Source organism: Limanda limanda, chromosome 4 (genome assembly GCF_963576545.1).
Source record: "Limanda limanda chromosome 4, fLimLim1.1, whole genome shotgun sequence".
NCBI classification, from domain to species: domain Eukaryota; kingdom Metazoa; phylum Chordata; class Actinopteri; order Pleuronectiformes; family Pleuronectidae; genus Limanda; species Limanda limanda.
In genome coordinates, this window is record NC_083639.1 from 11214990 (window position 1) to 11286159 (window position 71170).

Consider the following 71170-nt stretch of genomic DNA (forward strand, 5'->3'; position numbering starts at 1 on the left):
GACGGGTAATCAGCTGCAACACACAACTTCCCCAATAGATGTCACTAATTCCTACGCACTGAACCTTTAACATGACTCATGTCTAAAACAGTATCAACTAAAATGGACAAAATTTCTCTTTCGTTAAAATAAGAATTATTGCGGGAATATTAGACACATTTTATGGTAAACATAGATATATGCTAGTATGCTGTATATATATATAAACCACTTAATAGTATTAATAGTAAGACATTTTGTTGTGATTATATAATCAATTTTGGTATGAAGCTTATTCAAATTAGATAAAAAGAGTTTTCTGAGAATCTGGAGTAATGAGGTCGTGGTTTAAGCTTTGAGTTAACCTTTTCACATAAAGCATGCGTTTCAAATCTTGTGTTGTTGAGTCACCCAGACAGTTTTGGATTGATGAGTCCGTTTATCCATCTGATCCAGTGGGGGTGAAAGATTGGAAACATTTTAATTAGATCCGTATTATAATGAAGAAATACACCAGGAAAAACTGGTTTATTGAGAATATGGTTTCTGGAAAGTCATGATGCTACCGAATATTGACCTCCACCAAGGAGGTTATGTTTTCACCCCAGTTTGTCAGTTCAGTTGTATATTTGTTTCATTGTGAGCAAGATTATGCAAAAAGCACCAGATGGATTCCCACAACACTTGGTAGACAGATGTGATACCTGTCAGGGAAGAACTTGTAAAAATGTGGTGCAGATCCGGATCAGGAGGTGGATTCAGTAGGTTTTAATTTGACAGCTTCTTTAAATTTTTCACCACTTTCATTGATTTCTCTCAGAGTAATTCATAGATTTTGGATCAAAAAAATCGGACATCTTTAGGGGACTGATATTTATGAGTGTATGTAATTTGGTGCAGATACAAATAAAGATACAGATCTAATGAATTTTTATGAGCGGGTTGCTGAGGTATACCTTCTACTGAGTGTCATTCTAGTTCAAATATTTACAAACTTGTATCCATGTAAGAAATCACAAAAACTAAAACCAGATTCTCCATGAGACAAGAGGTCGACCCTTTTAAATGTAAATGAAGTTTATTCTAGCTGAATTAGTATCTGTATTGCTTGTGTGTGTGTGTGTGTGTGTGTGTGTGTGTGTGTGTGTGTGTGTGTGTGTGTGTGTGTGTGTGTGTGTGTGTGTATTTTTACCTCCACATGTGGAACAGTTTATTTTAAAGCAGGTACAGAGTGATCCTTTGCAGCAGCAGCGTTGTAATTGACTGAGTTCTGTATCAGTTACAGCAGCAGCATACCTTTCTTTGTTTGTGTACCTGCACTACTCATTCTGTGCGACACAAATACCGTTCCTCCATAAAGTAGATAGAATTCATTATGTGTTCCTGTTGATCTGGTTTAAATTCATATTTCCAATCAAGCCGTCCCTCACCCAACCCGGGTGTTTGATTCCCATGCCGGAGCAGGCCCAAAACAACAAGACATTCTTTGGCTGGGCTGTATGTACCACAGCTCCACCACAGATAGTTAAGCTCCACCCTCTCATGGAGTCAGTGAAGGGGATGAGAGACATGGCGAAACAAGAGGGGAGAGCGAGCCATCATGTCACTTACTGACAAGGTCACAGAGGCACAAGGTGAGCTCTGCGAGAGGGAGAAGGTGCAAAAAGGGACGCGGCCATCAGAGGAAGAGTGAGTTGTGTGTGTCTGTTGTTGGAAAGGGTTAATTGTACCCATGTTGTGGCTGGCTGTTCTCTGGCAGACTGGCTAGAGTCAGGCTGGCAGAGGGAACAGAGAGGCCCTTTATAATACAGTTCTGCTGATTGAAATCATATGGCATTGCCTGAAATCATTGAACTACTTGGAAGAAAGACAAAAAGCAAGAGGGAAGTGTGGAGCCCCTCTGCTTCTCTGCAGTTTGCCTTACACTCTTCTTGTCCCTAATCTTCATCGTTCTTTGTTTCTCGTCTGGACTTTGATTTCGAGGTATTACAACTTTTGTTTTTTGAACGAATTGTCTTTCTAGTCTTTAATCCATTGTGCTTCGACAGTAATAACCAGACTTTGTTCCCAGTCTCTAACTCCTGCTGTTTCTCATCCCTCCTTCTCCACAGAGTGTGGATCTACTCGGTTCTCGGCCACTCGGCTCCTGGTCTCCTTCTGGCTTCTCCTCTCTCAGCATCATCCCTCTCACCTCTCCGAGGCCCTGACGGCAGAGACGCAAGCAGCTGAGAGGGGCTGAATGGCACCAGCTCCTTTCAGACTCACCATCAGGCCCTTGACTGAGACATAGAAAGAGCCAAACAGCGAGACGAGTCACCTAAAGCATCACCAGCACTTGGCACCATGGCAACCAATAGGGAGCATCAAGTGCGTCACATGACCGGCTTCCCCCGTTCTATGTACCCGTTCACCTTCAACTCCATGCGGAGCCACTCCCCCTTCGACCTGCTGGCCAGTAGCCATCTCTTTGGCCGGTTCGGCGCCGACCTGCCCAAAGAGATGGCCGCTTTGTGTGAGTACCACAGTTCCTTTGTTTTCCCCTCACACGACTTACACAAACTGCCTCAGAGAAGTGTCATACTCCACTGAAATAGTGAGAAAGGTATTAGAATAGAGTATTTCTCCATGAGACGTGCGTTCATAATAAGATTTTCCATCTGGCTCGTTACGTAAAAAAGGAGGGCGTTTCTTTCACAGCAACACATCTGACAGAATCTCATTATATCCAGAGCCACAATGAGCTTAATTCAGATTCCAGCGAAAATGTGGAAAAATGTTTTATATCATCATGAGGCCTGAAACTCGTCCAAGGTTCAATTAGGAGGCAAAAAATCCTGATCCCACACCCCTGCACATGACAAGATAGTGTCCTCGTAACCAGCACTTTGTGTTTCATGCACAACAGCACAGAGACGTCAGAAAGTTTAGGGAAAGTCTTCAGGGCAAAAGAGGAAAGAAATAGGAGAGGAGACAAGAGGTTAGGAGACGAGAGGAAAGGAGATAAGAGGAGAGGAGAGGAGATTATATTCATGCCTCAAATCATTACATGTTAAGATATAGAAACAGCAATGTAAAACAGAATGAGGCCTTGTGAGATGAGACGGTTTATCATTTCAACTTGCAAAAGCAGTGTGTATGGATAGAGACACACAAAGTTCCCATTTTGAGTCACAGGGGGCGCTACTGCCCTTCAATGGGAAGAGAGACACTATAGAGGGAGTCATGTGTTAATGTTTCTTTTTAAGGTTGATTTTAATATTAAAAAACAGTTTCTCTTCGGCTCTGATGTACTTTTATTTTATTGATATTTTATTTTTGTGGATTAAATATAATACATTCAATTTATATACTTTTACTATCTCTTTTATTTCTCTGTATTAATCTGCATATAGTTACACTAGTGCTTCCCTGTAATGTGAGCCTTGTAGCAGTTTCAAGTTATGCAAACTACAGCTGTATTTAGTACATTCATATAAGAGAGAGACATATCCACAGTTAGCTGCAGTCACCGTACTGAATGTTCAACAAGGGCAAACCTTAAAGCATTGTACACTGGTTTTTGTTGGTGCGTGGCTTGTTTGCTCTCCTCACTTCAAAGAAATTCTGGATCCATTCAGCATCAGATCTGAGAGCAGAACGAGAACAAATGAAACTTTGTGGTGATTCATGTTTCCTCTTGTCCATCCATCCACGGGTCACTGAGGGAGAGGGCTGGAGCCAATCCCAGCGGACATTGGGTTGGAGGCGGGGGTCACCATGAATTTTTCCTCTCATAACCCTTGATATTTTTCCCTTTGAAATAATGTTTTTGTCATTAGTTGGCATTTCGACATATGGACTTTTTTTACTCTTGTACACTGAAACCTTTGCATTTTCAGAACAAACACTTAACCTTTAGTGTTATTAAGTGAACACTAGTGTCCTCAGGTTAAGTTTCCAATATTCAACCTTGTGTGTGTGAGGTCATGTTTCAAACTAACAAACTGCAGTATATTGTACCCATATTAATCCCTATATTGGTCAATGTTTATAATCAGACTCTGAACTCAGGGGTTTGTTGTTCACTACAAGACTAAAATCAGTTGTAGAAATACCTGCTTTACTCTTTGCAAGTGTGCATGTGGGTATGTGTGCACAGACACTGTGTTCACTGAGCAGCAGTTATCTGATGATCTCCAGTTGTACGTGGAGTCACGGGACCGACGGGAGTAGGTTCAGCGAGCTGGTAGCGCTCAGGATACGATAACATCTTTGACATGTTGCCTCTGGGGTTTTTGATTACCTATTTACATATGTACTGACAGAAAGAGAAAGATAGGATGGCAATAAAGTTGGTCAGTGCCTGTGACAGAACAAAGGCCGAAAAGAGGCTTTTAAAGTTAATGTAAATCAGTCACACGGATCTTTTTTTTGTAAATTTTGTATGTATTTCACTTTTTTGTAACCAGGAAGATTCTGTAACAATATGATATCTATTCTGCAGTCCTGGTCAGGAGGGGCAGCAGAGACATATATAACATAAACAACATGTTTCATTTCTTGAACTTGTCATAATGAGACTAATCAATTAATCAAATATCTATCCAATAGATGTCTATAAGCAATACCATTCATCCTGTGAGGGTCGCAGGGCGGCTGGAGGCAAACCCAGGTGACATCAGGCTGGAGAGGGCAGACAGTCCAGTACTGTCCTCCACTAATACTGGTTTTGCTTGTTTACACTGAGCCAAATAGAAGTAGCAACATGGAATAAAGGTGCAGCTGGAAAACTGTTGTTACTTCATCTGATGCAGGCCAGTATTTACCTTGAGTTTTCCTAAGCACAGTAATCCAACACACTTTTAATGACTAGACTAGAGGTCATTCCTCCAACAAGGCCCAGCAGTCCTCTTATGAAACCATATTTAATTTCATGAGATCCAGATTTTTGATTTGGATCTGCACTAAATTGCACAGACTGAACAATATCATCGACCTAAACATTTTCCATCATGATATGCAAATTAGTCTCTTAGTAATAAACCAAAAAGAAAAAAAAGATTGCCCTATCTCACATTGTTAAAGAAAATTCTTGATACACCCCATGATCCATATTAGCACCAAAATGTAATGGTTTCCTCCCGGACACATACCACATCCAAGTTTCATGGTTTTTCAGCAATCCTGCAAACTAACAATCACACACAGATAAGACCATATCCTCTTTGGCTGAGGTAATAATTAGGGTAAGATTTAAAATGGTAATAATAAACTGGCCACCAGTACTATAACCAGGGTTTACTATGAAACCACTGCACATTTAATCCCTAGTTTCAGATGCACACTGCCAGTCACTCCCAGTATGATGGATGGGACAGTGATGCTGCAGTGATCTGACCACACATTTCTGCAGTAAAGTGAGAACAAACAGCGCAGCAGTGTCAAACACAAAAGTATTAGAGTACATTTAGTGATCTCTTTCACATCAGTTTGAAAAACAAGGCAAGTGTCAGCTCACTGGAATATAACAGCAGGTATTTGCAGCCTCAGCTTGTTGCACTCATCACATCATTATAGATTATAGATTTTTGAACAGATTTGGAGATTTGATGAGGTTCCTTTGTTAAACTCATGTCCCTTATGTAGACTGATAGTTAGTTGTGGCCGGCAGCCAACAACGGAGTTCTCTGCTGATTATTTTCAATGAAGAAGAAACCATGCAATTAATGAGCCCATTCTTTACCAACAAGCAAAGCTAAAATCTCTCATTAGTGCAACGTGAACAAAATTAGACAAAATTACAGTAGAAGTTTATATGGCCTTTGCTAATTAATTCAAACCAAGTCCTAATCAGTGTGAGCGGAAGACTGGACTTTGTTCCCTAATGAGATGAAACTCAAAGCCTCCGTGGACTTGAAATTAGCGGATATCTACATCAAAAGCTCCCTGCTGCGTATTCAGTCATTCAGTAATGTCTCTCTTCTTTTCCTAATAGCAGTGGGAATTAGTGGGAACACACAACGAACTGTGTTTGGCGAATGCTCTGCTGCCCCGTGCGTCATGGAACTGGTCTAAATACACAATGAAATCTCTGGGTTTCCCAGGAACAAGCAAATATTTCTAATTATTTAAAAAAAGTGACCTTTTTTTTTCTTTCACAAACTTCTAGAAGCGTTTTCTGTCTGTTTCTGTGAAGGAACACATCTCACTGTGGAACATTCACCAAAAAGGGGCTTTTTCCACAATGAACATTGTGTCCTTTCGTAATTTCTGAGCTTGTCACATCTTGTTCTTTGTAATGTTTTGAGCGTATGTGTGTGTGTGTGTGTGTGTGTGTGTGTGTGGTGTGATATTAGTAACTTGAACCTAAAGGCACAGACCGAGGCTTGTGTGTTTTTCTTTGTGTCTGTCATCACATGCACTCTGTTTAAGCACACGCACACACACACACACACACACACACACACACACACACACACACACACACACACACACACACACACACACACACACACACACTGCCATTCTGTAGGCTGCACATTCCAACACCCATGAATATCACAACCCAGCAGTGTTTGTGCGCCTTGCCTCACATTGGTGACTATATTTGTGCGCCTGCTGATGACCGCAGTGAGACTTTGTGCAAATATCTGCGGCCGAGCCAGAGGAGCTGCTGGTTGAGACACAGACAGGCAAGAGAAAGAGAGGCCATTGTTCAGCCCTCTGTGTGTTTGTGTCAGACATGAAGACAGGATGAATAGCTGAAGAACCTGATTGTGAATAGTTGTAATGTGACTCGCTCCTCTTACAAGCTGTGTGTGTATTTGTGTGTAAGTGTGTGTGAGAGAGAGAGGAGGGGGGGACAAGGCTGAGTGGGGAGTCCCGTGTTTTAAGTTTCAAAGGCAAGAAAGCTGCAATTTGCCCGAATAAAAGAGTGGGAGGGAGCTTATGTTTTGTTAAAAGGAAAGGAAAAGGAGACTTTCTTCTTCTCCTTCTTCTCCTTCCTCACATTCCCTCCTGCATTTATGTGTCTCGCTCCTCAAAGCAGCAACAGGGGGCAGGGTGCTGCGAGGTGGGGAGGGTAATTGTCTCAAGGTGTGGAGAGAGCCCAGCAGGCTGATATTGTGCAGCTCTGCTCCCTGCAGTGTGTCATTGTAGTGTTGTGTGAGTGTGTGTGCGTGTGTGTGTGTGTGTGTGTGTGTGTGTGTGTGTGTGTGTGTGTGTGTGTGTGTGTGTGTGTGTGTGTGTGTGTGTGGGTGGTTGGTTAGGATGGTGAAAGACAGGTAAAAACTCCACTGACCCAGAGGAGGGGGGGGGCTTTATGTAAAATGTAAAAGATATTATCTTGCAAGTGATAAGAATGAAAAAAAGTGCTGAAGAAAAATGGATTCAGGGGATTCGGGGAAACAAAATGTACAAATAAACAAAAGGAGAAAAACAAAATAGAGAATTATTATTCAGCATGAAGTGCACAAAGCCACAGGCAGGACAAGTTGGGACATCCGTGTGTGTGTGTAAGTGTGTTTGTGTGTGTGTGTGTGTCTGTGTGTGTGTGTGTGTATGTGTGTGTGTGTGTGTGTGTGTGTGTGTGTGTGTGTGTGTAAGGGGGGGTGTCAGAGCCCCAGTGGGGGTTTCTTCCAGAGTTCATCCCTCTTGAACGAACGAAGGAAAAGGAGGAGGTGAGGCTGTCTCGGACACAAACTATCCAGTGTGGTTCGCCTGCAGTGGACTCACACTACAACAAACAGGAGTGAAGGGATTAAATGAGACAGATTTACATACTTCTCATTTCTACTAATTAAAGAACAGATTAGCTGCGAGTGCAGCAGGTCTGTTAAACATGCAAGAATTTTAAATTTGTCTATATTCAATCATGAAGCATTACATTACATTATATGTCATTTAGCTGGCGCTTTTATCCAAAGCGACTTACAATTAGAATTCATTATAATAAAATCAGTAGCTCCATATAAAGGTAACATCGTTCTTCAGAAAACTTTATTGTATTGTAATAATGTAGTTAATACAATTTTTGTGATAGGTTAATTTTTTATGGTTATTTTTCCATTGCCTAATTCTACACACATATGGTAATAATAAGTCCTATTAATTCTAATTTCAGGGGGAATTGCATGAGCTTATTGTTTGTGTGTGTGTGTGTGTGTGTGTGTGTGTGTGTGTGTGTGTGTGTGTGTGTGTGTGTGTGTGTGTTTTTTTGTGTGTTCAGAAACCAGACGAGAGCTCTCGTTTATAGTGAATTGTGGTGAAATGGAGTGACACTCTATCTAAACTGCTGCTCTCTCAACGCCTTTCTTTCTTTCTTTCCTTCCTCCCTTCCTTCCTTCACTCGTTCTTTCCTTCGTCCTTTCCTTCTGTCGTTCTAGCCCCAACAGAGTCTCTGAGGTGAGAGTATTTTCCCTTCCTGTGGAGGAGCAAAAAGGAAGTTAATCCTGAAAAGAGAGAGAGAGAGAGAGAGAGAGAGAGAGAAAGAGAGAGAGAGAGAGAGAGGGGGGGGGGCGAAGTAGGGGAGGTGAGGAGTGTTTGTTTTCATTTGCAGAATATGAAATATGGAGGGGGAGCGGGTAAACTTGAAGGAGAGAAAGAGGGAGGGGGAGAAAAGTTTGTTGCATGGCCAGTGAGAAAGCAAGTACACACCCCCCTCAGGGGTGAATGTCCCTCCCTCTCCTCCTTCCTCAACCCCACCTCCTTTTTTTCCCTGTGCTGAGAGAGCATGCAGATAGTTGGCTGTGTGTGTGCTGGACTGCGAGAGGCCCAGAGAGCTGGTGAGAGGGGAACACAGATCAGTTACAGCAGCCAGGCAGCAAGTGATCTGAGAACTGAGAGGACGGACGTGGTTTGGATCCAAGACAGACGAGTCAGAAAGACAGGATTTCTGTCCATACAGGTGGACCATATAGAGGTGTTAGTGTGGATGAGACAGGACAGGCGGTCAGGGGGCACAGACAGACAGACAGACAGACAGACAGACAGACAGACAGACAGACAGACAGACAGACAGACAGACAGACAGACAGACAGACAGACAGACAGACAGACAGACAGACAGACAGACAGACAGACAGACAGACAGACAGACAGACAGACAGACAGACAGACAGACAGACAGACAGACAGACAGACAGACAGACAGACAGACAGACAGACAGACAGACAGTCAGACAGACAGACAGACAGACAGACAGGGAACACCTGGACCAAGCAGGGCATTGAGTTACCCTGAGTAAGAGGAAGCTCTTTTTTTCCTGAGTTTTTACAGCCACTCTCTCTCAGCTCGGCTGCAGAACAAAAGCAGAGGAGTGCAGCTGTGTTGCTGTGATTTGAGGAGAGCATGTTTGACTGTATGGAGGCACTGGGGCTGCTCCCCCGGCCCCTCTTTGATGTGACCGGCCAGGGCTCCTGCATGCTGGGGAAGGCCACCCCTTACTTCTCCGGCCTGGACCCCTTCGCCTGGGCCGGGACCAGCAGCGTCCAGTGTGAGTACTGTGTCCTGTCCATCAGCTGTGTGTGTGTGTGTGTGTGTGTGTGTGTGTGTGTGTGTGTGTGTGTGTGTGTGTGTGTGTGTGTGTGTGTGTGTGAGTGTAAGTGTGTGTGTGTGTGTTTCTGCCTGTGTGTGTGAGTGTGTGTGTTCCCAGCAGAGTCCCAGTTTTGTTATCATAGAGCTCTCTCCACAGGAAGAGTCAGATTCCTTTCGATTCCACGTCCCATTCTCACCCTGCAGCCTGTTTGTTTATGTGCTTTTGTGAGAGTGAGTGAGTGAGCTGGGGAGTGCATATTTATACACCCCGCTGTTTGTTTTCTTTATGAATGACTTCACATGATTGACAGTATTTTCAAACAATGCGGGACCTGACCCCGACGACATGTCCAGAAAACAACAAGCACCTATACGTCCAAACAGAAACAGGTTCTGACGGATCGACGGCACAGGAATCCCAAGGTCTGGATTTGGCCAATACACACACACACAGTCAGTTTGAAACTTCACAGGAGATAAATGAGAAAAAGAGATTATACTACATACATGTACTTTTACACAGATTTGATCCATTTGCAATTGGGGGGTGTTCCTCGAAGCTACAGCTCATTGTAGTGAGAAAGAAGAGAGGGGTGACAGTAGAAATGAGACATGATAAAGCATGGATCACTTGACATGTAAGCACCTCCTGTTTCCTGACTCCACAGGACATTCTTTTCACCACAGCTCCTCAAAGGACCCGAGCAGACAAGGCACAGATTGCAAATCGTCACACAGACAAACGGCGCAGAGATAAATGAGGGAAACACTCTCTGTCGGACAGAATAACACGCAGACCTTTTGTTATTGTCCATTTTCAGATGACACTAGGCTTTGTGACAATCAAACATTGACTCCATCTATCTGTAGGAAAGGACTCGCTGAAGTCTCATTTATACGCGTCAACTCGACAGAGGGACATTTATCAACTTTCTAAAAAGATGACAGCCACTCCGCTGAGCTGAAGCGGTCCCGCAGGGTGGGATGTCCCCTCTGAGCACCTTTAAGTCTATTTATCTTGGTAATTATTTAGATACCAGGCCACTGAGTACCGACAAGTCCGCAGTGCTCCCTAATGATGATGCATGAGCAGTCAGGATGACAAACACCACAGCAGGGCCTGTTACAACTCGCTAAGGAGCTTTGCCAGATGCCAGGCTGAAAGACAAATGTCCACAGATGGTCATCAATCATGGTTTCTTTACATATAAAAATCTGTGTGGTTCACTTGAGGGATGCAGGTCGAGTATCAGTCAACAGACAGCGAGAGATTTGTATTCCACGTAGTTTAAAAGAAAAGGTGTTTGAATGAATCGTCTCGGTTAAAGACATTTATCATAACTTTGTGACAAATGGTTGATAAATGAACGGCGATAAACAATGGGCAGATTAATTGATAATATACATTTACTACATTGACACTAATATACTGATATTAACCGGTTAAGACTAAGTCTTGTGATAAACAACATTTTCTGATTAACTTAATCTAAATAAGGTCAGTCAGAATAAGCAATAATCAAATGAAGACATATGGAGTATTTAGATTTTAATCACATTATATAGACATGTATACGTCTTAATGACATTATTATGTCCTGTTGGAGTTTTCACAGTGTTTTGCAACATTAGCAGTCGCTTGACGTCATAATCAGACTTTGTGACTCAGGGAAACAATACACTATCTTATTCAGAATAAGGTCAATCGTTAGATTATTGCCGTCAGCTACATACTTGTTATGTTCTGGAGATTTGTTAGTCAACAAATGATGAGTTTTGCTGTAACATTGTTCTACATTTGCTGTTAGTTTTTATTCATATATTCTTTTTCTCAAACTGGTTTAATTTGAAGGTCATCTAGCTGTACAGAACGTTGGTCAACGTCTGTTGTTTTTAAATGTGCTTTACAAAATCATGTAATAATGTGTGTAATGATTTTAATAGCAACAAATCATTACATACATTATCTCATGTTAAGGTTGAGACCTTAAAAATATAGAAAATATATAGAAAACAATGCGCAAGCACTTTTTATAAGTCAAATAAATTCTCAACAAAATTAACTTGACTCGATTGAACTACTTTTTAAACATTCAGACTATGATATAGTAGTAACAGTGATAGGCTGCATCTGGTAAAATCAAAGCAACTAAATTCTGCTTGACTATCTTTCTTTTATTTTCCCCTTGTGGAGAATAGACACCACTCCCTTTGACATTGACACTTTTGGCTTAATGCTCAAACACAAACTGACCCGTTCAGAGTGAAAGTGAAATCACGGTCATATAAACTGCCTCATCACCGGCCACTGGAAAGTGAACTAAAATGATTAGTGTGATATTTCCTCACTGTTCAAACTCTTTCAGAGACCACATCAAATTCCTGAGAGCATTTTGTCCTCTGTGAGGGGGGGGGGGGGGGGGGGGGGGGGTCTTCTTTTCCTGTGTTTTTATGAGAGGCCGTTCAGCACCTCTCTGCCGTCCTTTGTCTCAACATCAGGAGGCATTAAAGGCAGCGGGGTCCACTCTCTCTCTCTCTCTCTCTCTGTGTGTCTCTCTCTGTCACACAGCCTCTTCTGCCCATTTCTCCTCTATGTGACATTCGTTTTTTTAAAGATCCCCTCTTCCTGCACTTCATCTCCTCTTCCATTAGTGTGTGTGTGTATCGGCGTGTGTTTGTGTGTGTTCCCTACCAGCAGTGATGTGTGTTTATCCTTTGCTCACACATGGCTCAGCTTACACGCCTTGTGTTGTGTAACCAAGAGCTTTTTAATGATTCAATTACAATTACAAAGGGTCAATTAAGAGATTAGGCTGTGTGTGTAGGGGCATGGGCAGTTAAAAGAGGAGAGGGCTTCGGGATGAAGTTGGATTTGGGACTAAACCCCCAGTAAATCTTTGTATCTTGGTGCTAAAGGCCTTGAGGGGGAATAACTCTCCTCTTCATTCAGTGATAATCTGCTTTTTTTTCTTCTCTGTAAATGGGCTCTTCAAAGCTGCTGTAACAATGGAGCTGCATAACATCAGAGAGGAGCTGATATGAACCAATGGAGAGATGCTGTTACTGAAAGTTTGGATCCTGATTTATGGGCTCAAAGTTAAGCTGTTTTGAGGATTGTTTGTATGTTGTTTCTTGGAATGGATGAGGCTCAGATTATGTTTTTTTGGCCGTCCCTGCACAAAGTATCACTATTCAAGGAATAAAAAATTTTCCGATAAATATGTGTCACTATGAAATACTGGCTGGCAGAGCATGTGGATGCCTGTGGGCTGTGTGGCCGTTGCTTTCTGAGCACCACACGCTGTGAACCCACACAGCCTCTGCAGACGCAGAAATTCAAGTTCAGTGTGACCTTCTTTACAAAAGCAGATTCTTGTAGCTGCAATAAAACGGCTTTGTCCGTCCCTGTGGACAAAACACAGCAGCAGTTCAACAAAAAAGCAGATTAAGCTAAATGTTAAAGCGAAAACAAGAGAGAAAGTGATGCTTTTGTTACAGCAATATCCATAATTATCGTATCTTCCGAGCTAAACCGATTATCTCACTCTAAACAATTCAATACATCTAGAACTGCTTATATTAAACTGCATATGTGTCCACTGTCCAATTTCTTTTTAAAGAAAAGCTGATTTTCTGTACGCATTCAATTCATTTTAAACAGCAGAAAGTCATAACATACATTATCTAAAATGCTTGTTACAGAGTCAGGTCAAGACTTGACAACCATAAAGAGGGAAACGCAGCTGGTCCATGAGAAAGCACTGAGCGACAATACGGAAGGAGGAAAATCTCCATTCTAACTGGGAGAAAGCAGACAGACAGAACTGGACTGGTCGACCATCTGCCTCGACCGGTTGGGTTACAATCCAACCTGCCAGTGAAAGAATTTGCACCAAGATGTTATGTTTTAAAAAGTAAAACAAAAACCCGAACACAAGCTAAATACCTAATTTAATCTTTCTTTTCTCCATCAGTAAGATGTTCCCTGCAGACACCTTATCAGAAGAATCGCCTCAGACTATTCTGCTGTCGTGAATCATGTAGTCAAATTATTACTCTAATCAGGCTTCTGCAAATAACCTAATTATTACTCTTATTTGTTTTTTTATTTGGATTGACTGATCCATATAGCAAATGATAAGACAAATGCATGTTTTACGGGGTTAATGCTCTTATCAAAGCTTGAGGACCAGAGTTCGGCCCCAAGCTGCTGATTTGGTGATTGGTTTGACACCAACATCTTGTGAGGTTCAGTGTGTCGTGTTCGGACTTGTCTCTAAATGTGTGGCTGCAGCTTCCTGCCATGCCTCCACCACACCACATTAAGTCCTCTGATGGTTCTAAAGTCTTTGTCAAATATTCTCTAATGTGATCTTTTTTTACACATTAGTTGCAAAACTGTTACTAAACTGACAAAACATGTCTCTAGAGTGACTTTCAAAAAGTGAAAAGCATTGAAAAAGCATCAAGATCTATATTGTATATTAAATGATAAGATTCAACATTTATCTCATTAATATACACGATTCACATTTATTTCCTGAGAGTTAATTCAAATATCTTCATGCCAAAGTCCTTTTAATTTAACAATTTAATGCTGCAGAGTCTGTAGCACTTACAGTTGAGGAGCCACGTTGGCTCCCAGTATTGTTTTTTTATCTTGTGCCAAGTTCGGACGTGGGAGCTGACTCTGACTCTCTATTCTCCAAAATAAGAGCAAAAATAGAAAGCAGGGTTTATGACGTGTTATAAAGAAGAAAAGGTGTATTGTATGTATGATGATGAATGGGGAGGACAAACCCATGATTTAACAACCTGTCTCATAAACGCTCCCTCCCCCACCCGCTGCAGACAAAAACTCTGTGACCGTGGGGAGAGACAAAATATATATAACATGAGCGTTGATGAACAGAGAAACTTTGTGTTTGCTTCACATGTGTTTTTATGCTCATTTGGCTCAAAATGTCGTCAGCACATCTTAAATTACAGAACAAGATTTACAGCTAGCGTAAGGATTCGTTTTTTGAGTAAGCTCGTGAAATTGTGTGTGTGCCTTTGTGCGTGGAAGCTTGTGTGTGTTTGTGTGTTTGTGTGTGTGTGTGTGCCTCCTTTAAGTGTTTGGTGCCACTGTTTTTATGGAGCCATCTCCTGGACAGTGGCCGGGTTTTCACAGGCTTTTCTCTTTACAAGGCGCTGCCAGTGACAGGAAGGACTCCTCCTCCTGCTGCCAGGGCAGGAAGGCAGCGGAGGACAGAGGGGGGAAGAGGGTTATTACCGAGGGTCGAGGAGGGGGGAGGAGTGCAGGGGGGAGGACACTGGTATTGAACTTAAAACAGCTGATGAAAGGGATTGTCACTCAGGTCTCCCCCATCTCCTCCCTGCTGCTGTGGTAATTACTCACTCAGCATATTTGAGCTTGAAAATCTCCCTGCTGTTTATCAGCTCATAAGCCATGTTCTAACATGGAGGACAGAGCATGTCATGGAAAGCAGGAATTAACTTACAAGCTGCATTAACTTTGAAATCTAATTTTCTCCAACCACGACACTTTTCCGATGACGATTTAATAATGAAGGACAGATATTCCAATGTTTTCCTCCAAGTTTGTTTCTATAATTGTTGCAACATTGACAAAACAAGTCAGACTCTGTCTGCTTGGCCCATGGTCCCCTGCTCCAGCCCACACACACACACATATTCACATGCACACTCACATTCCACAGCATGCTGCAGAGCGTTTTGTAGGCCAGGGAGTTCTGTAAAGACTTGGTTTACCATCCAGATACATCTTTTTGAAGACTGTGAAAGAGATATAAATCAAATCTGATCCAAAATGACACTTTCTTTTGAATGTTGCTGTCAGGATTTCTGAAATATCTCATCTGGCTCCAAACAAAGCAAATTAAAAGTTATTATAGCTGTTGCTTATGTCCCTATCAAACAGTTTTTAAGGATTCCACAGTTCTTCAGTATCTTCCTCTCCTTTGTAGTATGGACGACCCCCCCCCCCAGGCCAAAGTCTAGTTCAATGAGATGTTGTTGATGCTGAACCAGGCTCTAGGTCCCGGTGGCCACATGTCACAGTGAGTCAGCCACAGAGTCTTTCCAAAAGGAATCCAAACACGCTTTCGATATCAGAGTGAAAACCAACCCCACTCTGTTCACTGTGCACTGGGCTGTAAAATGTAAACAGCAACAGCTGGATTGCACTTTCACCTGTGTTTGCTAGAGCAGAATGTCGGATCAGTTCTGATCAGCTCTGTCACCTTTAGCAGATCAGTGCTGGAGCTCATCAGTGGCGCAGCAGAAGCCAAATGGACAAACAGCTGGTCTGCTTTTCAGTAGAGTGCATACCTCCACCAGCCTCTATGAAACCACATAGATCCACGACACCTGGACTTTGGTTTTGATCTGCACCAAATTGTACACACTCATAAATATCAGTCTCCTAAACATTGTTGTCACCAAGATCCATAAATTATTCACTTGAAATCCTGTGAAAAATTTGATAAAAATATCCGGGATCTGTCCCCTGATCCGTATCAGCTCCAACTTTTATTGTTTTATTCAGATCTGCACCAAATAACATGCAAATAAATATTAGGCCCCTTAAGGTGTCTGATTTAATCAAGACCCATGAATTATTCTCAAAACATTCTCTATCTAAAGTTCTGTGATTATCCAGTCTGTAGTTTTGTGCGTATATAGACTTGCTTACAAACAATAAAACAAAATAATAATAATTTACCAACAAATGATCAGACATGGATGGAAACAGAACCTCGGTAGTGGAGGTCACCACCACCACCAGTGTGAAAAGCTGTAGCTCCAAACCGTTACACACACATTGATTCCATGAGGAATCCGAGCTGATAAGGAAGGTTTCTGCTTTCAGAGCAGCTTCTGTTGTCTAAACAGTGATGTGCTGATCCGACAACAAACACTGCGGAGAAAATGGGAAGAGGGGGAGGTCGGGGAAGGCACAGAAACCAGAGGAGATCAGGTGAAGTGATAATGAATTCTACTACAGTGACTGAGGCGACAGCAGCTGGAAGTGGAGCAGCGAGAGCCTCTTGTTCTGCAGGGCAATGGAAAACCAGAGAGGAAACCATGACAGGTTGGAAGAATAGTTCAGGAGTGCTCAGGAGTTGAATCGGAGGAAGTTGATGAAGGTGATTCACACGCTTCCTTGTGTCTCTGCTGCGTCCAGTGGCCGTGTGCTGATGGATGTTGTGACACGCTCAGAGCTGAGCTGTAAGTCTAGAAGAGGGAGCTGGTTGTTTCAGGCCGAGGCTGATCTCATCTCGTGGTGATGACAGATGTTGACAGCTTTTGGCTCTGCTCCTTCTTTCTGCACACCAGGTAAAGTCCCTCCCTACCTTCCCCATCCAGCATCTCTCACCCTGTCTCCCCCCCCTCCTGTTTCTAGTGAGTCACGTCCCTCCTCACCCGCTCTCACCCCCCTCAGACGCTGTCAGTCACTACCTCTCCCCTGGCGCCAGATGCAGCCTCTCCGTTTCAGCGGGGAGCTTCTCTTCCACTTGTTCTCTGCAGGGCCGCTTTCCACACTGTCAGTGTTACTGTATAAACACAAAACAAAGATCTGGTTACAGTGAGTGCCACTCGTCCTCCTCCACCCCCACCTTTCATTTTACCTTCCACACCTGGGCTCCAAAGCCCCCGAATCAGACCCGTGACAGGAGTTACCTGCTGCTCACCCAGCAGCTTCTGGTTGACTGATGAACCTGTGAGGGGAAAATCACACTTTCTCTGGAATATGTTACACTCACCTGCTGTTGGAGAAACCAAATGCATTTTTCTAAGGCTCAATGTGCAGTCTACAAATATATTCTTCACAAACAGAGTTACAGTCCAGACATCAACAACATCCAGTTTCTTATCACATAAGACAAAGAAAAGCAGCTAATCCTCACTAGGGAGACACTCATTGTCCTGTGGCCCTGTTGTTGTTTATTTCTCCTTGCTACCCACACCAATGAGGTTATGTTTGAAGGATTATGCAAAAACTACTGGGACAATTTTATTGGAACACGGTAGGAGAGTGAGGTTTAGGCCAAAGAAGAACACATTAACTTTTGGAGCAGAATTGATTATTAAGGAGGATCAAGATTTTTTTCCCCATGTCAATACATTTTGCGGAATAGGATGTGTCATCACATTTTTGTGAAATAATTGAAGAAAGAATTCTGGTTTGTGCAATTTAAATATTTATGAACAGGTGAGATATGGTGCAGATAAAAAGGCAGATGTTTCGTGTCTACTTACATGTAAATGCAATATGGTGGCCAATCAGTGTCCTTGTTTAGTAAGTTGTTATTTTCATCTAACTGGAATATTTTATGTCAATGTCACAATGAATCAAAGTTTGATGTCCACGATTTAAAAAGGACCTCAGTGTTGTTACAGTTCTCACAGGTGATTTAAAATAACAACAGAAATGTGAAGATACACTCTTGTCATGAAAGAATGAATGACTGGTGGTAATGACTGGTGTTGTGCAGGTTACTGTTTTTCTAATTCAGATTCTTCACAATGAGAGAAACTGTCAGTGAGTCACACACATCTATTAAATAATCACAGTTTTACATTAAACTATGTCCAAACCACACATGCACACACAACATGTCCTTATCAAGTTAAAAGCATGGTTTTATTTCCCAGTTAATGAAGTCTTAACTTCTTGGGTGTTGTTTTGTATTTGAACACACGTGTGGATGTTAAAACAAGCTGCTGGTAATGAATTTAGGAATCGCCCTCTTCAGTCAAGGTCAAAGTTAAATGTTTGGGTTTTTATTTAACCCCTCGACCACTGGGAAGTTTCTGTCCTCTGCCTCACCTCCTTCTCTCCCTTTCTCTCTCTTTTCATTTTTCCCTCTGTGTTTTTATTAGACTATTCCTTTGTGCCTTTGCCTCTCTGTTTTTTGAAACCTTACCACTCTTGTTAATGACAAGCTGCGGGTTCAGGTTGGGGTTGTGGCGGTGGGGTGGGGGCCACATTTGGTTCAGTCCTGTGCTTTTCATTGAAGGTGACAGGAGGGGCTGTGACTTTGGGGTTTTTGACCCCAAATTCTTTATTTTTACTAGGAAGGGATCCAAGGATGGAGCTGTTGTTGTGAATAGCTGCCCAAGGTGACTGGATCCCAATAAAGAGACCGTCAGCCTGGCCGGGGGCCTCCTTCCCATCCTCGACACAACCTTTATAGGGCCCTCTTATGAGCCTGGGCAACTATTAAACCCTGTCCAGCCTGCACTGAGGAATTTAGGGCCAGGAAACAAGAGAGTGGGGGTGGGAATGGGCAGAAGGAGGTGAAGTTGGGGTGAGTGAAGGGGAAAGTTGAAAGGCATGTTCGCAGGAATCTGCTTGTTCTTTAGTCATCACCTTTAAATCCGCACCAGGCGTGTTCCTGTCCAACTGGACATGTTTTCATCTGAGGAGGAGGAGCCACAGTGTGGATCTGATGGAGGGTTCTGGTCCCTGCATCAGTTTGTTCTGAGCGGTTTTACCGGCAGCAGTGGAATGACTTTGCCCGGCAAATGGTGTTATACAGTTTCTTTAGAGCGACAGCGAGGAGGAACACAGGCAGACAGCCCAGTCTCATAAACATCCCACCTCTGTTTGTTCACATGGGGCTGGAGGTATATAGGCAGGTCTGGTTGGACAGCCTTTCAAATAAAAATGTGTGCATGTGTGTGTGTGTGTGTGTGTGTGTGTGTGTGTGTGTGTGTGCGTGTGCGTGTGCGTGTGCGTGTGCGTGTGCGTGTGTGTGTGTGTGTGTGTGTGTGTGTGTGTGTGTGTGTGTGTTTGTTACAAAAACTCAGATGTCAGTCAAAAAGTCAACAGAGGTATGCTGCCCCCGACCCGCACTCACCAGTAAATGGAGAAACCAATCAAATCTCAGCTGCCAATCAGCATTTTATCAGCGGGGCCATCTGGCCATCAGCTAATTGTGTCTCTTTAAAGGCTGTCAATCAGCACCCCCCCACCTCCCACCCCCCTCCCTTTTCTCTTAAAAATGTCTGCCTTTGAGCTTGCCTCCTGGCTCCGAGGGGTTGCCTGGCCTGCATGGGGTCGGGGGTTGTTTGTTGACCGTTCTCTCTCTTAATCAGTTGTTGCATTAGCTTTGATCATAGTTTCAAAGACTTTCGAGAGCTTATACAAGCAGGACGCTCTGATATAATAAGAGTCCATAAATGTATTTTCTTCTCTCTCTCTCTTTGCTACAGCGGTGGAGACCCAGAGCACCAGTTCAGAGGAGATGGTGCCCAGCTCTCCTTCTCCTCCTCCTCCTCCTCGGGTCTACAAGCCGTGCTTCGTGTGCCAGGACAAGTCGTCTGGGTATCACTACGGAGTGAGCTCCTGTGAGGGCTGCAAGGTGCGTGAAGCCAGAGAGACATCTTTTGCGATGTGTTTGTGATGATGAGGCCAGAGTGGGAGGCTGCTGTTCGGGAGACAGATGTTTCGTGGTCCAGAATGTTAGCTATTGATAAGCTGCCCTCTAGTGTATTTTTACAAATTCTGCACTTAAGCAGATCTAAAAAATGAGAGCACACCTACACCCTCCAAGGTTAGCACCATCTCTTAGCATGTTAAAGTAAAAAAAATAAAATACTTGGTCTGCCCATCTTTCTGGATCAACTTTAAAATTCAGTGGGCTCTTCAGTTGACTGTGTCCCACTCCTCCACAAAATGTCATGGAAATTTGTAGTGTAGTTTTTGCTCAATCCCTCCCCCTGATTTGCTACAAAAACTAGAAAGGCACTCAATAGAACTAAATTACTTCACCAAGGCCCAAAATTCCCCTTATGAAACCACATTTAGTTCTTTGGATCACGATTTTTATTCAGATCTGCACCAAATGGCATACGCACATAAATAAAAGTCCCCTTAATGTGTCTGATTTCATTACGATTCTTACGGGTTCTTACTCATACCACATCTTTCCACCAAGTTTCGAGGTAATCCGTTCTGTCGTTTTTTGCTCAATCCTGCTTGGTATTGAATAACCTCCCTGGCAGAGATACGAGCACATAGAAAAAAAAATGTCCTGCCATGAAGAAATTGTACAAGACGTTCTTTCCATCATCTCTTCCAGGGTTTCTTCAGGCGCAGTATCCAGAAGAACATGGTGTACACCTGCCACAGAGACAAGAACTGTCAGATCAACAAAGTGACCCGCAATCGCTGCCAGTACTGCCGGCTGCAGAAGTGCTTCGAAGTTGGCATGTCCAAGGAAGGTGAGTGTGAGAAAATAATACTTTTACTAATTCACTGATTACTCTCTTCACTTATCTAGAAGTGACACACGTGGATTTGATTGTGCGGGTTTTTCCCTTCAGCGGTGCGCAACGACAGGAACAAAAAGAAGAAGGACGTGAAGGAGGAGGTGGTGCTGCCGGAGAACTACGAGCTGAGCGGGGAGCTGGAGGAGCTGGTGAACAAAGTCAGCAAAGCTCACAAGGAGACTTTTCCATCTCTGATGCAACTTGGAAAATACCACACAGTGAGTTCTGCTAATAATCACATCTACCACCCAAACACCCCACAAGCCACTCAGGCACCAGTTCACCGCTTTGCCAGGAGGACAAACACAGTACATGGACTCTGCCACACCGAGACACAAGTGTCCCTCTCTCTCTCTCTCTCTCCCAGAACTCAAGTGCTGAACACAGAGTGCAGCTGGACTTGGGCCTGTGGGATAAGTTCAGTGAGCTCTCCACTAAGTGCATTATAAAGATTGTGGAGTTTGCCAAGCGGCTACCAGGCTTCACCACGCTCACCATCGCTGACCAGATCACCCTCCTCAAATCTGCATGTCTGGACATCCTGGTACCAACCACATTACTTCCTTTAACCTTCTCCCCTTCCACCACCTCCCCCTCCCTGACGCTACCTAATTTCTCAAGCTGCTTTACACTCCAGTATGATACAGAACATTTGAATCTGAAACTAAAGCTGCCTTGAAACCGTTTTGGACTTTATTTTACTAAAGGTCAATGTCTTATTTCCCTGCCCTGCTCAGATGCTGAGGATATGCACCCGTTACACACCAGAGCAGGACACCATGACCTTCTCCGATGGCCTGACTCTCAACAGGACACAGATGCATAACGCCGGCTTCGGTCCACTCACAGAACTGGTGTTTGCCTTCGCCAGTCAGCTGCTTCCTTTAGAGATGGACGACACTGAGACGGGGCTGCTTAGCGCCATTTGCCTGATCTGTGGAGGTAAACCTGACACCAGACATAGAGCATTTGGTGTAAAAAGGAACAACGAGCCTCTGGACATGCTAGTTTGTCTTGTTTTGCAGTTTGCGTAGACTGCTAATATTTACTCATCACATTGGTTCTTCCTTCTCTCTCTCTCTTTCTCTCTCTCTCTCTCTCTCAGATCGTATGGACCTGGAGGAGCCGGAGAAGGTGGATAAGCTGCAGGAGCCACTGTTAGAGGCGCTGAAGATCTACACCCGCCGCAGACGCCCGAACAAGCCTCATATGTTTCCGCGCATGCTGATGAAAGTTACAGATCTCAGAGGAATCAGCACCAAAGGTCAGCCAAAGCTTTACATGTCAGAGTATCATTTTAAGAGTATAGCTGGGAATCAAACCTCAATATGTTTAGGGTAAAAATTGAATTACATTTAAGTATCAGCAAGATTAAAATACTGACTGTTGGATTCAGATGTCTGGTCAGACGCATTGTTTTGTTTACTTGATCAGACCATTTTTGGACAAAGTTGTGGTACAGCTACTTGTCTCACGAGGTTCATGTGTGAAAGAATATTTATATTTTTGTATCTGACTCAAGTCTTGTTTTGGAACGAGAATAAATAATCAAATAATACTCATCACACCCATATTTCAGATATCACAACTGTAAATTAATAAAATATTTTCACTTTGAATAGGAATCATGGAAAAATAGTTCTGTTGAATAGACTAAACCATCATCTGCATATTGTATGAATGCCATGGAAGGAGTTTGTTCTCCTGAACTGGGATGAAACTTGTGGATGATCTGTTTGGATAATGGACGCTGTCTCTTAGGCTTCCTCCTCTTTTCATACCATAACAATTAAATAAGTATCCATGTGCCTTCAGGTGCAGAGAGAGCCATCACACTGAAGACAGAGATTCCAGGGCCCATGCCTCCTCTCATCAGGGAGATGCTGGAGAACCCCGAACTTTTTGAGGACAGCAGTGATTCAGGGGACAGCGCAGCCGCAGCTGCACCCCCGGCTGAACCCCCAGCTGCAGCCCCAGCACCCCCCGCCGCTCCCGCCGTTCAAGCCATCAAGCAAGAGGAAAAAGCCACGTATGAGTCGGCCGTCGAAGAGGAAGAGGAGGAGGAAGAGGACGACTACTGGGACGAGGAGAAAGAGCGAGGGCTGGACAGTGACGTGGAGCTGTGGGGGGAGGCGGCCGCCATGAAAGCCGTGACTGGGAAAGCACAGTGAGAGAGACACAGTGACGCTGCTTCCTCCTCCCACCCAGCAACATCTCAGAGAAAACCTCATGATATCAGGCTCTTATATAACAACATGTGGCATACAGCACATATTTACATATACTGTACATATACTGGACTGAGATTAAAAATGTGTTCAAATCAGCAGAGGAAACGAAGAATGGGAGAAGATAAAGCACTAAATGTCAGTGGATGGAGGAGATCGCCATTGAAAACTCGCTGTGCCAAAATGAGACTGTCTAAAAGATATTTCAAAAGTGTTTTGTCCACACGGAGAGGAACCAGAGGCGGTGGACAGAAGAAATGCACTCCTCTATAAGGGCTATGCTGTGTATAAAATTGATGGTTAAATGCATTGTAGCAACAGATCTCTACATGGTGGTGTCCATGTGCCGCAAATGTCTTCTCAAAATTCCTTTTATTCCTATTCAGAGATATGCTTCTTATTTTTTTATTGTATGGTTTTTTCCTAAGCATGTTCACATTTCTGTGTTTTTGTCTTCATGCCTGTTTGTGGGACTGTTTTTATATCTTCACTTACTCCTGCTCATATTCGACGCGACTCACATGTTTTTTAAGCTTAAGGCTCTAATTTTTTGCATTTGTGCTTTAGTGGACACGGTAAAAACAGCAATAGCAAATATCATAGGACGGAGCAAAGCAAGAGCAGGACTCAAACTCACAATGTGACAAGCACATTGGTGTGTAAATAAGTCTTTGAATCCACGGAATCATGTTGAAGAGAATAATCCTGTGATTTCAACTCTGTTGCTTTTGATCCAAATAAGATTTTGAGAATGCAAAAGAAATACAGGGACAAAAATCCGCCTCTCAACAAGAACCAACACTTTGAATAAAAGGGTAGATTTCATGTCAATCTCAGGTTGATTGTTTCAGGGTCTCGTCTCACCTGTCGTAAAAAAGTAAGAATAGTTGGTGGGAATGCTCTGGCGTAACTTCCCCATCTTCAAAGGAAAAATCTTCTTACATCAAGTAGCAGGAAAGTTGTTGACTCCGATGTATTCGCTCTTTGTACAGTAACCAGGTACAGGTAAGCCATATGAATTTCATTTTGTAAGAATGGGCAAATAAAATTAACTAAACAGACAAAACCCTTAAAAGCTGTTTAAGTCACAGAAAACCTCAGGTGTATATCTGTATGTGTGTGTGTGTGTGTGTGTGTGTGTGTGTGTGTGTGTGTGTGTGTGTGTGTGTGTGTGTGTGTGTGAGTGTGTGTGTGTGTAACTGAGAGCATTTAAGAATACATGGAGTGATGTTACTGCGCTAATCCACAGCGAGCATCTATGCAAAGTAGAATCAAGTCATATCTTTAAAATGCACAAAAAATGGGCTTTATTGCAAAAAAAGTAAATAGAAAGAAAGAAGTCATTACCCCGAAGACGTCTGGTGAACAAGATGATCTAAAATCACAGAGATGGCAACAAATATTGAACTTGAAATCTCTGACGCTGACAAAACAAACATTTCCATTGGACGACCGGCCCGCTGAAGCTTGGAACCACAGTTTCACATGATGTGTGTCCATGTCTGCTGTAATGACTGATGCAACCAACGTGGATTTTGTAATAAATACCTATAATCTGCTTTTCATTGAGACGTTACAAGGTTTTTTTTTCATGTAACATATATGAAGTCATTGTTTGTGTAATGAAATTCAGTGCACTCTGTCTTATTGGAATCTGCCACCAGCACGTCCATCCTCTCGGCATAAATCATTGAAACATGCTCGAGGTAGTTTAACAATATGAGGGATAAAATTTGTTTCCAATAAACCGCTCCTATATTATCACTGTGACAATAAACCAGCAGTTTTGAAGTTAGTCTGTAGCGCCAGACGTGAAGTCATGAAATCATCATAATGATGTTATTTAAGACTCTTTAATTGTGACGTTGCTAAAAAATAATATAAAAATCACAAGTTATTTTCACACACAAAAACACACACAAGTACATAGTTGATATTTTGCACATCACCTGCCAACTCTACATACAATGTTATTTTGTATTTCAATATCTTTCTATATCATATAATCATGATTATCTATTATAAATAGTTTTCTATTGTTCAAACCTGTTCCTCTTCTCTCATTTGAGCTGTTGCAATAAAAAGCCTTCGAGGAGACCAGAACTAAGCTCAACACAAAAACATGTGTACATTTAAAAAAAGACCAAAGACAGACATTACATTATTATTGGATTAATTAACAAAATAACTCATTAATTAGAAGAAAACTAAATGTGAGAGCCAATGATACATGGATGAACTATGAACTGTGGGCTGCAAGAGATTTATCATGATCTCAAATGAAGCTAAAATAAAGCTGGAATCATTTTATCTCTGTATTTTATACTTTTAATTGTTTTCTCATGTTTTTTTTATCTGATGTCTTTTTGTTGTTTCCACAGACTCTGTAGTGTACAAATAACTTGTGTTCATGTTCAGGGATTCACACACCTCACGAGCTCTGCTTCAGTTGGACTTGAATCAAAATAGCTCTGAAACACACACACACACACACACTCACACTCACACTCACACACACACACACACACACACACACTCACACACATACACACACACACACACACTCACACTCACACTCACACTCACACACACACACACACACACACACACACACACACACACACACTCACACTCACACTCACACTCACACTCACACACACACACACACATACACACACACACAAAGAATAGATCTGCTCTTCTTCAAACATTTTCACGTAAAGTTAGTTAATTTGTTGCTTATTGTTTGCTCAGTTGTTCTTTGTTGTTTTATTCCTTTTATTTTTATAAAGGATCTTTTTGTTCTCAGATCTCTCACTGTCATCTTTACCTTCACTTCACACACAAGCACGAGTCTCTAGAAGACTTTCATTGTACAGTATTTCTTCTTTGGATGAGAATATATATATAAAACGCTAAACATTAATATTAAAAAGTGGAAGGTCACATATTTCCACCCTGTTGTATTCGTGATAATATTTTATTAAAGAACCTCACATCTCTCCGTCTGACATTCTGCACGACAAGCTGCAACACAACATTTCACACATTTGTAACACACACCCACACGTTTGACATGCTTTCAGGATTCACACACACATGCAGAGGTGAAGAGCTGAAACATCTCCAAACATACCACCAAAACGAGATGTACTCCCTTAAATTCTAACTAATTATTACACACTTTGACATTTTCCACCAACAGTTACACACACCCACATTTCAATCTAAAAATGTACCACAAAAATAATTTAGACTCCAAGTTTTACTGGAGTTACAAACTCATTAACTCCAAACCACTAAGAAAAACATTTTTCACACGAATAAAATTAAGTTTAAATAAGTCAATTCTGGGCACATGAGTATAACACATTGTGCCAGTTTTCCTTTAAATTCAGGCACTCGCAATGTAAACAATCTATATTCTGATCTGAGTAAAGGCCTATTTTCTACATGAGCATCAAAAAACAACAATAAAATGATCAGAAAATGTTTCAAGTTTCTTATGATGGGGCTCAAAAAGCAACCTGCCATCCAGGCGTTCTTCTCTGTGTTACCACACGGGCCAGTCAGCCAGGTCACTGCAGAGAGAGGGAGGATGGAAAGTCTTCAGACAGGATGAACCTCAACTTCAACAGTAACACCAACTCACTGTTCCAATGCTCCTCCTCTTTATTATCTTTATTTTTATTTTCTACTTCTAAGTGTGCAGTGAGTGAGCAACAGCTTTCATAGAACAACAACCAAATCAGTCAATGAGTCAGTCAGTCAGGAGGGTGTGAAGGTAGTAGTTATTTTAGGAGACGTGACTGGATCACAGAGAGAGAGCGAGTGTGTGTGTGTGTGTGTGTGTGTGTGTGTGTGTGTGTCACCTCAGGACGGGGTTGGTGAGTTCAGGTAGGATCAGTTGCTTCCGTTCATCAGCTTGAATCTCCTGCAGCATCTCCACACCCTGAGTTCAAAGACAGAGGAATGTCTAATACCTATCTCTGAAATACAAGGTCAAGATACAGCTTTTATTTTTTTTGGCATGATCATTTATCTTGATATATATTCCTTTGTTGTATAAGAATCTGAATCTGATTTTGAAATAAATTACTTTTAATGATGAATATGGCAAAATATGGTATAATTACACATTCATAACAAAAATGCAACCACTGCTTTTGTTATGCCCTGTGAACCCCACCTCTTGCTTAAGGTCTACTGGGATTGGCTCCAACTCGTCAGATTACACTCCACAGATTTAAATTTAATCCAAATTTAAAATTGCATGTTTTTTCATGTATCACTATTCAACCCAGGTGTTTAGCAGTAGAGCCGGAGCAGAAACTCACAGGCGCTCAAACAGGAAACTATAGTAAAATATTTGCCTGCTTGAGACTGTATGCGGTGGTAATCCCTGCTGGGTTTACATGTCAATAGGTTGGCATACCTGCGTGTCAGAGGCCGGTGTGTTGTCTTTGCTCTGGTTGTGTGTCTCAGCTCTGTGGGACTGTCCCAGGTGAGTGAGCAGGAAAACAGGTGAACACACTGATCTGGGGGAAACTGGGGGTGGAACTTTCTTCTCCTCAGTGACAGGAGCTGTTTGAATCAATATAGACTCTTTACTTAAGTATCCACTGAAGTGCAGGGGGATATAAATGCTGTGTCCTGTCTAAAGGTTTCATTACTCACAGACAGATGTGGGAATCTCTTCATTTGATTTATTTTCTGGAACAATCCCCAACCTCTGCTCTAACTGGTGGATGTAGCTCACCAGGTCCTGCAAGTGTCCGATATCAAATCCATAGCGTTGAGGAGTTGAAGAAAGAGAAGATCAAGAAGAACGGACGAAGAATTTCATAACTCGAGTATAATGGAGCCGTCATCTCATCTCATTTTGTGAGTTTCTGAAAGTGTTTTTCTAAAGATGTGTGCACATTTGGTTCTGAGGGTCATCAGGTTCTTAGACACCTACGTTCAGGTCTAGCTATACATTTATTTTGATTTGTTCTGCTGTTTTGCTTTGTTGTAAACAGTTTTCTATTTTTGGAGAGACAATGAAGATAACTAAAAGAAATTGGGTGGAAATTAGCTTTTGGTGAAGCCATATGCTGACCATGTTCTGTCTTTTTATTTTGGTTTAATACTGGTTGGAATCAATAAATGTTAAACTACCGCCATCTACTGGACATTGCTTGGTATGGAGAGCGTACTTCAAACAGTACATTTCGAAACCAAATCACTGAATAGAATGGATAGAAGAATATATTTAAATAAAAGTACTCCCATCAACCCACAAATGGTCACATCGCTAGAAAACCCTGCCAGTTGCAAAGTATAGACAACAATCATATAAACCTAAAAAGTGTTGCATAAAGGCACAACAACATAACGTAACACCAGCCACTCTCCAAACATGTAAAGAGCTAGAGATGAAATCATGATGAAAACAGATGTTGTGATAATACATTCTGGTGACGTATGAACAACTATCTAGTGAAGAAGTATGTTAGAGATGAATATGAACTGCATGTGGGAGCTGGTGTTAAACACTTGCCTGTTTCTTAAGCTGCTCCTCCTCTCTCTCCGTGTGGACCCTCCTCAGACTGGCCCTCAACGCCTGCAGCTCTCGACCTGCATCGCCCAGCAGCACCTACAGGGGGCAGCAGCAGCAGCATTAGCATCACCATCACACTGAGACTCTCCTAGAACGACCGCACATCTGACCTGACTTGTCCTCTCACCTACTGATGGTCACGTGATGGTGAGAGGAATTGTTTGCTCATCGTTCAAGAAAGCTTTTCTATTTGTACCGGCATGTGAGTAATAAAAGAAGTGTGCTGAACTCTGGCATAGTTCTCCAGTTACCAAAAATGTAACCCCAGGAATCGCAGCTGACGCAGCTTCGCAGCACACAAGCAGTTATATATAAATATATACTTACTCGATTGCAATCTCTCTCCCTCCCGAGCTCGATTTCTAGTTTCTCCCTCTCCATCCTCTCCTCCTGGAACCATTCCTCCTTCCTCTCCATCTCACAACTCATTTCTTGCAATTTATTTTTGTCTGCCTGCATCAAAACAACAAACACAGTAGGATGTTAATTTACAACTACAGATTTATCCCGGCTGTGCAGGATGATGCTCTGCAGTGTCCTCACCTCTGCTCCATGTTTGGAGGCCTCTCTCTCCAGGGCCCAGTTGGCTCTCTCCGCCCTGAGGACCAGGTTCTCCTCAGACAGCTGAAGGGTGAGCTGGGCCACCTGCAGCCGGGCCTGGTGCAGATCGGTGTGGTTGTGGGCCTGACGGATAGCCAGCTCCCTCAGCTCCCGGCGCAGGTTCTCGTTAAGATGGTCGGCAACGTTCAGTCGCTCCTGGAGCCCTCGCACCTCCACCAGGCCGGCCTCGTTGTCCACCTGAAGGAGGACGAAATAAGGACATCCATACAGAAATAGTAGAAGGGGCCAGATATATCCTAGCTGTGAAGATTCTGGAATGGTGAGGCCATAACATGGAACATGAAAGTTAGACGATGCAAAACAAATGTGCTTACTCCCACTGCTGATAGGATGACACCTAACCATCTAGGTCTGGCCTGGTTCCCAGTACTTCTAGATTCCCAGTAACTTCTAGGTTTCTTACATGAACTCAACAGACCTGTGTGTCCTCTATCCCCCTTTCAAGCTACTTGAGAAGAAGCATCAACCAATCACCTGCAGAGTTTTTCTCTTTTCCTCATTGTGCTTCATTTGACTGGACATTTTCTTCAGTCTCTCCTGTAGCCTGTCAGCAAAAAAAATTGTTTAAGGATCCAGGAACTACACAGAGCCAAGACCAAGGTTGGAAGTGGCATGCATGTCTCAAACACTCGCCTTTCTGTTTCCAGGTTTGCCTCGTTCTCCCTCTCAGTCAGAGCTTTGACCTCTTCCTCCAGGTCTCTGATTCGCTGCTCAGTCTCAGACTTGTCAGTCACAAGTTTGCTCAGTTCAGACGTCAGGTTTTCTTGACTGTACCTTGCATCCTTTAGAGTAATAAGATACATTTATTCAATTATAGATTCCTTATCACGTGTCAATCATTTTAAAAGTTTTAAAGCTTTGGCATCATGACTGATCCCTACCTTGTGTTTTCCCTCCATCTTCTTCAACTTGTCACAGTTCTGTCGCAGGTCGTCTCTCAGCACTGAGATCTCCTCCCTCATCTCTTCTCTTTCATTCTCCCACTCCACCTGTAATTTTTTAATGTTCTCTTTCTCCTCATGTGTCTCCTTTTTCGTGGCATCCAGAGCCTGCTGTAGACCGGCCTGGTTTTTCAAGCATTCCTCCAGTTGACTCTGTTCACAACAAATGGGGGATAACAAGGAGGTTTGCATTGTTTAATTGTATCTCAGTGGAGAGGAGGGTCGCTTATTTGCAGAGCTGGAGTTTTCTCCTTCATACCTGCAGCAGCTCGGCCTTGGGGATGACGAGGAGCAGGTCCTCCTCTCTCTCCTCTCCGTCCTCCTCCTCGCCTCGTTCCTCTGTCAGAGTCTCCATCTCCTCCAGCGGTTTGGGAGTACAGAAGTTGAAGGGTCGGCTAGAGCCGCACACCTCTCCTGATTTGTCCACGTACACAAACTGAAACTCCATGTCACCAGGGCGGGGCAGGTAATATGCTGTAAGGAGAAGACACGTATTTCAGTTATTCCTTTAAATTTAGTTATTCTGTTTTTCTTAAAATGAGCAACTCAGGTTCACTAGCCACACGTCCAACCGTCAGACGAGAAACTGCAAGTCGCACTTTAAGCCCTGTTGAACTTATTATCATTTCCATGTTATGATGAATTCTCACCTTGGAAAAGTGCACAGCAGTTTACATCGGCTGCCTCAGTGTATCCCTCAGGAACAAGGGCCCATGTGTATGTGTAATACTGTTTCAATGAAGACCAGCCCACCTGTGGCACAACAGAGCTTGAGTACTTAAAAACAAAGTAAGGTAAGGTCGGGAGGGTTCAGGGGTTATTCCAAAGTGTTGTGAATATACCTCAAAGATGCCAATCCAGTCACTGCTGCTCCACTGATGGTCAGAGGTCAGGCTGTAGTGGCACTCAACTCTGGATTGGGGGAAGTACAGTTGCCCCACATTACGAAACACCACTGTGGATTGTTTATCCATGGGATCAGGACACTGTGAGAAAACATAACGAAATGAGGTGATAGGGAAATGTGCTCCAGTTTCAGTCTGGAGGAAGACAGCTGATGAAAGTTGATAGCGGAGTCAGTTCAGGAATGCAGCATGGGCACAGAACCGGCCGGCTATAGCTTTGCAATGTGTTTATCAACAACAAACTCAAATGGCTACAAGAGCACTGAGTAATACCATTTAATCTCTATAACACTAAAGATATTAAAGGAGGTTTCTTTGTAGCTGTAGAACTGTAGGAAACATCTTTTGAATTATTGAAAGAACAACAACAACAAAATCTACATCACAAATCATGTCAAAAGATACAGATTCATGGACATTTAAAGCTTAATATGCCTTAATAATTCCTCTCAAATGTGAAAAATGCACTTTCATACCTCACACATCAATGTTGCCTTTTGTTAATAATCTAACTAAATACATCTCTATCTGCTACTACTGAGTAAATATTGCTTTCTAGGATCATTCAAATAAAGGTTTGCTTGGATTCAATACATGAATGAACTATGTGGTGAGGAAGTTTTTAATCTTACCTTATTCTGCTGAGAAATGGATGTGCTGCTGTTTCTGCTGCCTCATGAAGTAGATGTGGGCCTCGGTCTGTGGGACAGTGATGAACACTCCGGTCAGGTGCAAGACTTTTCACAACATCACCCCCCCCCCCCCCCCCCCCCCCCAAAGGAGTTAACACTAGGTGACTCATGGGAAATGCAGTTCATGGTATCACAGCTCCTCATGTGGCAAAGTCACGCTGGACTTCAACTCCCAGTAGTTAACACAGATTGCAAGACACAGGATCTGCTGCTGCTGCTCATCACAGTTCTTAGTAGAAGCTGGGAGGGGGGGTGGCAACAGGTGGGGGGGTGGGCATCCTCAAGGCCTAAATATTTCTCTTCATAACAACTTCAGTCCCCTCACAATACCAAAATCAGCAGATTGTTAAAATAAACCAGCAGATAGTCACAATATGAGGCAGAAGTTGAATGTGTGATTCAGATGTTGACGTTTCTTTTTTCGTTTACTCTTTGCAAAAACAAAAACAATAACCGACTGAACGAGTCAAATTATCTATTATTAGTTTGAGACTCATCAGTCACCGTGTTTCAGTAACTTGGATGCAGCCTACATATACTATAGAAGAGTCTTTGAGCTGTTTGATTTATTTTGTTTATGCTACATCATCAGTGATTGTGAAAGATTTGCAGTCCCAGTGGTGAACACTTGGTGGCAGTTCAGTTTTCGCACAAACCCACTTGCAACAAGTAGTTGGTAGTTTTGGATTGTTTGGGGATTGACATTGAAAGTAAATATAAAATCAAAAACACAAGATGACAAGAACACAGTTTGTCAGAGAAGCAGCTGAAGACTGCAGAGTGGAGCTGATATTTTAACATGTCACAATCAGATGTAAACAACATCTAAAAACATGGATGATGGTTCAATTCTGTATCGCTTCTACAGTGTGATCATGTCTGCTCAAGTGCCAGGTCAGTTTAGATCATATCTGAATCATGTTCAGTTCTCCTGCAGGAACATTTGGAAACTAGAAGCTGATCCTCCTAACAAAGCGGACCCTGATTTGGGCGATAGGGTTGTCAGTCAATTACTTGTTCCACAAAAGCTTCTATCCAAAGTGATTTATAACAGAGGACAACACTAACGCTTCAAGACAGTGGAATAACTTAAAGAATCAAGTTCTAAAGTCAACGTGTGGGAGATGAGTAAAGAGGTGCAGAGAAAGTGCGCAGTAAGTGGAAGTTAGGAGTGTTAGAGGTGTAAAAATAGGAGGTTTTAAAGAGAGGGTTGAAGATAAGGACAACCTGACAACATCTGATCTCACGCTGATCGGGAAACAAGATGAGAAGAATCTGGACTGTGATTGATGGGCGACTTTTCACAGCAGGAAAGTAAAGGTGTTATAAGATTAAAAATGTCTTCATAATATTCAAGTGTACCAGTGAACCCTGTTGATGTGACAGATCCAGCATCTACTATATTTACACCCTGAGAGTGAAGCAGCTACATTTAAGTCAGCCATCATTTTATTACATTCATGGTCAAAAAAAGCTTTTTTACTATGACTGAAGATAATGCACATGACCAAAAGTTAAACTATCACTAAGCATGCTAACACTTAGCATGATTCATCAACATGCTGAACGGGATCCTATTACCAAACTGTTAAATATCAGCCTGTGTTTTCAGTCAGCCTGCATCGATGGAGTACCAGAGGTAAACAACCATAACAAACAATTGTATTTCATTATTATGTATTTATTTTAACAGGACATTCAGAGGGTCAAGGATGAGTGGAATGTACAAAACAAAGTATTTAAAAAGTGTAAGAAAGAATAAAATACTTTATAAAAATAAATGACACAACAAAAAAGTTATCTGCAGTATTTTAACATAAACAATGTTTACAAGTATTTTTGTAGAGTTTAGAGGTTGTTTCATCAAGGCTTTTTCTAAACCAATCCAGTCTGGCTATTACATATTTGGACATGTATATTGTATATTGAACACAAGCACATACTCATTTTTAGTATGGGACAATTCTTTAAAATACAGTTTTAACAAATGTAATCAAAAGCTTATTTGACAGAAACGTATACAACAAAGACACCTGAGTATTTCCTTGTATGTAGAAATGATATAAAGCACTGTAAAGTTACATTAGTGTCGAAAGTAGAAAGGAAAGAACCGGGTGCCATGATCAATCCTTGCTTCTATAAATAAAACCACCCACAGATGAAGAGATGTTTGCTGATGTGTTTACAGCATTAGTTATTAGTGTCCTATGAGCTCTTAGTGGAGCTGGTTGCTGCCATTCTCAGTGAAGCTGAAATGTTCCATCACTCACAGCAAGGAAAATATGAGCCTGAACTTGGGTCTGGATAGTTTATGTGTTGTTCAGCAGCGATAACAAACCCAGTTCTTCCAGTTTGGCTCTTGCAACATCCTCCCAGCCTTTATTAGCTAGTGGGTTCCTAGGGGACGGATGCATGATGCCCTCGACCCGCACATTGACACCTGCAGCAGAGAGAGCTCGCCGCGCCCGCTGCTCTGCTACCCTTCCAACCCCGATCACCATGGAGACACCCAGCGCCTCCACCACCTGGCACAGTGCTATGTCACACAGGGCGAGGAGGGCCTCCCGCTCCGCTGCAGGAAGCTCAGGGGGAGTCAGATTCTTCCCGCTGGCGCTTATGAAAATCAGCGGGCAAAGGTTGTGCACAAAGCAGTGACGGAAGAAGAGCCCGGGTTCACCGCACAGCTTCCTGAATAAGCCCCAGAAACGTGCACCGCTCACTTCCCTCTGGGTACAGGCAAGACCTGTGATCCGTCGCTTGGGATGCTCGTCATGAGGGCGACCAACCTCGCCTTCAATCTTCAGCCATTCCACCACTGTCTTCACTTCACCGAAGGGGACCTGGGGACAGAAGGAAAATATCCTTTAAACAGCAGCTTAATCCCTAAACCACTTGTTTGCAGAAGAAAACTAACGTACAGAGATATGTAATGTCGTTGATGGATTCAGGCCCAGATCTTGACATTTATGTGCTGAATGTTTGAAATCAACACTTTGTGGTAAATATGAAAGGGGGCGCCCTCTACTGGTTGAAACCCGGCTATTGAAAGTCAACTGGAAGCAGGTGACATATCTGTGTCTCTTCACTGTGTTTGCATAATGCACTAAAAATATGACTCATTTATATATATTGCTATCGATAATTATATTGGGATAATTATTGATATTGTTTTGTTTCTCAGCCCAAGTGACGCTGGGTGCACAGCCTTAAATGACCCGGATTTCAGCTGATTCAATAGTTCCACAACGACCAGTGGAGAGAAACCTCCGACAGAACCAGACTGTGTGTGAAGGGGGCGTCTGCCTCGCCCGGTTGGGGTGAGATGAGATTAATGGGGGAGAGAGGAGAGGTGAGTGGAAAGGAGGGGAGAGAGGGAGAGAGAGAGAGTCTGTTGTGTATCTGTTATATTTAAACCTTGTCAGACTGGCTGTTGTATGATGAATTCATATTAGTGATACCTATAGATGTAATGATGACATTGATAATAGCAGCATCCGTTTATAATAATAATAATAATACTTGTTTAATTTGAAATGCACGATGCATGTTCAGAGGAAAAAACCTAAAGTAAAAGGAAAGTGCACAGCTGTTCTGGGAATGATGTTGTTTTCCATGTGACAGTTGTGTCCCAGTTCTAAACGAGGCTGGTTGTCAGTGTTGGGAAGGATACTTTCAAAACGTATTCCGTTACAGAATACAGAATACATGCCCAAAAATGTAATCTGTAACGTATTCCATTACATTAACTAATATGAGTAACGTATTCTGAATACTTGGAATACTTCCGGTTTGTATTGCATTTTTTAAGTGTATGATTGCGGCGTTGTTATAGTCAGTGGAGCAGCAGCAGTTTAAACTCTCTCTCCGCAAGATGCGGCGGGCCAGCTGGATGTCCGGCTCCCATCCTCTCCCACCTCTGTGCCGGCCCCACCGGACGCTGAAGGACCCCCCCCCCCCCCCTGCGCCAAGGCTGCCTCGCGCAGTGCAGCGATCGTTTCGGCGTCGAGTCTATTTTTTTTTTCGCTTGATGCGAGCGTATCGCTCAAGGAAACACACTGAAAAATGATTTTAAACGATATTGATGACATTTTATATGATATAAATGATAAAGCATGCATCCCATAGTTTGTATTCCCCTTCTGTTGTCCTGGAGTTTTAATTTTACCAATTTTACCAATCACATTATTAAATGCCCCCCTCTGCCCATCCACTACAGACACACAAGCAGTCATAAAGATAAAAAGAGAGGGGGGGGCGGAGAATACGTAATTTACCCTCGACACCCGACATTGAACGGAGCAAACAGCGGAGAAGTTCTTGAAGATAGATGACATTAAATTGGGACGCTGTTGCAGTTAATGTTGGAGCAACAAGTGACCATATGCTTTTATACTTCTGGGTCAACGGGTGATATTATTAGCGCTGCCCGGCGCTTCAGCGTCCGGTGTGAACCCGGCGTGCCTCGCTGGTCTCCTGCAGAGCCATGACAGCGGAGCTCTGGAAGCGCAGGTCGGTCTTCTCTCACCAGGCGCTGGAAGGGCAGCTTGCGGATCAGCAGCTCCGTAGATTTCTGGTAGCGACGGAACTCTCTCAGAGCCTCGGTCCCGGGCCTGTAACGGTCCCGAGCGGGTAGCGGTGAGGCTTCTTCACGCCGCCGGGGTCCGGGCGCTCTTACGGCAGCCCTGGTCTCCAGCTGCTTCCTGGGGGCTTTGCCGCCGGTGGATTTACGAGAGAGTGAATAAACTCGAGAAGTACCGTCATGTAATCCACTGATTTCAACAATGTAACTGTATTCTGAATACCATCTATTTATTTTGTAACTGTAACGGAATACAGTTACTCATAATTTGTATTCTAAATACGTAACGCCGTTACATGTATTCCGTTACTCCCCAACACTGCTGGTTGTTGTTGTTGTTGTTTACTTTGTGGACACGCCCTCAGCATGTGACCTGAGTATCCCTGCTGCTCACCCCAGTCTGGGCCATGCCGAAGGGTCCCGGGTTCATGCCCAGGAACAGGACCCTCTGCCCGGGCTGGCAGAACTTCTCCACGTAGCAGCGGTGCGTGGCCCAGGCGTACTCCAGCGGGTTGTAGATGAACCGGACCGGCTCGCTGAAGCTCAGCCGCCGGAGGTGGGCGTTCAGCTCCAGCTCCACCTGCAGGAACCTGGAGGAGGAGGAAGAGGAGGAGGGGGTCGTGTTGATCATGGTGGTGACCCCCGGCACCGGTTTAAATCCCCCTTCACACAAAGCCAGCGGCTGGTCTCCATCTTCACAGCCGCGATCAGCCGGACACTGCGCCGCGCTGCTGTCAGCGGACATGTTCAGCTGTGGGCGAACACAACCACTTCCGGTTCGTCCGGTTAAAGCATTAACTTTGTCTCCGTCAGGTTTGATGACGTGTTGACGCGGTTTGTCTTCTGATCTCCTTTGTTTATAAAAACAACACTTCCTCCTCCAGTCGCTACATTTTCTTCTTCTGCGTCCTCCTGCGCTCTGAACGGCTGCTGCCCTCTGCAGCAACACTGGTGTCATTACATCCTCAATCTCGAAATTAAAGGTTCAGTGTGTGGAATTTAGTGACATCTACATGATGTTAAATACCCCTCATTCATAAAAACTCTTTATTCACGACATTTCTTAAATTGGCCATATATTTTATTAACATTCATCTAAATATGTTATTGAAATCCAAGGTTACACTCAGTCCTTGAAAGCTCTCCATGTAGACTACAAGAAACGACCCAACATCCGTTATCCTTTCCCCCTTTGGTTTTAAATTCATGTATATGGATATCTAGTATTTTATAATGTAAAGAGTTCTTTTGACATTGGATTTTTGTAATTGTGTATATCTGATATATCTGATATCAGTGAACTCTCCTGTGGGTAGCAAGGTGTTAAGTATGTCAACTTCTTCAATTGGGGTCTATAGTCTGAATCCAACGTGACTCCACAGCGTCATTTGAACGAACCACCTGGTTTTGAGTTGTGCCAACCAGCACAGTTGCAGAGTCATGGGCAGGGGCGGCTCCTGGTACAGGCGACATAGGCGGTTGCCTAGGGGAAAAAATGCCGAGAGGGCGGCACAAGAGACTTAATTATCATGACGTGACACATGCAGTGTAAAACAATATATTAACATCACACCATCCTCCTCTAACCCCGGGACGCACCGGAGGTAGAAGCGCCGCGAAAAGCGGTCCGCCTCATTTCCTCGCCCATGTTTGCACCGGCAGCGTAATGCTGGGAGAAACCGGGAAGCGCCGCGGCCACACACACACACACACAAGCACATAATCTCCTGTGGGGGGTGGGGGGCGGCTACAGGCTTGCTTTGGTCAGTCACCTGTGAAGACCAGCATCATTTACCCCTGAACCAGCGCGGAGAAATGCGTTCCTTGGGCCGCAGGGATGAGCCAGCCCCACGCCACTACGCTGCCATGGGTGGAACCACACCAGTGGACACAGGAGCTGGGTCCGAACTCATGGGTAAGTTTGGCAGGCTGTCGTGTTGGCAGGACTTCAACCACCTATTTATTGCACAATATCTAATATGTAAATTTAAAAACAAAAAGGAACCATAACCATTTCAAATTAAATATTTTGTAACATTTTTTTAATTAAATTAAAAAATGTAATTAAATAAAATGTAAAAAAAAAAAAAAAAATGCGCACGCACATCCTGCGCAGAAGCCCATTGCGCAGGAATTGCGCACGCAGGTTTTTTTTATTTTTAAATTTTTTTTAAATTTAATTTAATTTTTTTATTTAATTTTTTTTTTTTTAAATTTAATATGAAATGGTTATGGTTCAACGTGATACAAAACCAGAACCTTTTAAGTGTCTAATATGTCAGAAGAACATGATCATTCTTACTTATGAGTTGAATCTAGAGCTACTCAACTCTTTCTTAAAAGGCTTTCAAGTACCAACCTTAAAAACAAATCAAATAACATTTATTATTAAGATTAAGATACATTTATTTGTCCCAAACACATGCACAAGCACACTCATGCAAGGAGGGAAATGTAACCTCTGCTTTTAACCAACCTGGTGCAGGACACACAGAGCAGTGGGCAGCCATGTACGGCGCCTGGGGAGCAGATGTTGGGGGAGTAAGGTGCCTTGCTCAGGGGCACTAGACAGGGTAGGAAGGTAGGGAGAATCCTCTTGGATTTTTGGACAGATCAATCCAGGTTAGTCTTTTTGTTGTTTCTCCGTGGAGTCGAACCAGAGACCTTTTCTGCCCATAGTCCAAGTTTCTGCCACTAATCCACCGCCTCACCCTGAATTATTATTAATACAACCTCACAATCTTTGCAGGATGGCTGAAGCATGATTAAGCAGTAAATCCGTCTTTAATGCATCAACTTTAGCACTTGTTTCATAATTTATAAACACAAACAAAATTCAGTCACCACATCAACACGTTTCCTTTACAAATTCTTTTATTTCAGCATAATAATAAGAAGCCTCTCCTCTGATTTTCATACAGTTGAAACTAATTGGATCACAAGGGTACATATTAGTTAGCCCATTTACAATAATCATTGTAACATTTTTTTAGGAAGTTATTCTTATGCACTCATTTTCCTACACAAAATAATCAATATCAAGATCCTATCTTAACTGAGGACCATAACTCTGCATGCAAGACTAATAAAGAAAACAACTATTCTGTGATAGCTACTGTTATGCTGTTGTTCATCTAATACCATTATCAATATAATTTACTACAAATACCAGGGACTTTGTATAAGAAAAAAAAAAACATTTTCTTGTGGAACTACTGCGTCTAATGTCAAAATTACTGAACATACCGGGCTCTCAACTGTACTGATCCAAATTGTTCTGTCCACTTTCTGTCAGGTTGAGGAGAAATAGGCTTTGTCTAAAACCTAAAATCTAGTACAGTCTGAAGGAAAAAATATCCATCTCTTTTTTTGTCTTTTTTTCCTTTCACTCCAGTGTTTACATTTTCATCAGAATAAAAAAAGGTCCTTGAAACAATCATCAGAAATGTGATGAGAAATTCTCAAATAAATCATTTGATCCGTCTGAAAAATTAAACCTCAATCTTATAAACAAATGATTTGAGACTCAAGGATTCTATTGCCTTTAACAATGCGATTGATAATACTAAAAACAATGAACGACAAAAAGGTATTAACAAGTGACGTCAACTATATACTGTATTGCCCTTTATCCATTTGTCAGTATGTGCTCATGCCAGCCTTATCCACAGACTTGTAATGTGTGTTTCCAGAACAATGCAATGCATTTCTCAAACTTTATCCTTTTACTTCAAACTAAATCCCCGGTTTGTGCACATTTACATCTCAGACAACTTTGTCTTGATATCAATGGATCATTAAAAAAAAACTTCCCGTCATACTTTTGGGGAAAAGTCCTCAACTCAGATCTTTTTTAATCAAACACAAACATCTGTTCATATAATAAATCAAAAAACAAATAAAGTTACCCGGGATTTCATGTCTACTTAGTCTCATCTTAACCTTTAAATTAAAACCATGTGTAAATCAAATCAGACTGCAGTCTCCTAAAATCTCTCTTAAAGGATTTCTGCCATCGCTTTCTGTTATGATGTCTTAATATGCACATCCTCCTACCCAGCACTGAATCCCGGGTTAAACAGCTCGATCAGGACACAGCTATCACTAACTAGCCAATCACAGAAAGGATCAAGTTTGAGAAATTCCTGATCAACCGTCTCTCTGCCAATTACCTCCCAACGAGTACGAACAAAGTTCATCAATCTTGAAAAGAAATTGTTTGTTACAATATCATTTAGTACTACAATGATTATTTGTGTATCTGCACTTACTTAAGGCTAAACCCAATGACATGACAGACATCCAGTATTACACACCAACCACATAGCATTTGGATAAAAAAGGCAATTGTTAGTGTGAAGCAGATTCAAGCGAGTGTTGATTCTGCCGTGGCCTGTGAGCGACCAAAGCACTGCAGTGGGAGACAATTGAGCATTACCGACTTCTCACAAGGGCTCCTGTAGGATTATACACTGTGTAACACGACCCCAAATATTCATTACCATCATAAAGACAACCTCTTTCGACAGGAGAACACATCTTTTGTAGCTCCACTAAAGCCATCAACATTCTGTAACCACGACGGCTTCAAGATAAAAAATAAAACACAAACCATGATGATGAAAGGCTGTGCCATCTTAGTAAATACATCTGATCCACAATAATAAACAGTTAAGAAAAAAAGGCAAATGAAAAGAAAACAAACAGGAACACACTAAGGCCACGAGATTCTGTATACCCCCACTAAACTCACGTGAGTATCTGTACAAACAACATAATGGGACTTCAAGTGGCCAACCTGCCTTATTTTAGACCAGGATCTATGGACAGAGCTGAGAGACAGTTTTCTATTAAGCACTGGAGATCTCTGTATACACTGAAAATATACACAGCTGTAAGTACAATAGCGTAACTGAAGAGGAGGACTCGCTAAGGCTGCCATCTTGTGCCATTTCCTGAGTCTTCAGCATACACAGAACACAACGTGCAGGTTGCCCTCTCATCATCCACATCTTGGAAGTCCTGGTTTACAGTTATGCAGCACTGTCTGATATTTGTTTGTTTGTACACTAACACTCTTGTGTTCAAGATTTAGCTAAAATAGTGGGAACCGACCGTGTTTGACACAAAATTTAATTTCCAGTTTCCTTCTGGCCCATTTTGTGCAGTAAAAAAAAAAATCATCACTCAAGCCCCATGGTGAAATAATAATTAATATTTTCAATTATTTACACAAGTAAAACATTAAGACTCTACCTCATGTGAAGGTGAAGTCAAGGTTATCTTCATTAAGAACAGATGCTGCTTTTAGTGAAATGTCTTATGCGTAACTTTGTTACCTGCAGAGTCAAAAAAGATCTGGTCCGCGAGACGTCAACACAATGGTTTCCTTGTTTCACAAAGGGGGGATCCGTTGAATGTATTTTGACCTAAGTGACAATTCTTCTGCATAAAAATGGGCCACATAAGGAAACTAAGAAGCTCTAATACTTTTTTCTCACCACTTCATCCAATTTTGTTGCCAAGACGTCAGGATAAACAATCCCCACTGCTCTTCCAGAGTACCACCGAATGCAGGTATTTTTTAACAATAAACCTTTTTTTTTCTTTTTGCAAAAATGAATTAGATTAAGTACAAAACAGGACCACTGTTCATCACAGAAAAGTCTAGTCTTTAAAAAAACAGGGAGGAAAAAAAGAAACACAGTAAAAAGTCAACAAAACAATAACACAAAATGTCCCTCTGTCATTAGTAATCCCAAGACTGGAGCTGCAAGATCAGTCTGTGCTCTAGTGTGGCCCCACTAAGCAGAGCTGAGAAAAAGAAACCCTGTGGCTTGTCCCTTCTCTAGCCGTGTGGTGGATGTAGGGAACGTGGAATGTCAGACCGCCAGCCGGCCTGGGGGGGGATGCAGAGGACTCCAGGTTGGGGGTGCGGGCGGGGCTTCTTGGCCATATGGACGTGGTTCGCAGCACGGCTGGTTCTCTACTTTGGCTACGTTGCGACCCTGGCATAACCGCCGATGCCGCAAAAGCCGGTCCGTCCGAGAAAAGTTCTTGAAACACAAATAGGACAATTCAAGTTAATGTGTTTAAATAACATTAAGAGAAAAAACAACAATAAAGACAAGTCCAATGTTAAATGTCAATGAACTAATATTCACAAACAATTCAGAATACCGCAATGTTAGATTAGTGTCAATTGACTTTCCATCCTTACATACCTGCTGGCACCGTTCACACTGGTAAGGCTTCTCCCCACTGTGGACACGCTTGTGTCTCTCAAGGTGGTAGCGCTGGATAAACCTCATATCGCACATGTCACAAGCAAATGGCTTCTCTCCTACAAGAGCACACACACATACAGTCAATGGATCAATTTTAGCGTCTTGTACCAACACATAGGGTGCAACTTTCTAATCTGACTTTGCAGAATACATTTTCCAACACAGTTGGAACAACACTGCCCTAACAGTACATTTTACGTGTAGTTTCAGCAAATGGATATTCTACAAGGCCTCGTCATCAACTCATTATGTGTAGATCAGAGTGGAATTTCTTGTTTTCATGGCTTAGATGTACGTAACATAGAAGCCCCTTAAAACTGGGGCAAGTATTTTGAGGCTGGTTCAACATCCCATCAAATGACTTGACGACCCAAACTCGAGTTTGTTGTGACCCTGTTCTGTTGCAAGCGCCAGAGCCTTTTTTTCAGTAAAATGAGGGTACGGTGAAGGAACGCATACCAGTATGAGTGAGGCTGTGTCTCTCCAGGTGGTTACGCTGAATAAACCTCATGTCACACATGGAACAAGCATACGGCTTCACCCCTACACACACAGAGCAATAAATTAGCCCTACCAGCCACATGTGCAATATATACAATTGTAAAGCTCAAGGATGCACTAAAACACTGATAATCTCTTTTAATTGTAAGTATTTTATGTGCATTTACTTGTGTTGAAATGTTAAAACATGCAACTAAAAATACAGCTGACCTAAATTTTCTAAACAAAATACGAAATGTAACATGTCAGGATTTAAAACAAAGAAAACAGGACTCGTTATATGTGCTGTGTGTTTGGTCTAAATAATCATTTAAATCCTCACTTGACACAGCAAAAACCTACAATACCATTTCAGCGTTCTCTCATCCATTACATCTCAATTTACAAATTGTCTCTGGAGATTAACTTTTCTAAAGCTGTTTCGACTTTTAAGATAGAGTAGAAAGACATAGAAACGGCACACTTATAAAATCATTTCAAAATCAATTGATAAATGGTCGAAATACACGAATGGCCCCTTTTTAGTAGGGCAGAAGTAATTTTATGTGGTTTTAATGCATATTAAATTTCGAGTTTGGATTAATAAGAAATGTGCTTTTCTGTTTACGCATAAAACATTAAAATACACTTTTTTTGTTATTATTATGATAAGAATTGCAGCCTGGACAGAGTAAAGACCAGTGTTCCAAAGCAGAACTGGAGTCAAATTAAAAAACATTAAAACCCAACAAAATCGCAAATGTATCCTTTGCTTTCTTCACATTTTAGTGTTTCATAACATCTGATCAACACAAGGCTTGATCAACAATAAACAGCATCTAACCAAACTGATTAACTGGAATTTAAAACCGGAATATTGACTTTTGGATCCTGACCTACACGAGAATGAGTTTGAGCAAACCCATGGGTGTGTAACACACAATATATTCACACTGTCTGCAATTCTAGAGGACAACTATAACAATAAAATATTAAAGTAATAGCAACTAACCTGCACACCCAACAAAATACAAAAACTTTTTTTTCCTAACCACAGAAGCGTATCCCTCATATTAGCAAAATTTAAGGTAACTGTTGATCTGTATCATGTGAGAAGGGTCGGTGCACGGACCCATACCCGTATGAGTGAGGCTGTGTCTCGCCAGGTGGTAGCGCTGAACAAACCTCATGTCACACAAGGGACAAGCAAAAGGTTTCACACCTGAATGTAGAGCATCAATACATTATTTTCAGGACTTTAGTTTCTGTTTCACAATCCATCAATCAGTTATGTGCTTGAAACATCTAATTACAATTGATGGGTTGTTAACCACTTCAGAAATTTTCCTAAAAAGTAAGCATGTTGACTTAATATTTTTTCTCCAAATCCAATTAAAAAGGCATCAAACTGAGTTGGTCAAATTAGTAATCCACTACTTAACACATCACATGAGCTGATGATGTCACAGTCCTGTATTCATTTGACATGTAAAGGTTTTACTTCAATGTTGCATTTACGTAAATGTTGTGTGATACTATTGAGCAAGACAAAAGTAACATTTACTTTTACAGATTATTAATAATAGCCTCAGACAGTTAAAGTTGTATCTGGCATAATGTAAAGACAGTTTGATTTAAGTGACATGGGTAGGGTGGGCGGGCGCATACCCAGATGAGTGAGGCTGTGTCTCGCCAGGTGGTAGCGCTGAAAAAACCTCTTGTCACACATGGTGCAAGCATAAGGTTTCACACCTAAACGCACAGTAGGAATATTATATTACTTTACCTCTCTTTGCATTCTTAACCATAAATACCTGCGATATTGGTTATTAACCACACATGTGCCAATTAATGCAAAAACATGAAGATATTTCAAATGCTTTCTTTCTGCAACAGTTTATTTTACCAAAACAGCTACAAGTCATTGTTTTAGCTATGTAAGAAATACAATTGATTGACTATCATTAGAGTTCCAATAACAATCATTCAATAGCTTTAATGTACCTAGTTTAAACAGCTTATTAAAACTCAGGTAGAATTTAAATCATGATAATAAATGACCATGTATTTGGGTCTTTGAAATTACCTACCACTGAGCAACTTAACTCCAGCACATGTTTCATGTTTGATTTGTCTTTACCACGGATGAATGAGTCTATTTAAAGAGGGTTGCGGAATACTTTTTTGAAAAGCTATTTTCTAAGAATTGTGATAACTAAACATGGAGTTGAGTTTAAAACCAAAGGATGTAGCCAAATGTGTTTGTGCTGCTGGTTTTAAGGCTTTTCAAGTAATTATTTTTGGAAGGTGCCAATTGTCCAAGAGGGAATGTATTAATTCTAACTATATTATTCTAATTTTAACAGAAATGTCTTTCACAAAGTAAATTCTTGATGCTTGAAATGTTTTCAGCCAAATACTTAATTTACGCTCTCTTATATCAAACTTCTACCTTGAAACCGGTTGAGCTGCTGATATTACCACAATAAAAGACTAATTAATAATGACCTACAAAATGTGAGAAGGGCAAATGCACCGATGCATACCCGTATGAGTGAGGCTGTGTCTCGCCAGGTGGTAACGCTGAACAAACCTCATGTCACACATGGGACAAGCAAAAGGTTTCACACCTAAACGCAGAGCATTAGGGTATTATTTTCAGACTTGAAACTTCTTTTGTGTTCACAATCCATCAATAAGCAATACACGCCTAGCAACTATGAAGAATTGATGGGTTGTTAACCACTTTTTAGTTCTATGAAAATGTCTTTGAAATTATTGCTCATTGTTTTTTTCCCCTCCAAATCCAATAAAGAATACTTCCAATTCCCACATCCACAAATAAACACATCACATGAGCTGATGATGCTGCAGTCCTGTCTTTACACACTAGGACTTAATGTTTGCTTTTACTTCATGTTAGTGAGGCTTGACCAAGAAATGGTTCTACTGGTAAGTTCAAACGATAATTGACAATTGCTTTAAATGCCCGACTTTGTATCTGGCATAATGTAAATACAGTCTGATTACAGTGACATTGGTAAGGTGGACGGACGCATACCCAAATGAATGAGGCTGTGTCTCGCCAGGTGGTAGCGCTGAAAAAACCTCTTGTCACACATGGTGCAAGCATAAGGTTTCACACCTAAATGTAAAGTAGCAATATTATATTACTTGGCCTCACGTTCCATTTGTTTAAATTTAGAAATAATATCTATGCTATTGGTTATTAACCACACAATTGCCAATTCATGCAAAAAACTGAACACTTTCAAAACAATCCTCTATCCTTGTTGTGTTGTAGTTACCAACAAACATCAGAAGAACAAAAGAATAATTGACAGTTATGCTGCTTTTCTCACATGATGATACAGACTCTGAAACTTCTATATTAAAACTTACTACATCTTGATATTTGCCCTAAACATAACAGTTATACTACTGAAGTGTTCACTGTGCACACTGATTTCTAACACTGGATGTCATGGGCACGGTGCACGGACCCATACCCGTATGAGTGAGGCTGTGTCTCGCCAGGTGGTAACGCTGAAAAAACTTCATGTCACACATGGTGCAAGCATAAGGTTTCACACCTAAATGCAGAGCATCAGAAACATTAATTTTGTGTCTCTGCCACTGATAAAATAAATTATATAATAAAATAAATAAATCTGTACTTCATCATTGAAGAATACCAGTCTGCACTAAATTGATATCTGTGGTTAATAACCAATGTTAAAACCTAAATTTACTTACAAGAGTACAATATAACATGACAAGTTCTAAATTACAAAATTCACAATACATGAGATGATGTCATCTAGTGGCCATTAACAATTAAAGTATATCTGATCCATCATAATCTGTGTACGAATAAAGATATTTAATGTTAGAGCGAGCATTCAGATGTTGAAGCATCCTAATCTTGTGACTGGGTTAAGATTAGCAAACGCATACCCATATGAGTGAGGCTGTGTCTCGCCAGGTGGTAGCGCTGAAAAAACCTCTTGTCACACATGGTGCAAGCGTACGGCTTCACCCCTATGCACACAAAGTACCAACTTTAGCATTAAGAGATTCAACTGCCAAAAATGATCGATGCTAAACTTTACTAAATGCTTAGTAAAGTTTGGTTGCACTCGTCAGCGCTTTGTTTACACTGGAAAATCCAGCATGCTTCAGAAAACTGCTATTCCAATTGGAAATTCAATTTTACATCTGATTGAAGAAAACCATTACTGCTGAAGATAGATGACGATAGTTCAGATTCGGGAAAAAAAAAATGTGTAGACCGCAACATGAGCTTTTTTTCAAAACTAAAAACCAAATCACCAGACAATCAATTGAGGCAAAATCGAGGTCCCTAATGGACAAATTCCAACAAGCACAAAAAGCATATCATCTTTTTGAATGATACCAATAGGTGCTTGTGTTCATGTAATTTCCACTACAGATTTTTTTCACAAAAGGTTTGGTCACGCTGATCACAGAGGTTAGACAATTTTAGGCAGTTGGTAAACAACTATGAACAACAGATTAAAAGGGACACATTATGCCTATTTCCAGCTCTATATTTGTATACAGGAACTATATCAGCTATACAAACTATACCAGCGTGTCAGTCGGGAATAACAGAGAGGACAGCACAGATCTGAAGAGTGCAAAAATTCCCACAAAACATCTGTTTGAAAAATAGCATGTCCATTAACTGCTTATAACAAGGAAAAGCGGTGGATTCTGTCTTTCAGTCACAATGTGCATGTAATCGTTTTTCTGTACATTACCATTAATAGTTGTTTGTGTGGGAAATGCAATATAGTGCAGAATTAAATGATCAACGGAAAATACAATGCTAATGTTGCAAGTAGAATGTTCTTCTACTGTCGCAGAACATTAAAGTGTGGTTATTTCCATGTTTGAAAACTGCTGGATTACCATATAAGAAATAATGACTTAAAGCTGACCCATGTTTAATATGGATATTGTAACACGAGATAAGATAAGAAAAAAGCATAATGGGTCCCCTTTAATTTTAGACATCGGTTTGCAGAGGAACTTTGATTAAATGGATTTATAGTGACAGACAATGCTCAGAAATCATCATACAGAAGATAGCTTAAGATTAAAACTTTGCTCTCACTTCAAATCTAGATAGTATACTGTCATATTGTCATTACACAAATCTCAAATATAATAGCAAATAAAAAATATTCATAAAAGAGGATTGTGCTATTTCTTTATCATCACTTTGAATGTGAAATGACACAATGACTAGATCTTATGAGATAATATAAATATAATATTATGTCCCATAAACATCAGCTGAAACCCTGCAGTGTTGTGACACATCTACAGCTGCTCCACAGTGAACACCTTTCTTGACCCAGTTTGAGGACAAATTTGATCTTCGCTCACACAACTTTAATTTGCATTAATAATGTGAACATGTAATTTAAAATGGGGAATGGACGACTCCAATTGACTTCAGTCATAAGATTATTCAAATTATCCTTGTAGTCAAGTATCAAGTATAAAAATAGCAAAGAGATCTTAATGTGCAGTTACGTTCTAATCTGCAGGTCACAGATACTTTGACATGTTTTAGGAGTTCCTCTTTTCAATTATACTTTTTGTTCATTTGAGATTGTTTATTAATCATGTAGGCAATAAAGTTAGGAATTAAAAATGATTAATTATGCAATTCTGTATTGTGTCAAGGCAGAAACTTGCAGCAGATTTTAGTTGATTCAAAGACAAAGTAAACATGTCCATAATGTAAATGTATTAATGCTTCAGAAATCAATTATAAGCAATATATCTTACTAAAACTACAAACCAAAGTGAAGAAACTTTTTGCTTCATGGTCATCATGTCATTTCATAGGCAAAGTCTTTGCAGTATCACATTATTATGCACATGCGTATGAAGCTCCTTGTAAATGTGACATGAAACATTATCACTTGTCAATACGGTGACAGAAAGCAATACAAACTCGAGTTTGAAGCAGCCATGTAAACATTAATGTGGGCACATGCTGGACCAAAGTAGAGGAGAAAGAGGGTTCAGATAATACGTACCTGTGTGAGTGAGACTGTGTCTTTCCAGCTGGTACCGTTGTATAAACCTCATGTCACACATGGTACAAGCATATGGCTTCACCCCTAAACAGAGCACAAGAAAGTTAGATGTACTTCAACACACTGACGAAGTTCAAGCCATAATGATAGTATTTCAGGTTTGCATGCTGTGTTACAAAGTTGCATTACACTGAAGATTTCAAGAACCAGCAGAACCAAAAGTCATGGTAAATCATAATTCAGAAAAAACAGGGTTTACAGGTTGCTATTCAGACAACTTTGTGTATTATTCAGTGACCTGCTAACTTAAAATGCTTTTCAGTGTAATGCTCCTTTTAATATCTATGTAGTATAATGCTCAACATGCAGCAGTACCATTACAGTGTTAATCAGAAACTGATCAGAGTCACTTTCTCAGTGGACAGATTTCCAACAAAGCCTAAAATATTATCTTTTAAACATTTTTGAAAGGGAAGTCAATTTACCAACAATGGCGTATTAAGGTATCATATATAGAGGGAGTTATCAATACAAACAAATCATGTGGAGTTTTATATCAAAGGTTTCATTCTGAAAGGGGAACAATTAATTCAAGCATACCCGTGTGAGTGAGGCTGTGTCTTGCCAAATGGTAACGCTGGAAGAACCTCATGTCACACATGGAGCAAGCGTATGGCTTCACCCCTAAACGCATACAGTACCAAACTTTAGAAAAGACTTCTCATCAACTATATACACAACATATGTCATTTTACACTCAGTGTTATGTCATTGCAAGGTCTATGTATGTTCATGACTAACTAGTCTATATATACACAGACATAAAATGTGTCAACCCAAAAAGCAGTTAGCAAATAGAGAAAAGAAAAACCTACAAGTTCTCTAATCTTACATAATCAAGAATATTGAGCAGCACAAATTACAATTTACTAAAGTCTCACAGGTAGGCAAGGCCTACACACAAGTGAGAGGGATAAGTAAAACTTATACCCGTGTGGGTGAGAGTGTGTCTTGCCAGGTGGTATCTCTGGAAAAATCTCATGTCACACATGGAGCAAGCATATGGCTTCACCCCTGCACACACAGAGCAAAGTATTTGTAAAAACAACACAATGAACTGAACAGGACACACTCACTTATATCATGTATCCAGACATGCCAAACACAGTGGCACTTTCATTACTCAAAACTACATGTATAATACTAACATTTTGTTATCTGTCTGCAGGGTCTATAAGGCTGACATGCATTGAAAAGGCTGAAAGTGTTTATTGGAATTAATGGTATTGCTACAGATCACAATGCTGCCTTAAAGCGTCACGTCAAAACCAAAAGGCATCTTCAGCATGCCCCAGTGTTTACATCGGTGTTATGCCTCTGTGTATTTTAAAAAGTAAACTCAAATCAAGTTATAACAAAGGGACAGATAAACTTCAGTAAACTGGGTATTCGGGCTCTAAGGTAACAAAGGGACAGATAAACTTCAGTAAACTGGGTATTTGGGCTATCAGGTAACAAAGAAGGGCAAACCCATACCCGTGTGAGTGAGGCTGTGTCTTGCCAAGTGGTAGCGTTGGAAAAATCTCATGTCACACATGGAGCAAGCGTATGGCTTCACCCCTACACACAAAAAGTATGTAAATATAAGAAAGAAAGAAAATAAGTTTCAACAAATATCCATCAACTCTTCCTTTCAAATAAATCTTGCTTCTACATTAAACCATCAGCCAAAGTAGAAAAGTCATCAGGGGTTGTTGTGTATTTAGGGTTCTGCACAATGTATGCATGTATTTACATGAGCTTAAAAGTTTTATTTTCTTACAACTAACACATGTCTGGATACATCTTTATGTTTATGAAAATGTGAATGTTAGCGGGTAGCCAGCTTAAATCTCAGTTTTTTTACTGATGAGTTAAAAAATCTCACTCTATCAAGTGCTTTATGATAATATATGTTGTGATTTGGCAATATAAAAATGAAACTGTTTTCAAATGTTACTTTTAAAACAGCACAATCTAATGAACTCAAATAATCAGACGCATACCAGTATGAGTGAGGCTGTGTCTTGCCAGATGGTAACGTTGGAAGAACCTCATGTCACACATGGAGCAAGCGTAGGGCTTCACCCCTACATACACAAAGTATCGGCAGATTAGCTATGACGATCCTTTTGTATCAAAGGCACACATCAGTCAGAGAAGTTACACTACTCGGACCGTGCAAACATTAAACATTCTAATCAAGCTTCATGCAAAGGAGCGATTGGTTTTTCCTCCAATTGGTAAATGTTTCTTCTGTTATGGGGAGCATTCATTTACAAATTATCCACAATACATCATGAAACAGAAAAGCAACACAATTTATGAGCCAAGATAACAAAAAAAGCCTAAGACGGTGATCATACTGGGCAGCTGAAGCAGAAACATTAGCAAACTTTTCCACCATTTAACAATCTGATCTCCACCATTAACAGCAAAAGCACCTGCTTTAAGCAATCGCACAATGAATAAAATAGAAATCTTAATTTAAAAAGCCAGACAATTACAGTTTAGAAAACAAGAGTTGTGCAGCCAATAGTCTGCATGTAAAATAAGTGTGGACATCAAAGGACTATTCCCATAATATACCATGGCCTCAGTTAATCCGCTACTTCAACATGACTGGTCAGTGCAGGAGTAACAACAAACTGTTGCCCACTATGAACATTTAGTTTAAATTATTTGGTATTTTGTAAAAAATAGAAAGAGTTATTTTCCAAAACCCAGAGTGAGCTTTTCTCCTGAAGAATTAGACAGTATTTAGATAAGATTTTGTCGCCTCATTTTGACCAAACAACCCCATCTCGTATACTTTGGCTGTGAAACCATGCTGCTTCCTTCAAAATTACTCAAAGCTCCTCAACCACAATAATATAAATTAATAAATAAGCTGCCTGAACTCTTCAGCTCTGCGAACTATTAACCAAGAAAATAAAAAATAGAAAAAATAGTGTTTAACAGCAATGGTACAAGATGGATAATACACTTTGAGGGTTCCACAGTAAAAGGTATTTATTAAACTTGTATGGTAAAATTGCCAATGATTCTACATGTCTATTTTGTCTGGATTTCCAAATATAAAGATACATGAATGACATTAAATAAATATGGATACATTTTTTGCATAGGAAAAGGTGACTTTAAATGCAGCCTCTCCTTAGTAAGAAATAGTGATAGACAAGACTAGGTTAATAAATTAAGTTTCTTAACTTGAACTGGGTATGGTTAAGGGACGCATACCCGTATGAGTGAGTCTGTGTCTCTCCAAGTGGTAACGCTGGAAAAACCTCATGTCACACATGGAACAAGCGTACGGCTTCACCCCTACACACACACAGAGCATAGAATTATTAGCTATTCAGTCTGTCAAATGAGTGAAAATGTGACAAAATAACATAATTTATTATGTGGAAAACAGAAACAGATGCAGTGTTGCCACGAAGAACTATTGAGATATAGGAATAATATAGTATATTTGGAATAATATGGTATATTTACATACATATGCCAACTGAGTTGGGTAGATTTGCATTTCTCTTTATGAATACTGGGCGAGTAGTCACTGACTTGGAAAAACGAGGTTGGAAGTTGACTTACCCACAGTGCACACTTCTTTAAACAATGAAAAACAAAGAATTTTGTGTGAAAGGGTGCAACGCAAATACTGAAACTATACATGAAATGTTTTTCAATATACTACTCACTTTTCATTTTATATAAACAATTAAGAACAGTCCTTTGATGTCCATGCAGTTATTTCACTGACAAAGTTATAATTACATACAAAAGTGATGATTAATACATGACTAAATTTATAAATCTTGCATTTTGTGGCTTATGCTTTGAGCCTTTGACATACTTTGGGGTCCACAAGTTAAAGTCCAATTTTAAGTCCACTATCAAAAAGTCTATTGTCTTTTTTCAGCAACTGACATCATGTGTCTTTCTCACTTGTCTTGATGGAATACTGTGCTGATACAAATCAGTAATTTAGATAAAGGAAATGCACTCATTGCAGAATTATTTTAGTATTTCAGCTGAGAAACCCATAATGTTGACAAACTAATATAGCCACAGATGTGTTGCTTCAACCTGGTCCTGATCTTAAAGCTCGACATGGACTGCACGCTGAAAAGATTTCCTCGTGTCAAATCGTCCGAAATAAGAGCCAGTATGGTCGAACAATGGGGGGGGGGGCAGATGTGGTTTCCTTTACTTACTTACTACAAGCAGCCGTGATTAGGGATGAAACGATTACTGGCTTTACATTTAACCACATAAAATTCCTGACTGTTAGCATTACTGTGTGAAATTTAAATTATTATTATAACCTCAGGTTGATTTCCACATTGTAATGCTCAGTAGAAAACTGTCTAGCAACGACCACAGTGCAAAGGTGTCCCACACACAGAGGCGCTTGTGCAGCATACGTGTGTTTGTTATGTTCCGACTGACATTTGGGGTTGATATCAACGACTTAACACAACAAGTTGTTGACCTTCAATAAATAATGAAAATACTATTGATTTAATTGGTAATGTACATGTCAATATTGGACTTGGTGAATCTACGACAGTATGTGTAGCAGTACCTTTTGAACATTTACAGCACATCTTAAAAATACTGTGATTATACTGATAATCGTGATCATTTTGGTCACTATAATCGTGATACAAAATGTTCATACCGCTTCATCTCTTCCTGTGATACAGCATTGTGAAGTGTTGTACTGCACACAGTGCTTATGGGGCATGCAACAACTGCTGGAAGAACATGCTGGATTATAAGCCTGAGTGACGTTATGCTTTAAAGTGAGCCCAGCATATAAGGAACAGTGTATCAACTCATATCTTTGCAAGGCACAACAGCATTTGCATCAACAATGCAAATCCAAATAATGAACAACCTCCTACTTCACTTATCAACTAAAGAAGTTAAAGCAAAAGGTAAAATATTTGTCAAGCAATGTCAATATATCGCAGCAGAAGACGAGAGTTGTTATTGAAGACAAATCAAAATGTTGCAATAAGCAAGAAATTACAACTACAACAAAAAACCACAACAAATGTATCCCTCTAAAGATACCACAACTCAACAGCACTATATGTTTAGATATTTTTGAGAAAGGGATAGAGTTTTAAATAGTGGACTCTGGACTATTGGACCGTACTGTGTTGAATCGTAGGAAATAAAATGTTTGATGTTGAGGGACCAACATTTGTAAAACAAATACTGTGCTTTATGGTCTGAACAGATTTTGGGGGTGGGCTTTGTTGGAAATTACTGTCCACAGACAAAATGAAACCTGAGCATTTGTCCATGACTACAGAGGTAGTCAGAGTTATGTTGTATGGGTACGGTTAAAGGACGCATACCCGTATGAATGAGGCTGTGTCTCTCCAGGTGGTAACGCTGAATAAACCTCATGTCACATACGGCACAAGCATACGGCTTCTCCCCTAAACCGAAGAGCACCAGTTTTAGTCAAAGTCCCCACAGATACCACCAATTAGCTGTGGGGCAAAAGCTATTACCAAAACAAGGTTTTTAAAGCAGGCCATTGCAAATCCTTACAGTAGCTGCACACGCCCAGACTCAGTCAAACTCAAGCTCTCAGGGTCACTTTCAACAAATGACACATGTATTCAAGCAATAAAAGCTTTTTGGCTTAAATGTGAATGCGTAGTATTCTAAGCGTGACCCATACCTGTATGAATGAGGATATGTCTCTTCAGGTGGTATCCGCTCCTAAATGCTCCATAACAGTGATCACAAATAAAGTTTTTCTGCACTTTAGATGATGGACCGTTCTCATCTCCACCTGTGCCCTGAGGACAGTAAAGAATAATGGTTCATTATTTATTCCTCATCCCCCCCCTTGATAACGCAATAATATAAATATATGTACAGACCTTTTTACCACAAAAAAACAACAGTACACGTCTCACATGTCCCTCCGCCCCCCCCCCCAGCTGCTCAGAATCGGATGAAAACATAAAATTCCTCTGAAATTACATTATTTTATTTTTAACTGTGCATATTCAGTATTTCATAAAACAACATTCTTTAGAGTTTACATCAAATGTTGTTTTGTCTCTATTTTTTTACGTTTTGTAATTTTTACACCCCAAATTGTCTTTTGCATAATGAGCAAGACACCAAAGTTTTTTCTGCTTTTCTACTAAATTTAATTCACATCTAAATTGAGAAATACCCCCCAATTCTTTCAATGGCCTAATGCCCTCACGTTACAGCTCCCCCTGCTATGCACACAACTGCAGTTATTGTGCTCCGCTTCACTCTGCTCCCCTCCCCCACTTTCCTCTCCAGAGATCCTCCACCCCCTCCACATCTTCCCTGAACTCCTCCCCCCACCCCCACACAAACAAAATGAGCACACATGAAGGCTCAGTGCCATGCGCACTCCAATCTAGTCAAATGCTTTGACAAAAATGTGTGCAAGCAGCTAAAGATGTATTTCACGTAATAAGATCAAATAAATATGCACAGAAGAGACCATTCCCCATTTAGCGAGCGCACCCACTGACCTTCCCTCCCCTTCCTTCTTGTTCTCTCACTTTACAGGGCGTCACTGATTTCCTGTTCTTTTTTTTCTGCTGCATGTCCTCGTTGGCTCTCATCTCCTTCTCATCCAGCAGGCGGGGAGCTTGGTATTCACCTTCCTTCCGGATAAGCTACAGGGCCAGAAAAAGTCCATTATTTTCTCATTTCATTTATAAACAAAAAATTTGAATCTGAACATGACTCAAATTAGATGAACCACTTTCGGCTGCATTTTTGCCACTTTGAGCTGAAGAAACAAGTGTTGAATAGTGTAAGTTTATAGATTTCAACAATCAACACATGAAAATAATTAACACATTTAAAATAATCAGCCATATATTGTGCTGGTTGCGGGAGGGGTTTGTTAATAATTAACAAGAAAGCTGTTCTCAGGAAAAAGGACAATGAGATATGTGATGCTCCCAAAACTGTAACTATTTTTAATAACATACAACCCTGCAGTAAGCCATATAGTGAGATAGTTCTATATATGCCATTCAATATATCTGCTAAAACCTGAGATGAATTCAGAGGTTAAGTTTTTCAAGAAAGACATTTTCATTTTCATAAAGCCAATGTGTTTACACCCTTTACAAGATCAAATGCATAGAATATAACCACCCTATTTTGACTGTGCATTTCAAAAAAGGGTGCTAACCAGGGGCGGACAGCTCATTCCAGAGGGGATGATCATGTGGCTCTGGGGACCACGGTCATGTCCATCTCTCTGCTGTGGTACATGGCCAAGTGGAGCCATCATTTTTTTGGGCGGAGCAGACATGGAACTAGCCTGCATCAGGGCCATACTGGAGAGAACAGCTTCACAGCCAAGCAGCCCCGCCTACGAGAAAAACAACAAAAAAAGAAGAACACATTACCAACTGCACCAAACATGTAAAAAAAAAAACAGTCTGCATTTGAATTTGAAAAAACTGCCAGTTATGTGGCACTTAAGCTGTTCATCATCGACAACATCCTGAGTGACACAGGACTGCAGATAAAGTTATTGGTAACCACTTTGGTGTTTTCAAAACAAACCCATTTCATATGGTCTCGGACTGAGCTGCTGGGCAGATGTGACATTGCTGAGGTGTATGTGAGCGCAGGGACAGGGGTGGGGACAAGGTCATCCAGAGATCCGTCAGTCAGGATGGTCGGGCTGGTGGGAAGCCACACCCACCTCACTCATCTAGCATTAAAACTGAGGAAGGAGGAGGATGTGGATGAAACAGACAAACATTAAATCACAACAGCGTCACTCGCTGTCTTTATCATTATACACTTCATTAACTCCAGTTAGGATGGAGATTTTTCACAATGACATTTAAACATCGAAAACATAACAGGCATGAATATTCTTCACTATCTGCGTACCCATGTCAGGAGACAAAGTTTTTCTTCATACAAACTGACAGTGTTTACTAACTGCCGATATTTGATCAATGATACTTAATACTGCTTTTGTAATATGCGTTTTGTTTAGTTTTTTTCTCCCTTTCAAAGCTACCCTAGTTGAACATCCATACTTATTTGCTTCTGTGTAGCCCCTATACATGAGTACAATCTAACTGTATGTTCATTGTGATTGGGAATTTAACTGGGTATCCTACCCCCGTCCACAACAAAGGTAACAAATATGTAACCATTACTTAAATTTCATAAACTAGCTCCTTTCCATCGACAGAAGCCAAATTAGTTTGTTTTCTTACTCGTGTAATTTTCAACATTAACAACATGCATGAAAACAGAGTTAGAGAGCTGAGAAAGCAGCATAGAGGCCAGTGACTCTGTTATGGTGGTTGTTTTAAAAACATCTCTTTGGTCACTTCAAACTACATGTGTACGTAACAATTTTTCCTTGAATTGCAAGTCCGATGCAGATGGAATTAGTGGCTGAAACGAGCCTTCATAGCATGATAGCTATTGTTGATAATGGGGCCCCGACTAGGGTTAGCACCAGAAAAGACACAGGAACTAGCATGTCCACTTAAGTGTCAGCATTGCCAATTGGAGCTAGAGCTGATAAATACCTGTGACTATTATAGTCATTTGACTCGAGATTGAAAGCTGACTGCACCATTTTCCGCTGAAGACACAAGCTGATGTTAGTGGGTATTGGTGCACAAATACAAGTCATCACAGGTCACAAACCAGTCAAAGAACCTTAGATCAGACAACTTAATGTGCAGAACCACTTGTAACAACATTGAATTCACCCCTTTAAAATGATTACAGTGACAAATCAATAATAGGTTTGCTTATGTTCCCAATTTGATGATTGTTGCCTTTGGCAAGAATATCACTTAACCATTAAAAGGTTTATATATTTTTTAATTTTATAAGAGTTGCCTAAAAGACATAAGAAAACCCAAAACACTTGGTATAGATTACTGTTCTCTGCATCACTCAAACATATTGTAATCACACCAACAAATACATAAATATCTATATTGGTTTGCACAGTATCGTTTCGCACGTTATGTTAAGGGGTTTATTTACGAATTCTACTCAAAATAACAAAAGATGCTCTGAAGAAATCGTCCAAACCTCTAGCACACACTTTCTACCACGTAGAAGGAAAGAGTATCTAGCATTGACTGTGGAAGCCTTCACAATGAGCCAGTGCAACCTACGCGGTCTGAACCCCACGCTAACCCGGTCCTACGCTTTTCCTTCTGACATGAAGACATGGGGTTTGTTAAAAAGCCCGGTACGAGTAGGCCATTAACGTAACGTTCTTCGAAGACACTTGGCTCGAACTCACGACCACTTTTCCTACTTCAAAGTACGTTTTAGCCGTGTCTAGTTCTGCAGTCCAACTGTGGCACTAGTTAACTGTGGGGCCTGTGAGCCGCAATAAAAGTTTACGATAGGCAGAGGTGCATTTAAACGCTACAGTGCTTGGACCAGTGGTTAGCGAGCTAACGTTGCTAAGAAAAATAGACAGCGAGCGCTAACAATTGCTAACGCTAATTCAAAGAAAGACTTGTATAGCTGTTGAATTGGCTTTCGTCGAGTAGGTTAATATCAATAACACTATGGGGTAATTTATTTCACCCAGTACTGGTGGAACTGGCCTTCGCACCACCACCACCACCCACCCTCTCCTTAAGTCTGCTGATGTTGAACAAGCAGGCTAACTCCAGCTAGCCACAAGCTAACTGCTCGCTGGCGCCCACGAACACTACATCGCTAGCAAAAGAGCCCCCTCAACGCCCACCTGGTTATCGCCACGACACGGTGGTTTCACATCCGCGTACATCTTACGGGCTCCATCGATTATATATCTTCGCCACGAAACCACTTTGAAGACACAGCCTCCACTGGCTCAAGACGAGATTGAGCGATAAAGACATTCGTGATGGCCGTCGCTGCGAGAGCCTCCCCCTCCCGTCGCGACGCTAGAGCTAGCGTTTGTTAGCCAGCTAGCCGAGGCTAACGTAGACGCTGCAACATTCGGTGAAAAAAAAACCCTACACTGCCTTTCCGAGCATCATCCGCACACACACAACACACACAACACGACGGGCAAGCGAATGCACAGTTCAAACTCACAGCGCATCGAGGGAAGAGCCGAGGGGACGTGTGTGGATCTGCCTTGTAGCCTCACGCCTCCGACGTTTTTTCAGCAGCGTCTAGTTTACAAACACAGGAAACGCCACAGGATGTAGCCCACTCCCCCCACCCCCCCACACGGCAGCAGCAGCAGCAGCAGAGAGGAAGGGCTCATCCTCGGCTGTCTGCACCCCGGGAAACACAGATGGAGCGAAGACGAGGGGAAAATATATATATTGTTGTTAATCCATGTGCGGGCTGCTGTACTGGTTTACACCCACTTGAATGGGATGTGGATGTTTGCAGCGGCGCTGGCCTCTCGCAGTTTGACGACGACTGAAGAGATGAAGCGGAAGGAGTGGGCACTCACAATGACAGACAACGGGGACGTGCACATCATGGACGTGTTAACAGTGTGGTGCTCGCAACCCACCTTGATAAATAACAATTATCTAATCATGTGATTGATCTGATTGCAGCCACTTCATTGTTTTAAATTCCAATATGATAAATTACATGATAGAGCTCCTGACAAGCTGCTGTTAAACTGGGGGATAACGTCATTATTCATTTGACTCTGCACTGTGCATCTTCTCTTTTTCCTGTGTCTGGCTTCGTTTGCATGTTTGCCTGAAACCAGACAACAAGCACTCTCTTTATTAAAGGTCCAGTGGGTAGGATTTAATCCACCCCTTTAGGTGAAAGGGATGGATTGGCAGAAATTGAATATAAAATAATCCTTGTGATGTTTTCAATAGTGTGTTTCATTTAAATTGTACGAATTGTTATTTTCTTTATTCTAGAATGAGTCCTTTTCATTTAAATTTGTTATGTTTACCTGGGGAGAGGGTCCTCTCTACAGAGGCTGCCATTTTTTTTTTTACAGTAGCCCAAACTGGACAAACTAACTGAAGTCTACCACAGATTATATTTCATGTTTGGAAGGGGAGGGTGAGATGAGGGCTGTTTAGCTGCAGCACGCAACTGCACCACTAGATCTCACTCAATTCCACACACTGTACCTTTAAGTGATCCCCATTAATCAGACACAAGTGCGGTGGCCATTCTAAACATGCCTGTTTGGAAATGGGCTGTTTGCTTGGCCTGTGGTGATGCTTGTTGCAGCTTTCTTTCTGAAACCGTAAAAGTGACTCAGTCCATAGAACCCTGAAGCCATGCCACCGGAGAACAAGGAGCTGTTCACCTGCTATATCAACCTTCGATGAAGCTCGACTCAGTACAAAGAACCCGAACTGGAGATTATACTGTCTCGCCATTGTCGTGATCAACAATATCACTTGTCCCCCTGCCACAGAGCGCTGGTTGTCTGTTTATTCGAAGTGACTCATCATTAAACTTATCATGTGTCTAAATCACATCAAATTCAACACTGCACATCCTCAGGCCCTTTACCATACAAATACTAAGAGTAAAGCCAATATGATGAATGGTCCTTGAGATATGCGAGCCACATACAGACAGAAATTTTGGAAATGATACCTGTTGTTAGCCTTGGGTTTTATTGAGAGAAATCCTCCTTTGTGTGCTCGGAAATAGGTTTATTTGCCTAATGTCGTTAGTTCTTCAAACCTATACAAAGACATTGTGTTAAAACCAAACTTACAAACATATATTGAAATCAAGCTCACTTTTGGCATTGAATCTTATGTTGCAGCCAGAAGGTATCGAGGAGTCAAAGGTCTTTAGTGAACAGTTGAGACAAAGAATCCTTCTCCCGGCCCTTGAAGTTGGTTAATATAAAAACATCACTTAGGACAACAAGTTGTGTCAATTATGTGGATAAGAGGAGGCGGGGAATGAATCATATTTTCCTCTTTATTACTACATTTTTGGGAAAGAAACTTCAGGATTTGTTTAGTATTGTTATTGATAATCTGGTGTTCTGTTTTTCTACTTTTCATTTTCCAAATAATCATGACACATATAAATCAATCTACCACTCACAATTGACAAACATTTTCAGCTCATAACATTGTTTTTGTTTCAGTATTGACCGTGTTGCAATATATTCTCCATTCATAATTTATCTTGTTCAGTCTTTGTTGAAACTTTACTAAAAAGGTATTGATTCATCTGTACCCTCATTTTGGATGATGTTGTCTGTGGTGCTGTTGAAGTATACATGTGAACAGGTATTCTTACTATTTTGTCTACCCACTTCAAATTAATAAGGGTTGTTCCAAACAACAGGCACACCTCTCTATAGAATACAAAACAGCTCAGCTGCATCACAGTGAGGTGTTCCTAATAAACTGGGAGTGTATTTTATTGTGCTTAAGATTAAAATGTGGTTGGCCCTGCCTATTCACTACCCTCCATTATAAACACTAAACCGGGTTTTAATTGAGAGTTTGGACTCATAAATCTCCAAACATCATCCTCATAATCATTAATTATGAAACAAATCAATAAATACAATGTCTGTTGGCATAAATCATGAAACCCTGTTGCTAGGAAACCAAGAACAAAACTCAGATCGACTCATACCCTTATTCAAAAGATTTAGTCTTTTTTGCTTTTTAAAGAATAAAAAGCAAATGCTGTTGGCTTCTATTGTTCATTCATGTTTGTCTTAGGGTTGTGGAATTACTGACTGTATGACAAGTAGCTCCCAATGGGGATAACTGAGAAATTCTTGATTCTTGCGATAGAATAATCTTTCTAAAAGGGCCTTTTCAGTCTGAGTAGGTCTAAAATATATACATTATTTATCTAAAAAGTATATCTACATATAAGCCTAATTTTCGTAATGGAAATATCAGTCAATAAAACCATAAATGCCACTTTAAGTGTATCAACATGACAAGGATATTCTTACATTTAGTTTAGCAGAAAACTTGATAAATGTGTAGTCTCTTGGTCAGCTGGGGCCTAACAGTGAAACCTTGAATTTGAAAAACTCATTCCTGAAGCATACTGTTACTGACTTAAACACTGCTCTTGGCAATAGTTCAGAGCGATTAGTTCACTTCACCGCCAGAGCCTGGGGCCGTCCGAGAAAACACACTCCGCCATGTTCAAGGTCTCGCCAGCAGGTCAGACGCCTGCCTACGCTGTCTCATGAGCGGCATTTTCATTACTCCATCCTGCTGGTCTTATTTAGAAGACAAATGCAACGCAAACATTGAATGTACCATGCCCCGGGATAACCTTTTTTAAATTTTATTTCCAGCTACAGCAAATGCTGCTAGGTGTTATTGTTGGAAATTGTCCAGTTATACAAACTTACCAAGCTAAGATTTGCAACTATGCCACAAAGCACCACAGATGCCACTTGTCATGTGGTTTGGCATTAGTGGCATGAGGCAGGTCCAAGTGTCAGACCCCTGAGTTGTTAAAATGTCTGTCTCCTTTCTTTTGGTCTACTTCCCTCTTTCCCCTGAAAAATAATCTGGTACAAATACTGTACAGAATCTGTTTTTGTTGTTGTTGTTTTTATTCATTTATATAGAAGAATACAAACTTTCCATTGTATTAAAAAAAATTAAATTGACATTTTGTAATTATTACGTGTATCAGACATATCATATGTGACATCATTACAGAGTATTTCCTCCTAAACTTTAGAGGTTATTATGTTTTTTTAATTTGAAGCCCTCTGGTATGTGATATGTACCAATAAAACAGATTAACTTGAGAGCACCCTTGGTAGAAAAGGTACTTTTACAACTACTCACAAATATATATATACACACACACACACACACACACACACACACACACACACACACACCTATGAGCAAAGTGAGTAGGTATTGTCTGTTGTTCTGAGGAATTTTGTTGGAAGGGAGGTGTGCTCACCAACACACACACACACACACACGTCTGTACTTCTATCTTAGTGAGGACACTAATTGGCCATCCAAATCCATTCCGTAGCCCCTTAACCTAACCTTAACCATCCAAACTGAACGCCCCACCCTAACCCTAAAACCAAGTCTTACCCCTTTAAAACATCCCTTTAAAAAAGAAGGACCAGTCAAAATGTCCTCACTTTAAAAAAATGACCTTACTCTGTATGGTCTATGCTTAACATGGTCCTCACAAAGATATAAGTACCTGAACAAACACACACAAGCACGCAGACACACACCCACACATTTTCACAGGTGGGAAGGGGGGGGTAACGTAATACCCTGAGGTCATTGGCCCATGAAATCACATGACCTGCCTCGTCCACTCCCCTCGCACCTTGGCGGCCGCCCCGCCCCCTCGGGTGCAGGTGGCACACACAGCGGGCGGTGACGCAGTGAGTGTCAGGTGTCCGCACAGGGAGCGACTCAGCGGAAGTGAGACCAGGTAAGAACCAGCGCAAATGACTCCAGCTAACCTTATTTGAAAAATACCAGAAATAATGTTGTTTGTCAAAAGTTAAACGAGTTCGTGGTTTGTTTGATTTGAAAGTGTTGCTTTAGTTGGGCTAACGCACACGTGAGTCCCGGTGCGAGGAGAACTCTGTGTCTCTTTGGGACAAATCGATGTCCTACTCTCTGCTGCTGACTTTGTCCTCAGCTCCTGTTGTCTCTGTGGAACCAGGAGTCACAACAGAATTCACTTTGAACAGAGGCGAATTTGAAAGTAAATGTGTGATCCTATAGTTTGGTTTCTTTTCTCTAAACCAATCAAATACAGTGTTGTACACCTGTAATTAAAAGTCCTCAAGTAACCTGTCGGCTCCTTGGCAGAGTCTTGTTCCGAGTCCTGTCCCTTTGCTGCAGTATCGAGTCTCCAGTTCAAGCTCAGCCATCTGCGTGTTAACAACTTTTATTTGCTTTTGTTTGGAGTGATTATTTGCTTCTTGGGTTTGAATCAATTATGAGGCTTCCTCCTTCCTGATGAGTCACCCAGTTTCCAGCCATGTTGTGGTAACTTGTAGTCTAGCAGGACTTGCATTAAAGTGAGGGTTTAAAGTTCGCTGTTCACTTTTCGCTGACACACCAGTAATGGAGATCAAACTAAATGATGACGCTTCGATGATCAGATTTCAAAAGCTCATATTTCAGATGGCCGATAACGATTTCAACTTCACTCCCTGTCTAAACCAATAAGATTGTGGTGATTACGTTTTCCTCCCTTCATTACCTCTGATTAATGACAGTTATTGTGCCATATAAAACAGAACAAAATAAATTATCGGTTATTGCTTATCTGTCTTATGTTGGGCTTGTAATGTTTTTTCCACATGGGCTATATGGGTACCTTAACATGTCATGACATACATGTCGTAGACCGTGATGGTGGTCTAACCTGGTAACATTTGTTCCCTCTACAATAATGTAAAGACAATTGTGTTCGGTTAATATCAGATTTCCAAACCAGGTCGAAAGTCTGAAATAAATGTGAAGCATTAAGAATGATTTCACACACAGGTAAATCAAGCTATGGCCCCGCCCTATTTTATCTTTGTACATGAGTGAGATTTCCTGTTGTGTGTTGCTGATTTTCAGATAATGTCTCTGGTTACATCAGCTAGTTTCTTTGTCCCGTTGTTGTGAGCCGGACTTTTGAGTGTTATTCTCAACCCTCATAGTTTTTGCCAGGGGCATTTACCTTCAACTGTTGGTGGTCTGAGGATATGCAAAACAGGTGTAATGGCGATGCGAAACTCAGTTTACCTTTGTTTTGCCATTGACGCAGTAGTGACCTGTCCAGGGTGTGACACTGACTTTTGTGCATTGGGATCGGCTCCAACCTTCCATAGAAAGCACTGACACAGGGTAAAAAGGAGGAGCCAACTAATAAATTGTATTTACAGCATGTCCATCAAGTTACAGTGTTGTTAGGCTTCAACCAAGGCACCTATTCACATAGAACAACACACAACTGATAATTGACAAGGTGAACTAACTTGCCTGTCGGCTTCAAAACCTGTAGCAACAGTAATTAGCCTCAGGCTACTTGGACCTATTGTGTTGTGTCAAATGTGTGGTTTTATTTGGTTAGCCTTTGCCTGTGCTCATCTAAAAAAAACACTAACACCAGTGCAACAACAACTGAAAGTAATTCCATATTATTATATATGTGAATACCCAATATGTAGTTAACTATTGTAATAATCTAATTCTGTAAATCTGCAGGTAATACAGTCAGAAATGTAGTTTGTATTTGACTGATCTGTGATCTGTGTTTATAATCTGGATTATGTTGAAATTCAGTTCAGTCCAAAGTCCTCACACTACTTTCCACCAGTATCCCTCTGCGTCCTAGGGATGATGTAATTGAAGCACCTGAGTGAAAAAGCAGACATGGCAAGAGGAATGATTGCAGGTCTATCAGCTGTAATCAGCCTTAATTTCAACAACCGGTCATAACTGACTGAGAACTTCTGAGGGATTCATGCCCTGACGTAATAATCTTCCAGACACAGGATGTGAATCATCATGTCTCAGAAGCACTAATTTAAATGTTTCTTTGAGTCAAGTTTATTAAATATGATGTTCGTGTTGTGAAACTCTTTGGTCGTCTGTGAATGATTATAGTGTGCTCACACTCAGCTCAGTGGTTTGCAGTGAAGCGGAACAAACTTCAGCACAGGTTTGAACACGCTGGTCTTGTGTGCATAACTGCATGAACACAAATACAGTATGTTCATGCACATACTATTTGGTATACGTCAGGTACTTGGAGAGTGACAAGAGATAAACTGACAGGGGGTGTGTTATAAATTTGTAAATCAGTGATCTCACTGAGTAGACCTGGACTCTGGCACTGACCTCCTGAAGAGTCTGTAAGTGTTACGATAGGTTTCCTGTTTATCCATTTGAACAAGGGCTTCTTTGTCTGTGTAAGTATTGTCTATCGTTAGCACACATAAGTGTCACCAAGTTGGTTTCCATTGGCAAGAAATAGCTGGTAGATGACAGGTTGCAGTCTTCTGAAGGTTTTGTCAGAGTAAATGGGTGGGGGTTGATTTCAAAGTGGAGAATAACAGGTGTTGTACACATATCGCTTACAGTGGGTGTGTTTGTGTTTCAGATACTTGGGAAGCTAGCAGATATGGAAAGTGGTCCATTCAGTCGACGGTCATGGGTGACGCAGTCCGTGCGCATCACTGCAAAGGAGCTGTCATTGGTCAGTGGCCGAGGAAAAAACAACGCCATCGCCGAGCGGTTTTCCAAGTGAGTAACACCTGGTTTAAGTGAATGTTCTATGTTAATATCTATTCGTGAAACTGTCTGTTATACAAGGAATTAATGCTAAATACATTGCGAGACTAGAGTTGCACTGAGTAGTACACATACCTTACACATCTCACAATGTTAAAGAAAGTAAAAAAATTCACCAAAATGTAATGAGCTTTCTTTGCCCATGTCCCATCCTTCCACCGAGTTTCATGGAAATCTGATCAGTAGTTATTGGATAAGTTGCTAATAAACAAACGTACTAACCGACGAACAAGCAAACAGACAGAGGGGAAACACAACATCCTTGGTCGAGGTAATAAAGCTATTGTGTTTAGCCAACTAGCTCATACTCTTAATGCATTTTCAGTTCCATCATACTTTAAATACTTTGGACACAATATATACTGGTTCTATTTAGGACTAAATTGAGCTACAGGGATTTGTCAAGGTACAGAATAAGGATATATTTATATACTTTATGATTATGCAATGTACAGGTGAGGAGGTATAACCTTTAATTGATCTACTTCAATTTGTTGAAATGTTTTACTGTTCATCAAGTGTTTGTTGTTCTCTGCTCATATAGAGCAGAGTTTAAAACCACAGCCCTCACTAAGGAGCAAAAATTGAGTCTTTAAACTTTAAATAAATAATAACGTGACATGAATCATGATCATTATTGATATTGAATGACATTTTTTATCTTTATGACATTTTTAACCACAATGCCAGCCCTGCTAGCTACAGACTGCAGCCAGAAAACAAGTTATCATTTCCAATGACTCAGCCAATGTATAGAAATTGAAAACAAATAATATCTGTATTTTATGATCTTTTCTTTGACACAGTGCTTGTTTTAAATGTTCTTTTTTTAATTTAACTTAAAAAACAACCAACAAAAAGTAGTAAGAAATTAAAACCATTCCAAAAACACTGCACTGCTGCTAGATAGAATAGAACACAATCTAGAATTCAACATTTCTAGCGGTTATACATTCATGGTAAAAGCTCTGCATTTGTGTCTAGAACCATGAAATATGGCATTTAAAAAAAAGTAGAAATGTTCTTATCTGTTTTGAGTCACTAGAGGTCAGCATTGTTTCTTTCTCTCTCAGGTATCAGAGAGCTGCTGTGGAGACTGCAGAGAAGAAAAAAGCAGTAAGTATTTGTTATGTGCAGGAAGTAAGACACACTTTATTTTCCACTGACCTCAGTTTAGAGACATCTTCTCAAACTTTGTGATCCTGAAAATGTAATGTGCAGCTGTTTGAGGTTTCTAAATATGAAATGGTCTTGTAGATACATGAATAATTCAATTGTTATTCACAGTTTTCAATCTATGAGACATCATTGACATACAACAATTTGATAAGTCTCCCTGCGAAGTAAATGATGAAATGACGAGTGAGTGTGATGCATGTGTTGCTTCATTTGCTCAGTAGTCGCTACTGGAGTTGCTAAACTAATTACAACATGTTGAGATCAGGAACACACGCATACACGCATACACACACACTGAGAGACAGGGAGACTCACCATGCCAACACAGTGTCTGGGCCAAATGTCTTGTCCTGGCTGACCTCTCATTGGCCACTTGTTGCAGTCGGCAGACTATCAAACCCATAATCCCTCTTCAGTGTAATCCCCTCGCAATAGTCTCTGTGGTTCCAACTGTAGGTTAGCTGCTTTGTCGTGTGCAAGATTGATAAATAAACCTGGATAGAGATTAATAGAATTACTGATCAGCTAATACCATGAAGAAATACAAGGTAATGTTGCTGTGCTTGTGTGTAACATTGTGATTGTTCACCAGTGTGTGAGAGCCAGCAGCTCTAAAAGAAAAGTTGGCTTCTTCAGTCTTTGTTTAATGGTCTGGCTGGTAATGACAAGAAGGCTTTGTTTTTTGTCCTGTAGATGCGTGATATGGTTTGTTAAAGTAAAGTTTCTGCATTTCTCCCTTTCAGTCAGTATTTAAGCAAAAGAGGTTTTGACTGAAGAGCTTCACAGAAAACTGCCATGAGGGCAAATTCAAGTTGTTAAGTTTCATTTTTAATACAAATTTACTTTTTAATATGATATCTCATAGTTTGTAATCATTTTCAGGAACTTTGTGTTAATATGATCAGATGTTACACTTTTACAGGGAAACAGAAGTTAAGTTGAAACATTTGAGGATAACCCTGAATGAAAGACCATCTGTCTGTCTAAATGTGTGTGTGTGTGTGTGTGTGCGTTCCTGTACTTATATCTTTGTGAGGACCGTTTTAAGCACAGACCCCATTTTCAACAGGCTGTTTGAGGGTTAAGACTTGGTGTTAGAGTTAGGGTTAAAATAAGGTTTAGGTCAGTGTAAGGCATTTAGTTTGGCTGGTTAAGGTTAGGGTAAGTAGGGAATGTATAATGCCAATAAGTGTCCTCATTAAGATATAAGTACAAACGTGTGTATGACAATGAGTTAATAAGATTGGCATTATGGTAACATGTGATGGCCATCTGTCAATATGTTTGTTAATTAATTATCATAATAAGTTGAATTTCTTTTTGCCATTTCAATTCAGTTAAATTTACTTTGTGTTGCATTTTGTGTTTTTACCTCATTTTCCGCTGTAATTTTCATTCGATGTAGGCACCTGATTTTAAAGCAAGTTACAATTCAAACTCATTGCAAGTCCCATCGATGTGAGGATATGTTTCTTGGTGCAGGCTCCTCCCTCAACCCTAGAATCTGCTGACAGTCTTGACTTAGTGTGACTCAGAGCAGACTCAGCTATCACAGTTTATCCAACTAGTGATTAAGAAAAGCTCAGCAGGTCTGTCTTTTAAGGAGCAGTTTAGTTCATGTGGTGAAGGACTATGTTAGAAAAATCGTTCAATGATTTGTAGAGGAGGATTCATGCTTTAACATTGTTCAGTCATTACTGCCTGCATCAATGCATCAGTGTTACTGTCAACATGTTCAGCTCGTATAATGCAGTTGCATCTATTATAAATCGTGTAGATATTTTTAGTAGTTTTAAAGCCCAGAAATCTCCGGCCACTAAGCTAAACTGATATTGATGATATTGTGTGTTGTGTCTTCTCTGACACAGCCCTGACTGATGATCTGTCATTTTAGTCTGTTTTGTTGAGCCAGAACCTCTCGCTCTCTCTGAGATTTCTTTTAAAATCTGTAAAAACTCCTTTGAATCGGTTTTGTTTGTCCTTTATTCTCACAGTATTTGTCTTTCATCTTGTCCTGTTTTTTTCTGATCTACAACTTCTGCACAGATCAGTGCTTTGTGGATCCAGTGTTAAGTTTCATGATCGTCAGCAATGATCCAAGAGTGGAAAAATGTCAGAGCTGACCCAGCGAACAAAGAGTTAACTTTTCCCTGAATGTATCATTTCCTGCTCTGGTTTCCTGGGTTTTCTGACTCTCTCTCTGTCTCTCATTCACTTTTGCTGGTGTTAAAGGGGTTGGGCTAACTCTAACAAGCAGATGTAGTTTGGCTGCTAACATCTGGGAGACTCTACCTCTCACTGCCTCTCAGCACACCGACCTGTAGAGGAGGACCAGCCCAGGACTCTCACTTTTGACTTGTGGTTACACCTCGTTCGGCCGATCCTTCACATTCTCTGAGGTTTTTATTTCTCATTGCTTAAACGAGGAACAATCTTCGGCACTGTCCAGTTCTTTGTGTCTACTCTGGAGTTGCGTCACAAAGACAGTAATTGTTTCTCCTATTTTGCCCACTTAGGGTTTTTTGTTCAGGCCTTTTGGCTGATGTTCTCATTTTTTTCTTTGCTCTATTTCTTTTTTGTCTGTTTGCTCATCAATATAACGTATATTTAGATGTACAAAATACATTTCAAGTTTTTGATGTACTAATACATCATGTTACATGTTTTGTCACCAACTGATTGTATTTGTTTCTTATGTCTAACCGTGTTTAAATTAGGTTTAAAATGTATTAGTATTTAAGTGTTACTTTCTAACTTCAACTCAACCAGGAAGCCTGCCTGCAATGGGCTAAACTGACTAATATATTCTCTTAATTCATTATTTAACGAATGTAACGGCGAATTATTCTTATGTCCAGATCCGCTTTCTGTAGTGTGTCATTCCTCTTTTATAATTAAGGAAGTTCCTGCTGGTCACGCAATGCAGCAGTGATCCTCCTGTTGTTCTGTTTTCTGCTCAACATGTTTTGTCATGAATGGCTAAGTAGTGAACTGAACCCTCCACAGTGTTTTTTTTCTGTGAAAAGGTAAAGTTGTCGTGTAGAAAGGAATGCAGCTGATAAATGTAGCTGCATGCTCAGCCCTGCTCTCTCTGTCTCGAGCCGGTCGTTGCATTTAGCAGCCGCAGCAAAAACATCTATTTCCTGGAGCAGCTTTGAACAGCTGTTCACCTAATCTGTCAGTGGAGCCTGGTTCAGACTCTGGCATTTCCTTTAGTCCATTGTGCTGAATTATCATTGACGCGGTTTGATACACTGTATTTATGATGTCATTTTCATTTTAAGTGTCATTTTCAATTTAAGTGTTTTGCATGCTCACAGTTTAACTTTTAGTTTTCTTCCTCACAGGCTTTTGAGAGCTCAACACCCTCCCTGCGTTTAGGCAACCTCAGTGCTCTGAAGAAGCGCTGGGAGGTAACGGAGAACGTCGACCGCAAC

General features: G+C 41.0%; 5 protein-coding genes across 20 annotated transcripts in view; 2 read left to right on the forward strand and 3 right to left on the reverse strand.

Moving 5' to 3' along the window:
- The first annotated feature begins 2367 nt into the window (after positions 1-2367).
- On the forward strand, positions 2368-24138 carry LOC133000616 (retinoic acid receptor gamma-A-like). Of its 2 annotated transcripts, none has more exons than XM_061070563.1 (8): positions 2368-2491; positions 19739-19887; positions 20608-20749; positions 20852-21015; positions 21165-21341; positions 21535-21739; positions 21903-22061; positions 22613-24138. In XM_061070563.1, the coding sequence occupies exons 1-8, from the start codon at positions 2377-2379 to the stop codon at positions 22966-22968; spliced, it is 1467 nt and encodes a 488-aa protein (XP_060926546.1). In that variant the 5' UTR covers positions 2368-2376; the 3' UTR covers positions 22969-24138. The 2 variants fall into 2 exon arrangements, with proteins under 2 accessions (XP_060926546.1, XP_060926545.1); XM_061070562.1 differs by lacking the exon at positions 2368-2491 and adding an exon at positions 9118-9452.
- A 1554-nt stretch (positions 24139-25692) lies between these two features.
- On the reverse strand, positions 25693-31766 carry LOC133000617 (calcium-binding and coiled-coil domain-containing protein 1-like). Its single transcript, XM_061070564.1, has 14 exons — positions 31727-31766; positions 31032-31175; positions 30840-30942; positions 30449-30663; positions 30130-30342; positions 29882-30030; positions 29723-29792; positions 29171-29425; positions 28955-29080; positions 28568-28663; positions 27703-27790; positions 27461-27609; positions 26898-26977; positions 25693-26606 (listed from the first exon to the last, which is right to left on the reverse strand). Exons 2-14 carry the CDS (start codon positions 31161-31163, stop codon positions 26579-26581), a joined length of 1704 nt encoding a protein of 567 aa, XP_060926547.1. The 5' UTR covers positions 31164-31175; positions 31727-31766; the 3' UTR covers positions 25693-26578.
- A 1718-nt stretch (positions 31767-33484) lies between these two features.
- On the reverse strand, positions 33485-37235 carry smug1 (single-strand-selective monofunctional uracil-DNA glycosylase 1). The gene is made up of 2 exons (XM_061070299.1): positions 36760-37235; positions 33485-34626 (listed from the first exon to the last, which is right to left on the reverse strand). The coding sequence occupies exons 1-2, from the start codon at positions 37108-37110 to the stop codon at positions 34096-34098; spliced, it is 882 nt and encodes a 293-aa protein (XP_060926282.1). The 5' UTR covers positions 37111-37235; the 3' UTR covers positions 33485-34095.
- Positions 37236-39221: 1986 nt separating this feature from the next.
- On the reverse strand, positions 39222-59456 carry znf740a (zinc finger protein 740a). Of its 15 annotated transcripts, none has more exons than XM_061070669.1 (21): positions 59368-59456; positions 56851-57013; positions 56471-56653; positions 55827-55943; positions 54956-55076; positions 54624-54707; positions 52459-52572; positions 51255-51338; positions 50746-50829; positions 50200-50283; positions 49810-49893; positions 49210-49293; positions 47090-47173; positions 46642-46725; positions 46194-46277; positions 45679-45762; positions 44801-44884; positions 44271-44354; positions 43112-43195; positions 42590-42708; positions 39222-42421 (listed from the first exon to the last, which is right to left on the reverse strand). In XM_061070669.1, exons 2-21 carry the CDS (start codon positions 56893-56895, stop codon positions 42248-42250), a joined length of 1965 nt encoding a protein of 654 aa, XP_060926652.1. In that variant the 5' UTR covers positions 56896-57013; positions 59368-59456; the 3' UTR covers positions 39222-42247. The 15 variants fall into 15 exon arrangements, with proteins under 15 accessions (XP_060926652.1, XP_060926651.1, XP_060926649.1 ...); XM_061070668.1 differs by having other exon boundaries at positions 52489-52572; positions 55797-55943; XM_061070666.1 differs by having other exon boundaries at positions 55797-55943.
- Positions 59457-63597: 4141 nt separating this feature from the next.
- LOC132999358 (LIM domain and actin-binding protein 1-like) overlaps positions 63598-71170 on the forward strand; it is a 12989-nt gene continuing 5416 nt past the window's right edge. The window contains exons 1-4 of the mRNA XM_061069014.1: positions 63598-63687; positions 66364-66506; positions 67628-67670; positions 71081-71170. The exon at positions 71081-71170 is cut by the window's right edge and continues 354 nt beyond it. Coding sequence (XP_060924997.1) covers positions 66385-66506; positions 67628-67670; positions 71081-71170 — 255 coding nt within the window. The 5' untranslated portion in view covers positions 63598-63687; positions 66364-66384. The remainder of the gene's footprint in view (positions 63688-66363; positions 66507-67627; positions 67671-71080) is intronic.

Coding starts and splice junctions, on each gene's coding strand:
- LOC133000616 (XM_061070562.1), top strand. CDS start 9,308: ATGTTTGACTGTATGGAGGCACTGGGGCTGCTCCCCCGGCCCCTCTTT. Junction 20,750..20,851: donor AGTTGGCATGTCCAAGGAAG/GTGAGTGTGAGA, acceptor TTTTCCCTTCAG/CGGTGCGCAACGACAGGAAC. Junction 21,740..21,902: donor CATTTGCCTGATCTGTGGAG/GTAAACCTGACA, acceptor TCTCTCTCTCAG/ATCGTATGGACCTGGAGGAG.
- LOC133000617 (XM_061070564.1), bottom strand. CDS start 31,163: ATGGATAAACAATCCACAGTGGTGTTTCGTAATGTGGGGCAACTGTAC. Junction 27,610..27,702: donor AGAGATTCCCACATCTGTCT/GTGAGTAATGAA, acceptor TGATTCAAACAG/CTCCTGTCACTGAGGAGAAG. Junction 26,607..26,897: donor CTCACCAACCCCGTCCTGAG/GTGACACACACA, acceptor CTCTCTCTGCAG/TGACCTGGCTGACTGGCCCG.
- smug1 (XM_061070299.1), bottom strand. CDS start 37,110: ATGTCCGCTGACAGCAGCGCGGCGCAGTGTCCGGCTGATCGCGGCTGT. Junction 34,627..36,759: donor TCGGCATGGCCCAGACTGGG/GTGAGCAGCAGG, acceptor TTCTGTCCCCAG/GTCCCCTTCGGTGAAGTGAA.
- znf740a (XM_061070666.1), bottom strand. CDS start 56,895: ATGTCACATCTGCCCAGCAGCTCAGTCCGAGACCATATGAAATGG. Junction 49,894..50,199: donor ACACACTCTCACCCACACGG/GTATAAGTTTTA, acceptor GTATGCGTTTAG/GGGTGAAGCCATACGCTTGC. Junction 44,885..45,678: donor ACACAGCCTCACTCATACGG/GTATGCATCGGT, acceptor CTGTGCGTTTAG/GTGTGAAACCTTATGCTTGC.